Source organism: Nilaparvata lugens, chromosome X (assembly GCF_014356525.2).
Source record: "Nilaparvata lugens isolate BPH chromosome X, ASM1435652v1, whole genome shotgun sequence".
Taxonomy (NCBI): domain Eukaryota; kingdom Metazoa; phylum Arthropoda; class Insecta; order Hemiptera; family Delphacidae; genus Nilaparvata; species Nilaparvata lugens.
This window is the reverse complement of record NC_052518.1, coordinates 86,026,003-86,079,431: the sequence shown is the minus strand read 5'-3', so window position 1 is coordinate 86,079,431 and position 53,429 is coordinate 86,026,003. Positions and strand designations below refer to the sequence as shown.

Here is a 53,429-nt window from a genome sequence, read left to right as displayed (position 1 = left end):
CATACATTCCGATAGAGGAACATCGTTTATGTCATCAGCTTTGAAAAATTTCCTACTATCAAAAGGAATTGCCAGCAGCAGAACATCGCCCTATAATCCAGCCGGTAATGGGCAAGTCGAACGGTACAATGGAGTTATATGGAAAAGTGTGATGCTAGCCCTAAAATCGAGAGGTTTGAACAACAGTCACTGGGAACAAGTTCTCCCCGATGCCCTTAACTCTATTCGTTCCCTATTATGCACAAGCACCAACTGCACACCACATGAGCGGATGTTTTTACATGCAAGAAACTCAAGTAATGGAAAACCATTACCATTGACACCTGGACCAGTATGGTTGAAGAAGATGACAAAAAACTCAAAATGTGTCACTGGTATTTGGAGTACGGATTGCACCTCATAGAAGTTATAGGATACAAACTTTATCGCTCACACAAATAATCAATGTGTCTTTTCCATTAAAATCCTTCAACAATAATAATTATGCCTAGGTATTTGATGTAGGTGTTTTTTTATTTCAGGGCAGTTTCATGCAAATAGATTATTGTTGTTATTTTATAATTATTATTTGACGAAAATCCTAAATAAATGCTGTAAATCACCCCGAAGACTTCTGCTACTGCAGACATTGACAACAGGGCTAACAGCTAGATGGAAATCAAATACCTAGGCATAATTATTATTGTTGAAGGATTTTAATGGAAAAGACACATTGATTATTTGTGTGAGCGATAAAGTTTGTATCCTATAACTTCTATGAGGTGCAATCCGTACTCCAAATACCAGTGATAGAAATGATTTACTTTACAATATTGTCCACTCCTTACTGCAATATGAATTCATGTTTTGGGGGAGCATTCAACTCTCATCTTTGACTCTATTTTAAATGCAGAAAATGATTATAAAAACAATACCCATAATATATCCTTCAATTAAATCAAAGTAATGACAATCCGCCAGTTGTATGTATTAAACTTTTTCAAATACTCACAGAGTAACAAAAATATATTCACAAAATAATAATAATAATAATAATAATAATAATAATCATCACCAACGAACCAGGTACAATATGGATAAATTTAAATGTTATGGTTTAGATCTGACAATAATTCCTAAGCATTTTATTTATATTGCACCAGAAATAAATAATGAATTTCCCACAGATCTCATTGAAGTTCTACATAATAAAATGGTTCAAAAAAACGAAAGGGATTGGTTTTTCTAGAAATTTCATTTCAATTCGAATATTTTGCAATTTTTTGTTCAAAAAAGAATTACTATTTTCCCATATTTTCCATGTAATGTTCTCTATAAATACCGTACTAGCCTGCAAGCACGCTTCGCTCGCCTTATCTGTCTAGCCAGGAGGCTAGGTGGAGCCCACCACTGACCCCGGCTCGATTATCCAGAAATTGGATCAGCAGGCTCGCTTCGCAAACCTGCATTTTCCATTTCAGCTTGCTTCCTTCCTGAGTTTCATTTGAAATATTTATTTTCATTGGAATTAAAAAATATTCAGTTGAATTTTCAGATACTTGTTTAAGATAAAGATATTATGAGGGTTATTGTATTTCAGTTTAATAGTTCTTTGAAATTTGAAACAGGAATGATGTGCAGAACTCAACAAACATCCATTTATCTAAGTTAGCATACAGAGTGGGTGAAAAGTCCGAGAACGGCTTAATATCTCATACACAAAGGTTATTTGACGGTTGTTTGGTGGGTGTGATTGGGGATTCTAGTCAAATTGAAAATACTACACTATTATGACTTCAAAAATCTGGTCCGCCATCTTGGATCCGCCATATCGAATGCAACTTTATTTTTTTAAAAAGGAAGGTAGTCATGCGATACATGATTTCGATACGAAATTTCAAGAGAAAATGAATGGCGAAAACCGCATATCGATTTCTCAAATCGTTCAGAAGATATTCACATTATTAATCAATGCCACTTATGTATTGAATTTCTGATATGCATGATATTGAATATAACGCGAATAACTTTTGAACGGCTCGAGATATCGAAATGCGATTTTCACCATTCATTTTCTCTTGAAATTTCGTATCGAAATCATGTATCGCATGACCACCTTCCTATTAATTTAAAAAAATAAAGTTGCATTCAATATGGCGGATCCAAGATGGCGGACCAGATTTTTGAAGTCATAGTAAAGTAGTATTTTCAATTTGAGTAAGATCCCTGTAATAGAATTGGACTCAACACGAGCTTTATTCGACATTAAATATGTGTCTTAGTAACAGAGATAACAGATTATAAATATTACAGCTGTTTTATCATCACAATCTTCCCCCCTTAATATCAATCGGCACTCGTGGGGTATGGGGCGAGCTGGCGAAGTGAGACTGTCGATTCTCTGCCGTCGTTGTGGCGAACAAACGCATATTCAGGGTTACTCTCGATTAATTCAACTTTTTCAACTTGCGATTCTTGTTTTGAGTTTTTTGTCATCTTCTTCAACCATACTGGTCCAGGTGTCAATGGTAATGGTTTTCCATTACTTGAGTTTCTTGCATGTAAAAACATCCGCTCATGTGGTGTGCAGTTGGTGCTTGTGCATAATAGGGAACGAATAGAGTTAAGGGCATCGGGGAGAACTTGTTCCCAGTGACTGTTGTTCAAACCTCTCGATTTTAGGGCTAGCATCACACTTTTCCATATAACTCCATTGTACCGTTCGACTTGCCCATTACCGGCTGGATTATAGGGCGATGTTCTGCTGCTGGCAATTCCTAAAGTTGCGTCGTTGAAAACTCTGTCTATTCCTCGATTAGAGCTTCAAGCTGCATTGTTGCTTTCGCGATTGTATGTTTCAGTCCTTCCTTCACTGGAAAAAATCAATCTTCAATCTACGTTTCTGTTCAGTGATTCAACTATTGTTTTATCTTGCATATACCTCCTTACAAGTTGCAAACGTTTGTTGCAAATCGTGTTGTGAGAATATTAGAGTTGACTAATATTTCAGATTGGAATCACATTGGTACTGATTTCAACACGTACGATCAAGAGGCCTTTCTCCCCAAAACTTGTGCAATTTGCAAGATTGGTTCAATGCTCCAACGTGGTGTTCTAATTCGTTGTCATGTTGGCCGTTGTCATCTATGACTTACCCTGCTACTGAAACTCTGCCTGATGTGAAACAAAATAAAGGTGTTGTTTTGAATATCACTGAAGAGACTGCTGTTATTCAGATAACACGTTTCTCCTCATACATGAGATTGTTACGTTCCTGTGCTTATGTTTTACGTTTCGTGAATAACTGTAAAGCATCAATTAGTGGTGTCTGTCGTAAATCAGGCGCACTTAGTGGTCAAGAGTTGAAATGTGCACAAATTTATTGTGTTAAAATTGTTCAAAAGTGTCATTTCAATCGTGAACTCGACCTATTGAAAGAGGGTAAACCCTGTGATAAGAGTTTCCAAAAATTGTCTGTATTCTTGGATTGTGATGGTGTGATTCGTGTTGGTGGCAGATTGGTAAATAGTGCTTTAGGATATGAAGCCAAGCATCCTTGTTTGATACATAAAGATAGTCATTCTACTAAACTCCTCATTGAGTATTATCATATTTCTCATCTTCATGCTGGACCAAGAATAGTGCGTGCTCTTATTCAGCATTATTTTTGGATTGTTGGAGCACACAGTGTTATCAGAAATGTGATTTTCAATTGTACTCGTTGCCGTTTATTCAATGCAACTCCTGTTGCTCCCGTCATGGGTGATCTTCCCAGCTCTCGTGTTGTTCCCAGTGCTCCCTTTCTGAAGGCTGCGGTCGATCTAGCTGGTCCTTTCACTGTCAAAGAGAGTATTCGGCCCAAAGCTCGTACGTACAAGGCATACTTTGCACTGTTTGTCTGTCTGGCAACAAAAGCTTGTCACATTGAGGTGCTTACAAGTCTTTCATCCGAAGAGTTTATTAACACTCTCCATCGTTTTGTTTCTAGGCGTGGATTGCCTAAAGAAATATTCTGTGATCAAGGGACGAATTTCAAAGGTGCTGCGCGACAATTGAAGGAAATTGTTGAATTTCTCAGATCATCAGAAAATCAATCCAACGTCTGTGATGCGATGTCATCTAAAAGCATCCAATTTCGTTTTAATATTCCACATGCTCCTTTCATGAATGGAATCTGTGAGTCTAATATTAAAAATGTGAAATTCCATTTATTTCGTGAAGTGGGAAATTCGGTCCTAACTATTGTTGAGCTTTCCACTCTGTTGGTGAAAATTGAGGTGATACTCAATTCGAGACCGTTGTATGCGCTCTCTTCATCTCCTGATGACTACGAGGCGCTGACTCCCGGACATTTCCTTGTTCATCGCCCTCTGTTGGCGGTTCCTGAAATTGAAGTGAGTGATGTCAACGAGCACAGACTGTCTCGTTGGGAAAAGGTTAATTGCTTCACTCAGAGATTGTGGAAGAGGTGGGAGAGTGAATACCTCCACACTCTTCAACAGAAGAATAAGTGGTTTGAGAGTGACACAAACCTTCAGGTAGGGCAGTTAGTATGGATTAAAGAGGACAATTCATCACCCTTATCATACCCGTTAGGTAGAGTCACCCAAATCATAAGTGATGCTAAGGGTGTTGTGTGCTCAGCTCACGTGAAAACTAACTCTGGTGAGTATGTTAGGCCAGTTAGGAAACTTGCCCCCATACTTCCCTATTAGTTTAACCCACACCCTAAGTTTTCCATTTTCCTTTCCTATTCCTTTTCCCTTCGTTTTTCCTTTCCTACCGTTCAGTGCATGTTGTTTTCAAATTTCAAATTTTCAAATTATTTATTTATTCCACACTCATAAATACATATACGTACATGAATCAAACAAAGCTCAACATGACAATACAATACAACCAAAGTGTAATAATAATAAACGGTAAGTGAAAAAACCACTGGCATAAGATGACTCTTGTTCGCCAGTGGGAGTAGGAGATGAAATTATAATACGCTTAACCTGATTTAAATTGATTTAGCACAGAAGCAAATATCTTTACAGAATAGTAAATTCTGAAACGAGGAATCGAAACAGAATTCACAACAAAAAAATTAAAAAATTCTCTCGAGTATCTTAATATTCTATATAACTATGGTACTCTCTTATTCATATAGTGATCCATGAATACAGTGTAAACAGGGTATATAGAACGCATTTCATGGTAAATGGGAAGAGGGAAAATCATAATATTCTTACAAAAACAAAAAAAAAATCACAAAATATTAAATTGAAAATAAAAAATTCTGGCAAATCGTAATTCCCATACGAAAAAAATAACAAATATTCAAATTGGAATAAAAATTCTGTCAAATCGTAATACTTCTACGAAGAAAAAAAAAACACAAAATATATTGGAAAAAAAATCTTGGCAAATCGCAATTCCTATACGAAAAAAATCACAAAATATTCAAATCAAAATAAAAATTCTGGCAAATCCAATCTCTTATGTTATTAGGGACAGTTTTGATACATGGAAATTCAATGAGATCTGAAGGTAATTTATTGATTATTTTTGGTGCTATATAAATAAGCTGCTTACGGATGATTGTCAGATCTGAGTCATAACATTTATATTTATTTATATTGTATCTGGTTCGTTGATGTTCGTTATTTATTTTAAAAAATATATTTTTGTTACTCTGAAAGTATTTAAAGACGTTCAATACATACAGCTGGCGGATTGTCATCACTTTAATTTCATTGAAGGCTTGAATAGAAGGGTATATCATGGGTCTATTTAGTATTGTTTTTATAATCATTTTTTGTATTATAAATAGAGCTAATAGATGAGTGTTGAATGCTCCCCCCCAAACCACTAATCCATATTGCAGTAGGGACTGTACAATTGCAAAGTAAACCATTTTTAACATTGGTATCTGGAGTATGGACCGCAATTTATAGAAATTATAGGATACAAACTTTAATCGCTCACACAAATAATCAATGTGTCTTTTCCATTTAAATCCTTCATCAATAATTATACCTAGGTATTTGATGTGGCTGGTTTTTTCTATTTCAGGGCAGTTACATGCAGCTAAATTATTGTTAAAATTCTCACAATTAATGTGCAGTTTAAGTACACAGTTCGTTTCTTCTCTTCCAGCAATACTCCTTGAAAAAGCAATATACTTTGTTTTTTTAATATTTAAACTAAGGGAGTTGAAATCCAACCATCTTTTTAGTGTAGAGACGCCTTTAGCGGCCGTCTCATAGGTCTCATTCCATGTTTCACCCCCATACAACAACACTGTGTCATCTGCGAATGAATATACTTCCCCTCCATTCAACTCTAATCTAAGTACTTCATTCACATATAACAGGAAGAGGATAGGTGATAAGACAGTGCCTTGAGGGAGACCATAGCATGAAAGAGGTATTTCACTTACTGAGTCATCAAGTGATAAAATCTGTGCTCTATTTGACAAGTAGCTCTTGAACAATTTCAAAGGTAATCCTCTTATGCCAACCCACTCTAATTTGTCCAATAACTTATCGTGAGACACAGTGTCATAAGCTTTTGCTAGGTCCAGGAAGATAGCTAGGTTTTCTTTCCTTGGTTCAAACGATCTGAAACCGCGTTCGAGAATTTGATCAGGGCATCATTTGTACTCTTTTTACTCTGAAAACCAAACTGATTCTCTTCTATTATTTTGTGTTTGTTTAAAAACTTAATAATCTGTTTTTTTATCAATTCTCCATTATTTTAGTCAATGAACTTAATAAACTAATTGGTCTATAATTTTCTGCAAGTTTCCTATCCCCTGATTTGAAAAGTGGTTTAATCTTAGCAATCTTGAATGAAGTTGGAAAAAATCCTCTTTCAAAGCATTTATTTATTATAAAAGTCAACGGCCAAGCTATAAAAGGCGCTATTTTTTTCAAAATCTTACTATTAATGCCATCTATGCCTGGACTAGTATTGTTTTTTAGACTATATATTACATTTTTTACTTCATCTTCTATGACAGGTTTTAAAAAAAACGAGTTTCCTAGACTTGAATTATCTTTTTTATAATAAAATTTATAATCAGTTTGGTTTTCATATTTCGCTATTTTATCTGCATAAGTCTTACCCACATTTACAAAATATTCATTTAATTCTTGTGCATTCAGTTTTATTCTACTACACTCATTTCCTCCCTTATTTAGCAGCTCGTTAATGTAAGTCCATATTTTTTTTGCATCTTTGCCACATTCATCAATTTTATTTCTATAATAATTATCTTTAGTGCTGGTAATAAGATTATTCAATAAGTTTCTATAGGATTTGAATTCATTTTTCAAACTTGTATTGAAAGGTTCTTGTTTTACTTTTTTAGCCATTTTATCCCTCTTATTAATCGAGTTGATTAGCCCCTGAGTGATCCAAGGCTTAAGTGGTTTCTTTTTGTGATTAAGCTTAATCTCTATAGAAGAAAGCTCTATATATTTTTTTATTTTATGAGTAAGGTTTTCAACCAACGTGTCCACCTCCTTGTGATTATCATTGTTACTTTCATTATTGTTATCATTATTATTTCTATTTTGATTATACAGAAACAACCATTTTTCATTTTTTAAGTAAGTTTCCAGTTTAGTTAAATCTATTTTAGTAATTATATTTCTTTGGGCAAGAGATTTTTCTTTCGTTATGTGATTAGAACTTAAATGCAGCGCAGTTGCAAAATGATCACTAACATTTATTTTAAGAATACTAGCAGTTTCTGTTTTAATTGAATTATTTGATGTATTTTTAAAAAATATATGATCAATGCACGAGTGACTATCATCAATACTCCTAGTTGGTCCATTAATAAAAGACTTGAAGCCGTTACTACTCATTACATTTAAGTAACTTAGTGAATGTCTGTCAGTTCTCAAAATATCTATATTAATATCTCCAACGAGAACAACATTTCTATCTTTTGGAAGAGAATTCAGATAGTCGTTCAAGTTACTGATAAAGTTATCTGTGTTACTATTTGGTGACCTATATATCGCAACAATCTGTAAGATTAAATTCCTTCCCAACTCAACCAAAATACTAATCATATTAGCATCCAACAATTCACTATCCAACACCCTAAATTCAAAACATTTTTTTAGATAAATACATAGGCTGTCACACTTGTTCAATTTTGTAGGCTTATTAACCAAACTATAACCATCTATATTAAACTCAATCGGTTTATTACCAGAATACCATGTCTCTGTGAGAACTATAATATCAAACTTTAGTTTAAAGTTGTTTAGTACTACCACAAAATCATTAAAATTTTTATAGATACTTCGAATGTTCATACTAAGAAGATTGAGGCAATCAATTATGTTCGAATTTTCCCTATTCAAATGCAAATCATAGTTCAAGTAATCATCTATTTCTTCCGTTATAAATACATCATTTCCTAAACTGTCACATAGGTCGTTGAAATCGTTCATATCAAAAAGAAAACTCAACCGGGTGTCTGGATTTCACAGTTCATTTCATCGTCGTATCATCTGTACTGGACATTTGTTGCAGTTCCTTTAAATTAGTAACCCTAATTGCTCTGGAGTTTTCTTCCTTTCGTATGTAGATTTTCCCATTTCTTGTCCATGCGAATTTATATCCATTCTTCCCTATGAATTGTTTTGCCTCATATAACAGTTTCTTGTTATGTGGAGATAAATTTTCGTTGATGAATACTGGCCTATCTGCAAGATTCCTATTTATATTGATAGATCGGAGATTAGCTTTAGGATCATCTCTTGCTTTTTTCACTTCATCGCGATACTTTTTATAACCGTTCATCCACTTGTCCCTTGATACTCTACTATGGAAAGAAACAATAATAGGCGACACATCCTGATTTGCTGATGGAAAACGGTGAGCAGCGTTAATGTCTGTCTGTTGGCATTCAATTTTCAATTCCCTAGCAGTTGCACTTATAATCTCCATAATGTCTTCATTTTTAGTAATCGGAAGTCCATGAATTTCTATATTATTTCTTCGACTATACTGTTCCAACTCACTAATTCTTGATTGCATTTCACTCAAGTTCATCTGAAGTATAACATTATTCTTTTTCAACTCTACCTGTTCTTTTTTAATGGATTCGAAAGCACTAGTGTATTTATCAATTATTGTCGAAAACATTTCCACAGACTTACCAAATTCAGTCATATTAGAATTAATCTTGTCCAAGTCATCTCTTAGTGATTTAACTTCTAAAGCTATATTTTTTTTAATTTCTTCACTGATGATGTTTCTCATTTCCCTCAACAATTTATCCTTTTGACTGACCGTGATTTCATCCATCTCGCACGTTGACTGGACACCACCTGCTTTACAGACTGCACACTTCCACTTGGATCGGTTTTCTTTAGATAGTTTTTTAAAATTCACCTCACTAATATTCACGCAGCTGTTGTGATATTGTAATTTACAGATTGAACAACGAATTAACAATTTTTCGTCACTTATACTAATTTTACAGTTTGAACATGCACCTTTTTGCATTCTCACAATACTAAAACTCAACGAAAACAACTTCTAATCATTGCGATAAGCGAGGAATCGGTAAAGCAACCTTTCTGCTCGATAGCCGAGCTCCTACTGGAGTTTTGTTTTTCTTTTACTTTTAAATTTTAGTTTTTTTGAGTTTATGTTCTTGGAAATGGGGCTTTCCAAGGCGGGCGGAGATGGTGGATTCACGGACGATCGGCAGCCTTGATTGTGGGCTGATTAGTTTGCACTTTCCTCCCCTTCCCCCTCTCCCAAAGAGGCAAGATAACCTCTCTCCCTCACCCCTCCTTCATCCTTCCCGTTTATCTTTCCACCCACCACTTCAAGAATAGTGCTCGAGAAGTCAGCATCGTTTTTCGTTTTCGTTCCGTGGCGTTCGAGCTTGAACGCAATTAATTATCTCGTTTCGTTTCGTGATATATGTGCAATATCATATAGGCCTACGCATAAAGACAGGATATCGTCAGCAGTAACTTCTACACACGAGATACAGTCCACTTCCTCGCCAGTTCCAAGGTTAGTGCAAATTAAAGACTTACTTTTGGGGTTGTCGACGTTTTCGTGAATTAAATCTTAACTGTACCCCAATCCATAGGTTTGGGGACAGGACGGGATTACCACAGTTTGTAAATGTTAGAGTACAGGGAAGAAGAACGGTGGGGCGCCCGAGGTATTCATACGAGGATCGCATTGAGGAGATAGGGAGAAGAAGAGGGAAGACGGTTCCGGAGATGAGGAGGATGGCGATGGATAGGGATAAATGGAGGAAGTGGACCGAGGCTACCCCAACGCTGTAAGGCATACTGGGGTGAGACAAAGAAGAAGAAGACATTAGTCAATAGTTTTCCATTCACATATTTGGTTTTTATCTTTCACACATTTTTTTTCTTGGTTCTTATTTTGTACTGAAAGTAAATTTTGTTATCATGGCGATTCTGTTGCTTAAGCCGCCATTTTGTCACACCGGTGAGTGGGAGGAGACTGTCTAGCTGGGCCAATGGCAGGCGTTCATGCCCTTGACCAATAGCAGTACTAGCCCACTAGTATAAATTCTGCTGCTCTTGTATTAAGTTTTAGTTTATCAGAGATTGACAATGGTGTAATAACCAAAACCGATCTTTCTAATTATCAATAAATCAGTGGTTTTTTGACAATTTCTCAGTCTTTTTCATTCAAACAGTGTACTAAAAGTTAAACATGACTGAGGTGGAAAGGGATGGGAGCTAGTTGTCAATTATATCTACCATATTCAGACTTGAGATGAATGGTATTGGAAGCTATAATCGAATTGTAAGCACGAACCACAAACTGGTCATCATCGAGGTTTGACCAAAATTTATGTCAATGGATATGACAAGATGAATCTTCTCCACACAGTACTTGGAGACATGACTGTGTACTAAAGACACTACTTGTATCCCCGAGTGTGTCAATGATCAATCTATTTGACTCATTCGCGTCCTACTTTCAACCTCCAAATTTAGACATTCTACTGGAGAAAACATCATCGAATTGTCCATTCACTGTGACGAATTACCTGCTGTAATTTCAAGGTCAAATTTTAACCAAAACAAATATTAATAATCTACTCTTTCTAAACTATAACCATGATAATTGACTGTTGATCAATTCATAATATCTTACATATTCTTCATGAGCAGAATTGAATCTAGTTTGTTTTACTTCTTTCAAGCTCTGTATGCTAACAGTTAAAATTAAGGTAGAAAACGAGTGCAGTGTTTTTAGTAGCCCGTGTTTTCTAAATGGTGTATGTATTTCTCTATTATTGAGCACTGATTGTTTCTCCTAGAGCCTGTACACACACTGGCATTAAAATAACAACAAGTACGGTATTCAGTAAGTTTATGTACACATTAAATTGTTAAAGAGTTTATACAGAACCAAAGTGTCTATATCGAATGTTTCAGAATAATTTTTATAAATTATATTTCATCATTCTCACATGAGGGGGATAATGAATAAAAATGTGATATGATGGGCTATTTGATGCTGAATAAAATAATATTGGCCAACTAATAAGATTATCTCTCCATGGGTAATGTAAGCTTTACATTACAATGATATGACTCACCTCAATTTTTGAAAATGAAGCAAATCCAATAGCAGCACATAGACAGATCAATTTCAAATCCATTCTGATATTTTGAGTGAAAGCACAAATGGAAGTTCCTGATCAACGAATAATGAAAAAATAAAAAATATATTTTGGGCCTATCTATGTATACAAAAATAAAAGCACATAATTATTATTACAGCTTATCAATTTTTAAAAGTCATCAAAGTATGTCATCACATGCCGAATCAAACCTCGAACCGTGCAGCGAATTTTACCAATAAAATGCAGTCACCTCCTGAATTTTTCCAAATTTTAATAATGTAAAATCTGTTCTGTTAATTTATTTCACTAAATTACCACTTCAAATCATCAGTTATCGTAAGTGATGATGGTATCTGGAAACAACATTCCAAAACTTGTGTTTCAATGAACAATTTTGCTTGTAAACATGATTAGAATACTATTCAATTTGGATTCTTTTGAACTATTTCATGAAGAATCAATAATCAATCATCCACTTTGAATCGATAGTTACTGAATCAATTGAAACCAATTGGAGAGTTCAATCGAGCAGGTTCTATAATTTGAAACAAAATTAAGACTGCTATCACAGAAACGGATAGGGAAGTGCAAATCTGTGACTGTACAGAGATTCGTGGAGAAATCAATAACTGCTTCAGAGGTAAACGAACAGAGAAAGGCTCCCTAAACGCGACCGGAATTATTACCAAAAAGGACCGTAAACGTCGCGGGGACCAATAGAAAGAAATGTAAGACGGCTCACCTATCCTTATACTACAAGGGAATGAGCGAATTCAAGTACCTAATCTTTGCGTTCCCTAATTGCTGTACTTTATTTCTGAGGCTCCTATACTCTTAAACTGTCAAATGTCTTTCTGAATTTTCCATGTACCTACTTAGTCTCTACATTCCATCATTTAAAGTGTGTCTTCAGTCATCCAAGGTTCACATCGTTTTTTATTAATCCTCCTTGTCACATAAGGTGCATGTTTGTTATAGAAAGTCAGAGTGCGATTCTCAAAAGTCTTGACCATGACAGCAAGACAGCTTTATCAAAGTGTTTGAAGTCTCTGTAAGTTATAATTTTCTGCATTGGCTTAGGTGTTTTATGAGATAGTACTTGAATGAGAAAGTACACACAGTAGATCAAATCATGTCCAGAAATAGCTGAGACAGAGATTTGACCTGTTTGATCAGCCTCATTGAAATCGCTAACTATGAGAAGGTCAATGAGTGTGTCAGAATCATTAGTATGATGAGTTAGATTGAGTGGTAAAATAGCCATGTTTAGGCATTGGAGAATTGTAGTCAGTTGAAAGTAGTCAAAGTTACGATTTGTCATATTCAGGTCGGTGTTCATGTCTCCTATAATTAGTGTAGGATATTATTCTATAAATCAATATCCTGTTATAAATCAATAACTTTTATTAATTTTACATATTCACATCTTCTTGATCTATCTATTGAGCTTTTCTCGTAAAATCGAATTTGTTTATTTATTTACTTAACGATGTTGCATTTTGGAATAATCACGATTACTTTCATATGATGATAACATCATACGCCAAAATAGAATACCCTCGCTACAATATCATATTATCCTACACTCGGCCATTCTGACAAATTGGCTTGCCCTCAAGCCTTCACTAAATGAAACAAACATAAACAAAACATGCAAAATTAAACAAACATTAACAAAACACACAAGATGAAACGAACGTGAACAAAACATAACACTCCATTACACGCAATACTGCTTGATAAGACTGACTTTCTTTCGCTGTTGGGGTACTTTGAATTTGCTAAAAATTTCATTGCTTTCAATATTTAATTCATTTTCTTCTCTTTTTCATCCGAGCTGAATGCTTTCGATTTGACTGACTGCTGTTTTTCAGAGATTTTTTATTTATTTATTTATTTACATACAAAGTTCACAGAATAAATCCATGAAGAGCCTTATTGACATCAACTAGTTTAGATACATAATATTTGATGCAAAATAAGAATGAAAAATAAAATAAAATTGTAAACACAATTTTTGAATACTAATAAGATAAGAAGAGGCGAAATGAAAAAATGAAATAAACCAATGATAATAGAAGATGAAGAAGAATGAAATAAAAATAATAATAAAGAATAAAATAGAGAATAGAGGAAAAATAGGGCTTTAGAAGAGAGAAAAAAAGAAATGAGGGAGTCTAGTATAATTATTTATCAATCATGAGTCAGCTATAGAGTGATATGCTAGTTCACAGGATTTCTTAAAGGTCTGGAAACGGTCAGCAAACGGATCAATGCAGTGGCTTATTCTATTGTACAAACGTAAAGTTCTGTATAATGTAAGAATTGCAATGATGAGTCTTTCTGATAAATGGCATGTGAAACATAATATTTGGTCTTGGTCTATTAAACGGGACATGAAGTTGCAGCATACTTATAAATTCTGGCATGAATACTTGATTGTTTAGGATATTATATAATAGCAAGAGGAAACCGACAGATCTCCTTTCTTCCAATCTTTGAACATTAAATGTCAATTTCAGATTGTCTGTTGAAAAAGCTATCGGACAGAATGTGTTGAACTTTTTAAAACAAGGTTGAATTTTTGGGCATTACAATAGACATGGGCCTATCATGAAACGCACATGTGGATTCAGTTTGAAAGAAACTAGGCTCAGGAATCTATGTGGTGAGAAGAGTGAAGTGTATCGCAACACTGGAAGCGGCAAAAGCAGCATACCATGCCCTGGTAGAGTCCCACCTGAGATATGAGCTTATTGTGTGGGGGGATCATCTACGGGCAATCTAAAGAGGGTTCTCACACATCAGAAGAGGGCTATAAGAGTGCTGGAAAGTCTCAAACAAAGAGAGACATGTCGAGATGCCTTCCGTCATCTGGGCATCATGACGGTGACCAACATCTACATCATGGAAGTCATCACCCATGTTAGCCGACTAAATCTCCAGAGAGGCACAGATGATCGATCATAAATACGTCACTCGGCAGGCAGATAAACTATGTATTCCCAAGGCACAGGACTGCAATCTTCGAAGAGAAACCTTCATAGGTGGGCAGAAAACTGTGGAATCAACTACCGGAGAAGATGAAGAGGCTGGATTGTGTGACATTGAAAAAAAGACTTAGTGAGTTTCTCAAAGGAAGGCCCATGTAAGAACTATGTGAATTTCTTGAAACAGGAGACACAGACTGGCAGTGAACAAAATATAATTGTGCCCAGGTAGCACACCTACGTGTTTCCAACGTTGAAATTTGGTTGTTGAGGTTGAATAACCGTTAGCGGTTGAATTTTTCAACGTTTTAAATGCAACGTTGTTTTCAACGGTTGATCTATCGTTGAAAACACGTTGAAAACAAGCTTCCAATTCCACCACTCACAGCGCTACAGTAGTCCTTACACAAAAACGGATCTATCAACGACGATCGACTGATCAACGCCATTTCTTGTTTGAATTCTCATCACGTTGATGAAAGCTGTGAACTCTTTTAGAAGAGTCTACCTATTCCACTTTGACTTGGTAAGTTTATTTAATTTATTATTCTTATTTAAAAGATGAGATTGTTTGGTGATTTATTATCTAAACTTCAAAACAAATATTGTGTGTTGAACATATTAATTATGTTTACATTTGAGGTTAGGGTTAGGTAAGTTATATTATGTTTTAAATTAGAGGGCTCTAATTTAATATAATTATTAAAAATTAATATAATACAATAAGCTTGGTTTTAAGTATTTTACATGTAGCCTACTACTTAACTTCCAAATAAATTACTATTACTTTGATTCCTCCACAAATATTTTCATTATGCTATCTATGTATTGTTTTTGTCACAGGACTGCTTGTGTTGAGAAATTCCATCGAACTTGATATAATAACACTGAACTTAATATAATATAAATCACTTAACATCAAAGTGATTGCTTTTAACAAGTTCAGTAATTAACTCGGTGATCCAAGAAATTGAAAACGGGTGTCCGGAGTTCAGCTCATAAATATTAACATTTTCCAAATATCGTCATTCCATGGTGACGAAATTTAGCTTAAACTTGTTCATTTTAAAATTAAATTTTCAATTAATTTATGCATGTTTACAACCCATATATGTCAAGGATATTTTTGATTAATTTCATTGTGATTTTAAACTTTTGGTCTAGGTTTACAAAATTTAGTAGGCCAATAAAAAATGGTTGAAATATCGGGATACAACTGTTTTTTTCATAAAACTAAGTATGTACCTACAGTAACTATTAAATTTTACTCATAAATCTAAAAAATAAATTTTATATAGAGCCTTATTTGTTTACTTCTATAGGCCTAATGAAAGAGGAGTATTTCACGTTAAAATTCGTCTATGCTACAAAATTTGGAAACCCAATATTCTTACTTTATTCTTAGTTCTTTTGAATGTTTGAACGAACAGCTGGCGTGACTTTCTCGTCTGACTATTGTATAGTAATGGACTATTTTAATCTAAAAAACAGTCATCACCTCGCACATTATTAGATGTGCACTTGAGAAAAATTTCTGTACTTGTTGTTAAAAGCAATTCCCTTTTAACCATGCAACATCTGTATCAAATAACTCCTATGTGGTGGCAAAATTTCATCTGCCTTCATATTATAGAATTTCTTATTAAAATTTATATTACCTTATGTTTCAGATTCTATCAAAAAATCTTGTGGGTCGACTGTGGGCATTGAGACCCAAATTGAAGACGCTACTAAGGATTGGCTAAAATATGCGACAGTCAGAGTATTTTCAGTGGAGAAAAAAACAATCTAATTTCGTCGGTAATTAAAAAGTATTATGAAATGAAAGTGGAAAGTTATTTTGAAAGTCCCTTTCTATTGAAACACTGTAATAAAATATTGTTTCTCTATTGCATAAATCACAAACTATCATCATACCTGAAAACTAAAATGTAGGCGGGTTATACGATGCCAATTGACAAGACAATAATATTGTCTTCTGAAATTTATAGCTGGTGTAAAGTATCAATTGAATCTTTTAATTCTAGAACCATCATCTAGGCATAGCTAAATAAAAACTAATTGACAATTATTATTGTTTTGCCAATTGGCATAGTTTAAACCTGGCATAAATGTCAAGTAAAAATTTAGATGATCTATATTATTTGCTAGAAAGAATTGAGCTATTTTTGCTCACCACAGATAAAATTATCATACTAAAAATTCAAGATTTTTAAACAACTGCTGAATTCTTGAAATAATGGTTTTAATTTATGTTTCTTACAGACATAAAATGTTTTTGAGCTTGGCAGAGTATATTAAATTACCATGGTAATTTGATTGTAACCATCTACTATCATACTATTTTTGTGGATCAAAATTGAAGTAATATGGAAATAGAAAGAAAAATAAAAATCTCAGTATCCTTTTTGAATCATTTAAATAATGATTAATAATAGTGATTAAATAATTCAAAAAGGATACTGAGATTTTTATTTTCCTTTCTATTTCTATAAAAAGTAGCCCTATACAGAAAAGAGATGAATATGGTTTTTATTGTGTGTTTTTAATGTCAACTTACCAATGTACCGCATTGCAGGGTAATATTTCTGTTACATGAAATCATATGTAAATAAATGGAAATATGATTTCATATTTTCATCTCTTTTCAAATGATTTTAGAAATATTGCCATGTAATTGATAAGGTACCGGTTCAAAAGTATGGCTAATTCAACGTCTATTTATAGTTGAAAATAATGGTTGTCACAACGTGCTTTCAACGTCTATTTATGGTTGAAAATAATGGTTGTCACGACGTGCTTTCAACGTCTATTTATAGTTGAAAATAATGGTTGTTACAATGTTTTTTCAACTATTATTCAACGTTGAAAATAATGTGGAAACGGCGGACATTTTCTCGTGTTTTCAACGTTGAATTTAAACGTCTTTTCAACGTTAAGGTATTACGTGTTTCTAACGTTATTTCAACGTTTCTGTGCTACCTGGGTGAATACAAACAATTCAAATATATATAATTATTTATATATTTTTTTATTCTTGACAACAATTGCTATTCTTGAAGAATATGTAATTAAGAATTTTGACTATTGACTAATGACTATTGAAAGAGGCTGTTTTGAAGGAACACCACCCATAATGCCTTATTCTCAATTAGAGACGACTTACAATGACTGATTCGATCTCCTGCTTTGCCCCCAAGTATTTTTTCTGTAGATTTTTTCAAATCTCGTGTCTATATTAACCTTCCGAAGACCCTCAAAGATCATACAGGTAAAAATGGCTAAAATTACGCCAGTAATGCTTGAAAGGGTAATAATATCAAGTATTAGAAAAATAGGTCCTCCAAGTGTTTCAAGATTGGGGGATGTTATCTCCATGATACACTCTTCAAAACAACATGGAACAAAACTTTAAATATGTAGGCTACTTACATTCTGAAAAAAGAATGCAACTTTTCTGAATCTCACAATGCGTTTTGAAAAAAGGAAACTTTGATGCTGCACTCTGTATTGTAGATGTTTGTATAGTGAGGTCCATGTTACAATCATGACAGTATTTGATCAACTTTGGTGTAGCTATTCTTGTCTATCATTCGACTAAGCAGGTAGTACTATCCTTTTCTAGCTCCGCAATGATGCCGAATCTGCTTTTGACAATGTAGAAATATAATTAATTAAGGCAGAGAATCGGCAACGCTTTTCTCCTATCTTCATCCACTGCCATTATAACGTGGACGTCACTATTAATAGCAAACATGTAGATGCGAGCTTGCGTCTTGCGAGGCATAATTTGATTTCGCCACAGAGAAGAACCACTTTGTGATTTCGCCTGCTTTCCAGTAGCCCCAAGTGGCTATTGATGGAACTATCATTCAATACAGAGCGCATGTGTCATATTATGTGCTGTGTTCGAGTGGTGTGAAGTCTCTGTCTTTGGGTATGTTTCGTATAAATAACTATAGGTCACTTTCGCGGCGTAGAATTGATTAGGACGTAATCTACAGGAAAAATAAAAAAAAACAATATTAAGGTGAACTCGAAATCTTTCGTATCTTAGTTACAATGTAACTCTAGTTTCAGAACTTTCATTGTATTCTTACTAAAAAACACTGAAGATATTCAATTTTTATCACTAAAAAATTTCTTGTAAATGTATAATTGGTGGTTGGTACGATTGATCAAATCTTTCCCGCTCAAATAGCCGGCTTTTGCTCGACCGTCCACCATTTATGCCATAAGTGATGCTATTGTATTCATAATTGATTCTCAAATATTTGAAGCTAATCACTATGTTACTGAATCATTCATAGATTAATGTTTTGTTATAAGGCCTGAGATAAAAGTAAATATGAAGTGAATTTTAACAGCTTTCACAGGAATTTTCTAGTTATTATTGTTTAAACTTACACGTAAGTATTATAAAAACCTCAACTAGTAATCACGTAGAATCAATCAATCCTCCATTATTAATTTTGATAATGCAATTTTCAGCTATCGATTTCTAGTGTGCATTTCGAGGGTTTAGTGTGAAAAAGCCGTATCTCCAAAACCCATATTTTTCAAGAGAGCAAAAAGTATCCTGCTACTTCAAGAAATGTCTTCATAGTTCTTAGTTGATTGCAATTCAAATGTTAAATGTAATTTTTTCACTCAGCCACACTCTTTCCAGAGATGTCTACATGGTGTATTCCAATGTAATATAAATATTACTTGAAAAAATACCGTTTTTCCATATCACTGCATGACTTACGGCTTTTTGTTACTAACAGACTGAGTACATACGTTTCAATCAATAATCTCCAAATAGTGTCAGGTCATACCAATAAGACAAAAAAACAAGCATTGATATAATTCAAAATCACTAATTATACTTGAAAAAACATTTACATAATAGAATAACAACAATATTGTAGATAAAAACTAAATTTAAACATTCTAACTGAAAAATATATTGGAAAGATTACCAGCCTAATGCATCCTTCAATCTTATTTCTAATCTTCATCTTCTTCACTCTCTTCTCTCGTTGAACTCCCTTTCAGATTGTGATAGAAGGAATGATATTGTTGTTTAATAGTTCCATCAGTGCACATTCCAATGAGGTCATTTAGTTTATCCTGCTGGATAGATAGTGGCTCGGAGTATGCAGATTCCAATGTCAAGTTTGAAGCTCCGGGAAAGCTTCTTCGTCCTCTTCTTGTCAATTTGAAAGACTTGAAGTCTTCTTTCTGATCATACTTGAAGAATACTTCATCTGTTGACGTTTTGCGGAACTGTAGCCAACAAATGTCCAGCCACTTCACCACATTTCCATCAGTATCAATCTTCCTGTTGGTTATCAATTGCTTGGCCATTTTTTTGAAATCAAATATCTCCTCTTGGTCAATCTCAGTTACTGTGTATTTGTCACCTCTTACTGCACACCTTATGGCAGTATACCAAGCAGAAGGGTCGTAAATTTCAATCTTTGCAGTACTGGACTGAATGTGAGCATGCACACTGTCACATTCCATCTGACTATGGCCAGGCTCGAAAAAAATGTGATTGATAATGGGAATATCATTGAAAATATTGATCGAATACATAAACATGGCAACCACATTTACGTTTCGATTCTGCCCTCCACATGTGTCAGACATGAAGGTCCATTCCACATTGCCCTGCGAGTTAAACTGCTTCAAATATTTAAAAATACATGAAGCAATTTCATTCGAACCACGTCCTCCAATCCCTTCATGCCACATAAAATTCTCGGCTTTGGTGGTGGCTACATTGTACATTGTTAGGTTGTAAACAGCCAACCTTCTTTTATAATAAAATTTTTTTGTATTAAGATTTGCTGGACAATACCTAACTGCTTCCAAATCGAACTGAATGAAGTAGCATTCTCCTCTTTGAGCCTTCTCTTTGAAGCTGTCTCTTAGAGAGCGAGCTTGATTTTTCCTCTCAAGATGATTGCTGTGCTTCTCTCTATTTTCCTCTTGATCCTCTGCACTTAATCTTTCAAAAACGTAGCATTTATCACATTGATCCTTTCTTGGAACATGGAAGCCTATGTTGAATTCTTTAGTTAGAATATTCCTGTAGAAAGACTCTTTCTCTGGAATTATATTGTTTGATTTACAATTCTCTAAATACATCTGATACATTTTAGATATATTTAGATCACTTGTAAGATATTCTTTCTTCGAATCCTTCCTACAATAATGTGATGGTACTCGAGGGAAACTATTAATGTGTTCTATTACAGATTTTCTAATATCGTCTGATTTCTTGATTGCTGGACTCTGCTTCCCTCTCATGTCTGGTTGTACAATATTACAATCACTCCTCTTCTTCAAAATTGTTTTTATTACAGAATCTGAAATTCCAAAAGTAGTCAAGAAAAATTTCTGACAGACTTGAATTTTGTGCCCCTTTTTGTGAAGATAGAATGCTCTAGTTTTGTTTCTTCTTGAAACATTAGACAATGTTCTTTTGACAGTTTTATCCCTCTCACAAATAAGCCCATTGAGATACTGGCGTTGAATATTATAGTCACTTAATGCCCAATATTCAGAATGAATTCTTTGTCTTAAATCATGATCAAATTGTTCATTGCAATTATGATGACACTTACAATCACATGGTTTTACCATTTTTTTTCTCACAATTTTTCCACTTCTTGTGGTATGTTGCTCACCAGACTGCACTTTCTTCTTCAGAACATTCTGCTTCCAATTCTCTGGTTTGGGAAACTTGCTTCGTTTTCTTCCACAAACTGGGGGTAGTTGGACATCAGCCATCATCAGAGGGTTGTTGTTTCCCAAGCCAGGTTCATTCTCAGTCAGTTGCTGGAAAAAAATGTCATCAATTAATAAAACATTCTCAATAAATTCCAAGCTCAATACATCTGACACACTGCTGCCCGGTCTAGGACAAGACTAGAGATTATGTAGGGCTACTTAACTTAATGGACCTATTTAACCTATATTGTAGCTATATATTAAGTAGGTCCATTGAGTTGAGTGTGTGTCATTAACTTAAGTCTAGTCTTAACTAGTTAACTTATTAACTAGTCTGAACAACCGGGCATAATATTGATCTAAGAGTATTTGTTCAACTTGAAACTGTACAGTAAAAAAGTAGGAAATGAAACACTCACAGCCTATAGCCAGTGAAGGAAAATCATGTACTGTAACAAATACTGGAAAGGGAAATCCACTCTTCAAAACATGAAATCAATCTAACAACTAACTGTGGCTTAATATCATAAAATGATGTAATCTGAGATTCACATTAATGTAATGATCATGTTTCAAAATATATAACATTAGAAACTATGCTATGAAGCTTGATTTGATGCTTCACAATAATTGAATGTCTAACCAACCTTCTTGTGATATTGGGAAAACATTGCAACAAAAGGTCATGAGCTTTTAATATAATGTGGCATTTTCTAGTATCTCGTAATTGCTTCATGTAAAGTGAAATGTCCAAATCTTTCATTCATGAGTTTTTGGCCTTTCCCATATCAATGATACAATATTTATCCAACATGAGTCTCAAACATACATGGTTTAATCCATCCATCATAAACCATGTACCTACATTCACAAGTTGTCAATGAAAAATTACTCCTCACCTCCTTTGTGATGGTCATTGATGAATCTGATAGGGAAAGTTCATCATTTTCGATTTGTATGTAATCAGGATCTTTATCCTCATCATCGAATCCAACGACATCCTCTTCATCAGACCCAGCAGAATCAGGATTTCTATGCTCATCATCGAATCCAACGCAATCCCTTTCATCAGACACAGCAGAATTATGAACTGTTGCATCACTTGTCAATGTCTGGAAAATAAAACATTATTATTTAGTTAGCTTCCAAGTAGCCTATAGTATTGATTTATTAACAGTTAAAATTTCTAGAAACCTGATATCTTTAACTGATGAAAGCTAGACTTATTTTTCATATTTTAAACAAAAATCACCAGAAAGTGGTGATAAATGAGTCCAACAAAAGTTACTGGTCCAAGTTGATATTGGATGAAGGATTACAATTTATTGGGATTTTATCAATCTTGCATACAAAAATAATTAGGCTAATATAATAAATTGATATTTACAAAACAATATAATATAAACTAAGAGAGGCATTGCGAAAATAATTAGATCAATAAAATAATTATATTCCTATTCATAATAAATTATAGTGGAGTTGTATGTCTAGATGGCTCATTTATAGGCCTATTATTATTAATTATTATTGAACAACGAACTTGTGTATTAACGCCACCGCAGCTAATTATCATCGGTTATCCATTAAGATTAATTGATGTTGAATTATCAATGTATTGAAACTATAAACAGAATAATTATTGATAATAGCCACTTTCAAACATTATTAATAGCCTACACAAGTACCGAACAAACCAACAGCTGCATGTGAGACATCAATGATTGTGCTGTACAATGTTACCGGTATAAGGAATCGCAGCAAAAATGATATAGATTAATAAAATAATAATTATTAATTGATATAATTGAAAGCAAACACTGATTCAATGAAAAAAATACTCACATGTAATTGTGAACCAAGTTCTTGCTTGGTAGTTTCCATGTTGTGGTTGTTGTTGCCCGAAAGTTGATTTTCATACTCAACAAAAATATGTTCATAGCAAAAATCTGCAGAAGTACTGGGTTCATTATCTGAGTTATTATTTGCAGCTAATTTCACTAAAATAAGGCCACGATTCATAATTATTAAATGGATATAAATTTAATCTCAGTAGGAAAACATCACACAGCTTAGAGCTCACAGACAGAACATAACCTTAATAACGTAAACGTAAGTCATTGTCAAACAACATGGCGGCAACATATGGTTCAGTATGAAAATGCCTTATATAGAGTTACAGCTTTTTCATTCTCAGGTGGTATCTTCAACTCAAGAATGAAAGTAACTCAAGTTTACATACGGGTTTTTCATACTAAACAAAATAAATTGTTTGTAGATACAACAGAGCCTCATCTCCCTAACGGTTAATGTTAGAGATACGACGTTTTTACACTAGAATAATATTCATTCCGTGATTTTCAAGCATGCCTTAACTCAAAACAGCCATTTTTTGAGATACGGCTTTTTCACTCTAAACCCTCGATTTAAACAAATATTGGGCTATATTATTTGAAGAACTACTGTAATAAATTTCTGAGTATGAAATGTAAGAATGATGTATGACTTAATGAATACCTTCACCATTGATAAATATCGAAACTATGTCTGATTTCAACAGTTGAGAAACTAACTACTAAGGAACAATTAATTCTTTTTTGGATAATTTTGTGTAATATCAAAATTACTTACTTGAACTAGGAAAAGATTTTTTCATGTAGACTACGAGCAGTTTTAAAAAAGCGATTGATAGATCTATCTTAGTGAGGTCCACGTCGTTATAGCCTAATGACAGTGGAGAAAGATAGAATTGCCGATTCTCTGCTTTGCCACTTCCTTCTCTATTTGTTTGAACTTACGTTGTACATGTTTATTTTGTTTATTTTAATACTGTTGCATTTTGTTTATTTGTTTTGCATTGTACTGTTATCCAGCACAATGAGTCTATCGAGAATCAATTATCTAGAACTATGAGTCATAATAAAAATCAATCAATGAATCTCTAGAATATAGGCTATATCTGATGGGGGGACACTTAAGTATATGGCCTGCGGAATCCAGAATTGAGACCTTTACGCGATAGAGGAGGTCAAGACGAGCTCAAATATGTACAACATTATTGTCTATAATTAGGATTGGCTAAGTGTAGAACATTGCAGAAATTTGAAATTTCATCTTTTCATTCCATTTTATATTATAATTTTGTGTATCTAATAGGCATTAAAATAGTAAAATCTCAATTAAAATTTCAGGAATCCAGTATAGAACCGTTTTCAAGATCAAAACTTTAATAGCTTAGTTGAGATATTTCAAAGAATGTGGAGAAAAGGGATTACTTATTGCATGGTACCTATATAAAAACTCTAATGAAAACGTTTGAATAGTGCTTTTCATATAATATAAGAATAATTTTGCTGGACCTAACAAACATATAACTAATTTGCACAACCTAACAAACTAACCAGACTCAAACCTAACCCATCCTAACCCGCAAACCTAACCTAACTCAAGCTCACCCATACAGGTACCTAAGCATTACTCAAAATTTTATTTTCCATAATATCTCGATAACTAAAAATGTCCAATTCCTCAGTGACGACTCGAGCCGCGCGGCTAGAGCTGCTTGCTTAGAGCCGCTAGCTATTATTTCATTAGATAAACATTCTTCTTATAACTTCTAGACCAGTGTCCTTGTAGTCGCTCTGGCCATAAAACCACGATTATATAAATCGCAAATGTGCACCCTGCCTAAGGTGTTGTAACCTTCAGACTGCTAGAACAATCTGTTTCGTGGGTTCGAATCCGGCCGATGACATGGACGTTTGATCATCTTATCAATTTACCAACGCACTTTCCATTACCCACGCACAAGCAAAAAGCTCATATATGGGCATTATCTGCAATAAATAAATATTCCGGTACAATAGTTCATTATGCATCTTCATTAATAGCCTACAAACGATACGGCAACTGTGAGGAGCTAGGGAAGGATAGGACTATCTGCTTTGTCTAATGACAGACAAAACGGTGTTAAACCAATGCTTATCATGTGCTGATTATAATGTAAATCTCACTATAGTTACGGTGGAGTCCTCCAAATTGCGGCGGCCTTAGAATTGCAGCGCCTGAGGTTTCTGAAGCATCCTGCACACAGGGACAATAGTCCATTATTGTCGGTAACTAAAATTTGGTCTATTGTCCATGTTAGGCACCGACTCTACAGGCATCTTAGATGTACATGAGAAATATTCATGGGAAACGTCTATTTCGCTCGTATAGAAACTATTGGCACCGATATGTGATCTGTCACTATATTCATGACATCCATGATATTATTTGCTGAATTAAAATCATAAATATGATTTTTCTCAACTTGCCTAAGACTTACATAAAAACTGCAAGAACAGTAGTGTGAGTATGCCACTCAGACTTTTTTCAAATATTTATCTTAGTTTACTATTGTTTTTTCAGAAGCAATATGTTTTCTATGAACAATAATTATTTGATGCACTGCTCGTCTCCAGAACTACAATTCGTAGGATCTCCCGAAGACTCTCATGTTAGCCAAAGAGTTATAGCCGTAAGTAAACTCCAATATCCAATTTATCACAATAATTATTTTAACATGAATGTTATGTGATTTTTACATGGAACAGCCAACTGTTACACGTTATCTATTCATCTTCAACATAATCTATCTGAAACATCCAAGTAAATATTGTTTAATTTTCTTGCATTTTCACTTTCATTTGAATAGGATTACGTATTTCGTTTGCTGGTAGTGTAGCTACTATGCTGTGAAATGTTTAGTTAACTGTGCATCTGTACTGAAATACAACTTTTTTCCCTGTAACTGGGAGGAACGTTTATCGTAGTCCAGGCGCAAATGCACTTTCGTGGGCAGTTTTGGGTAACAACTGTGGAAGATGTCTCAATTTCTTCTTTAGGACTAGTATAATGAGGAACACAACGATGATAAGTCGAAATCATAGGCAAACATCTCGAAAACAAATTTTGGCCGCCAAAATTTTCTGGATTTTCTTCTCAAATCAAAATAATCTTTTAAAGGGACATAATTGTGCTGCACGTCGGCAAAAGAAAACTTGTACGCCGACGTGGACTCTTGACATAACTTAATCTTTCTCACTTATACATTAATACACTTTATACATTAATTAACTTTATACACACATAAGATATAAGAAAATCGTTCTATCGCTTGTATTTTGATATCCATTCAAGATTATTCCACTCAAGTAGAATCAATCCGATATCTCTCATTATAGCTGAATAGCAATCTGTATGAAAAAATTCTGTCAATTATAGCCGCTAACTTGAATTTTTCAATCTTGATGTAAATTTTCGTTGTTTCCATAATAAATATTCATATTATAAATATTATTCGATTTTATTGTATTTTAAAATTGAATTTTATTTTTTTGTCGAATTTGAATTTGAATTTATATTTCTAGCTTGTTACCTCCTGCATATGGAAAAATGCAACAGAAATCATGCAAGGTTTTCTATCGAAGGCGCTGGAGAACACATTTATTGCCTGAAGACACATCGTTTTAAAGCTGAGAAGTCGTTCCAAGTTTCCTAGACTTAAAATTTCCCTGTATCTATTGCATGGTAAAAGTTATAATGGAGAAAAATTGAGAAAGTGGGGAAAACCAATTCTTGCAGGGCTTTGAAAGGTTATAACTAACAAAATATTTGTTTTAGGGGAAGAATTTATGAGATAAAAATTGTAGAGGAAGGTTTATTGAATATTTTCCTGCAATAAACGGTGGAATATCTTGAATGGCTATCAAAATACAAACAATAAAAGAAAACCCAGAAAATTGTGCCGGCCAACTTGTTTTCAAGGTGTTTGCCTGTCATTTCAACTTATCATCATTGTGCTTCTCATTATACTAGTCCTAATGAAGAGATTGTGACATCTTACACGGTTGTTACCCAAATATTACCATGGAGTGCCTTTTTTAGTAAATTTGCGCCCGGACTATCGTTCAATGTCTACCAGTATTGCGGTGTTCCCAGATTTCTCACCATGTTAATAATGAAATAGGATTTTTTAAGTTATGTGGGTAACGATGAGCACTATCGTATTCTGTAGTAAAGTACGACTTTGAATTTGGTGGAGAAAAACTTTATATTATTAAATTCATTCATTCAACTCCATTGTCATAAAGCTCGTCATTGTTATTAGGAATAAAAATCACAAATTTGTTTATTTATTCAACTTCCAACGGTACAGCATCAATTTTACAAGAAAAATAACAGTAGAAAAACGGATTCAAACAAAAGTACAAACAATGAACATTTATCAAGAAATAAGAATACAAAATTCAAGTACCTTTTTTATTTTTTATTCACAACAGGTTTTTAATTAAATAAGAGTAGCCCTAACAAAAAAGATAACAATATATTGCAATATTTAGCATACAAGCAAAAAATACAAAAACAAAATGCCTGGAAAAACACAGTTTACAGGAGATATAGATCAAAAGTGAAGAAAGCAATAGAAGAGGAACAATAGGAGCAAACAACAGAAAAAAGAGCACTAAAATGCCACATGCAGAGCTCTCTTCATAAGTTTCCTGAAAGGAACTAACTCAAGGTCGTTCGGTACACTTTTTTATTATTCAAATTGAATAATCATCTTCAATATAATTGTTAAGATCATTATAGAAGTGAGAAAAAGTGGCAACTGAAATTTTAAAGTGGCCTAATAAGCGAGTTATGGGAGTTATGGGTCGTTAAAGTGCTAACTCCATTTTTTTCAGATCATAAACGGTTTCGACTATATTAACAGAACTTCTCTTGAAAATTCAAAAAATGTATCTTTCCAAACTAAAACATTCTATTCCTCATATCGTTCATAAATAAAAATGAAACATTTTTTATAAATTCGATAACTTGTTTATTTTGGCATAAATCGCGAAAAAAACACAATATATTAGAACAAATCCAATGATATACTGAATGTCTTTAAAAAACCTCCAATGGAAAATCGAAACTGTTTATGATCTGAAAAGAAAACGGATTTCAACACTTCAACAACCCATAACTCGCTTATTAGACCACTTAAACATTTCAGTTGCCACTTTTTCTCACTCTTATAATGATCTTAACAATTGTATTGGAAAAGATTATTCAATTTTAAAAAAAATTGTACCGAAGTGCCTTAAGCTGCAGCAGCCTCACAACCGGAGCGAAGTACGGTACTCAAGTTGGCCCACTATTGTAGGCATAGGCTGTGGTGTTCTTGAGCATGTCCCTCTTGGAACACACATGTCAATGCCTGCCAGTGGTTCTTTACAATGTAATCATATTACTTTCAATATTATCATGCCATCGACCAAATAATATTCACAATAGATTTTTAATGCGAGGTTATTATCTTTGTTGACTTGACTGCATACCATTTCAGGTTTTGACAGATAAATGGGGGAACTTTGATTGGTACCCACTCCAGAACCATGTTCTTCCTCTTCTCTCAGAACGTCACAACATGGTTGTGATTGGTGAAGCCAAATCTGGCAAAACACTAAGCAGCGTAATTGCTGTTGTTAGTTCAATAATCAGACAACTGCAACTCGATCTTTTTGTGAGTATTGTACCTATCAATCATTTTAATGTTCATGAGAGATGGATAGTTTGCTGAACGGTATTTTAATCGAAACCTATACCGTACTTAATAACTTAATGAGTTTGATTGAAAAACTACAAGTTTAACAATCATAAATGATTGGAAATAAAAGTGTAACTTACTCATTCCCTCCAAACAAACTCAATTTTTGTGTATGATTAAGATGCAATATGAATCAGAACAGAATAATTGAAGCACCAATATCACGATTAAGAAATGAAATATGTTGAAGCCATTCTTTATATTAGGCATATAAAATTATATTATACAGAGTGATTTTTCAGTCATGTTACCCTATTCTGAATGTGTGGCTATTTATTTGTAATAAAGGAGAATTTTGTATGTCGCATTATACAACATATGAAACAGCATTTTATACATTGTACATTATACAACAATGTACTGTTGTATTATCAATTGTTGGTAGGTCTTCTTAATCGGTATAGGCCTACACCCGACACCCGACACCCGATAGTGCGAGTTGATTATCATTGAGCGGGATAGGCCTAACATTCTGTGTGCATTCGAGTCACATTGAAGTGTGTACAACTTCAATGGCTAGACATGTTGAGCATTTTCCTTGATAAACTTCAGTAACATAGAGATGTGTAAAAAAATCTTTCTTTGTATAGAACAGCTATAATTAATTAATTGAAAACTGAGTAACAGGACTAGAAAATCACCCTGCATATTTGCATTATATTAAAGCAACTAGTGTTTCACCAAGTATCAAGTATTCCATAATTAGCCTACTAAGTATGCTTTCTTTTAAAATGTTGCAATCGTTTACAGATATTTTTTCCGACTTAATGCTCATCCTGGTTATCTCATTCTTGAACATAATTTCAATATCATGATTGATCAGAACTTCAATTGATTTTCCAAAAGATTTAATGAGCTTTATTATAATATAATATGATTTTTCAAATTCGAATATCCATTTTTCAATGAGATCTAAATGAGTAAACAATAAATTGAAGTTGCTTTCCATGACGAAACACTATTTACTAGTAAATATTTGAAAAAACACTTACTTTTGATTGGAGTCTTGAGGAATGCATTTCACTCCTGAAGAGGAGGCTCAGCCTCCTCTAGTAACACAGTGTCAGAACTCTACCAAAGTTAACAATAAATTTTTCTAATGAATGCAATATTAATAATTCTTCAGATGAAAAATGAAGGAATAATCAAATTCCTAAAAGAGGTGTGTTTTTATCACATTGCTGAAGTTGCTTTGCAAGTGAAATGAATTGCATTTACTTTTGTCAGATGCCGAAGACTTACGGACCAAAAGCAATTCATTTGTGTTGCTACTCATCTGATGTGAGAGATGTCAATGGAATGTACACAAGTCTGTTGGACGGTCCTGATCCAGACAATGTAGTTTCAATGGCCTGTGGTGCCATGAGTCTGGAAGCAGCCAAGGTAAGAAAGTTTTCTATAAATTTCACTTTTCTATAATCTTTACAGACCATTTTTCAAGCCATACTCTATATTGAGTTCCACGTTATAATGGCAGTGGAGAAAGATAGGAGAAAAACGTTCCCGATCCTCTGTTTTGTCAATGCCTTCTATAGATGGTAGCTGATACAGATTTATTGATGTAATATTAACGGTTCATTCTCATTTAAAATAATCAATTATATTTTATTTAGCAAGAAATTATATTTTTCAATAATTTCATAATGGATTTTCATGATTTATTGATAACGGTTCATTCTCATTTAAAATAATCAATTATATTTTATTTGGCAACAAATTATATTTTTCAATAATTTCATAATGGATTTTCATAGTTAATATGAAATATTTTGTTAATTGATTATTAATTTCTCATTGTCAAAAAATGATCTGGCAACAGAGCAAAGCGAGAAAGAGATAGCGCTATCCGTTTTGTTGAATAGTAGACAAGGATAGCAATATCATTGCTAATCAAACACTGCTATCATAACGTGGACCTCACTATAGAGCGAGTGACAGTGAGTGAAGATTTCTGACAGCTTGTCGTGGATGGGTGCAATTGTAGCATAGAACATCTATCCTTTAGAACTATTTATATCAACATTTGAAAAAGGTATAATGGGCTTGGGTTGAGTCTCTTGACCCTCCCACAATGAATGATTTGTGTATTATTTAATGTAAAAACAAATAGATAAACATGATTATTCACTTTTTCTATACATAAAACCACTACCATTATTGAAATAATATCATAAAATAATGCATCAATCAAATATGAAGTATAAATTGTGCTAGATGATAATTTTATATTATTTCAATAAATAAACATAACAATAATTATTGAAGTTCATGTTGCTTTCCTATGACGAAACAATATATTTATAATAACTTTGTTGTAGTTCAGACACTGTGATACTTGTAAATATTTTAAAAACACTTACTTTTCTTGGAGTATTGAGGAATGCATTTCACTCCTGAGGAGGAGCTTCATCAGCCTCTGAGGCTGACACAGTGTCTGAACTACAACAAAGTTAATAATTATTATTGCTGCCAGCTCAGATCTGTCATATCTTTATTTTCAACCTGAAAGCAATCATTCTGCTCAAAAATGACATTTTACTGTAATATTCTATGAGTAACAATTGATTTAATGTAAAAGAACTAAAACACGTTGAAAATTCACAGTAAAGGCGATTTTTTCAACGTGAGTGGACAAACTGGGACGTTACCTGCGAGTTTAACGCTGCAAGTTAATATTTAGGGTATGAATCTTGAAACAGAATGGGATGTTGAACCAAAGTAGCCTATTCCAATGAAATAAAAAATCTCATCCCCAAAAATGATTCTCATTCATCAGAAGGGAGGTATATTACCTTTCCTTATATTATCAAAGCAAAGCATGAGTTGATGATACTATCATCAGAAGGGAGGTATATTACCTTTCCTTATATATTATCAAAGCAAAGCATGAGTTGATGATACTATCATTACGAACAACAATATAACCATATGCCTAATATTACCTACTAAAATAATATCAATACCGGTTACAGTATATTGATTTAGCCTTATGGATGAAAAAAATTCAATGACCAAGATGAACTGAGTAAGAACTTAGGTCTTGAATATTGATACATTTTGACAATGATTATTGCCAGTTTGTTTTTAAATTTATGAAATTTTCAGGCTGTCATTGAAGGATGTGATATCCTGATTACTACTCCCTCTTGTCTGGTGCGCATATTAGAATCAATGCAAAAAACCGAGCTGACACGATTGAGGCACATTGTCTTCGATGATGCTGATGTAATATTCAATGTCTTCCCAAATGAAGTAAGTGTCATTCTCCCAACAATACTTGTTATATGAAGTTCGAAGTTATGTAGGTTCGGAGGTATGTAGGTATTGCATTTTAGAATTAGTCAATGCATCTTCATGTATATAAAACTAATACAATTTTCCTTGTGGAAAAATACATATTATAGAAAATACTGTAGTATATTTTTATCTGAAGCTATCGCGCACATTTTTATAAATAAATATTGAAATTGAAGAAATATAATCTTCAGGTTCGCTCCATATATGAATACAACTTGTCTTGTTGGACAATCTACATGTCATAATAATTATCACGAAACTGAGAATATGTTATAGTGTTCTATTTCGTTCAATTTATTTACAGACTGTCAGGGCACGAATCACCAATCGGCAAGAGAAAGTGTACTTTTTGAAGTATTTATGTGTAATAAAATGAGCAGTATTTTATAACATACCTCTATCATATGTTCCCATGATAATCAAATTCATAAATTATTTATTGTAAGCGAGATTCACACATATACAGGGTGTTTACCAACTCCCTACCAACACTCTACTAGGGCATTGTTCCTGGCTAAAAAACATATCTAAATATCATATTCAAATTGTCCGCAAGTCTTCAGTTACTCATACAGCGGCCATTTTGCTTTTTTCACTTATTATTTTTTTTCTAAATAATGGTTGAACATACGAAATTGAAACTTTTCACAATCATTTATAACAACTAGACAAAGCTACAAAAAAATTAAGATAATTTTTCAAATTCATAAAACAAAATGGCGGCCATTTAAAATGTTGTTTCTTAAATAACGCAGAAACCTTTGGTTTAACAAAAATTTTACAAGAATAAATTTTTCTAGCACATTTTATTTCCTATCGATTTGTACCTGATTTTTTAAGATTGGACCAATATTAACTGAGAAATGACAGCTTTAGTGGTGGGTGACTTACCTTTCGAGGATTATGTAACGTTATTTTATTGTTTGAAATGACCTAAAATCGCTTACCATCAACAAGCAATTCAAATAGAGATTGTTGCATCATTGAGGCGACTCTATCAGCATGCCTTGGTTTGAATTGCAACAAACTTTCAGTAGTCACCTATCACTAACGCTGCCATATCTTAGTTAATATTGGTCCAATCTTACAAAATCAAGTACCAATCGATAGGCAATTAAATGTGCTATAAAGTTATTCTTATAAAATTTTTGTTAAACCACAGGTTTCTGCGTTATTTAAGAAACAACATTTCAAATAGCTGCCATTTTCTTTTATGAATTTGAAAAATTATAATATTTTTTGTAGCTTTGTATAGTTGTTATGAATGATTGTGCAAAGTTTCAATTTCGTATGTTTAACAATTATTCAGAAAAAAAATAATAAGTGAAAAAATCTAAATGGCCGCTGTGTGAGTAACTGAAGACTTGCGGACAATTTAAATATGATAATTAGATATGTTTTTTAGCCAGGAGCAATGAATGCCCTAGTAGAGTAGCCTATATTGGTAGGCAGTTGGTAAACACTGTGTATATATTCAAATAGTTCTGAATAACCTGTACTGCATGAATGTTTTGTTTGAGGGTTAGTTTATTTGGGCAAACCGAGCTGGCTTCCCTTATCAGTCAGCTGATAGTCGACATACCTGCCTCTGCCTGTTAATTACTGGTGATGATTTTTTATGTAATTTTGTACCCTAGCCTACTGAAATTTCTGCTTACTATCATCATCCCCACATTTTTTCGCTCGTTTTTCTATTATAATTTATAACTATAATTCATTAAACTATATGGCACACCTGGACCATATTTTTTGGTGTCACTGTCCTATATTGGGCAATTTTTCTATTTCTGACAGCTGATTGGTCATTGGATGGCTTGTCATGCGATATCCTTCTTCCCAATTTTGCTTCTCAACTTCCAAATAGAAGGAGAGATATGAGAGATGGACTTAGATTCTATGAGGAAGATCGTTTGTGTAACCGCCTTTTCACTATTTTCTGTTTTGATGTTATAAATGTAAAATTTCCATCCACATGCTAATTCGTTCAGTACCTAACGTCAAGTTCCCAGAAGCGACTAGAGAGTTACTAAATTACCTAAATACAGTTTAAATGAATATTTCACTTATTAAATCCATCCTCTGATCGACTGAGAGGAAAACATCAATCTTAGTTTATCCCAGGAGTTTTCAATACTTGTTTGCTGAGTTGACTATCGCACCCACTGGCACTAACATATCCGGAGCAAACTAATACAAGGTGAAGGAAATTTTCTCTGGTTCTAAAGCAGCTATACAATTCATACCCCATAAGACATATTATAACAAAAATACAATAACCTATTCAATATAAACAACATAAAATAATGGAAAAATAGAAATCGTGCTCAGGCAACATTAAATCAATATTTTAATCTCATGCAAATATCAAATATCCATAAACTATGAAATTCAGAAACTATTATTATTCTTCCTCCATTATTTTTATTCATTTATTAATTCCCAATTACAATATTAATATTCTTCCTCCATAATTTTTTTCTGGAATCAAGTGGAAACAGTTTCTGTCTCACTAATATAATTCCATTATTTCAGGTCGAGACGATACAGCAAATAGGCCAAGCAAATACTGAAATTCAGACAATTATTTTAAGTAAAAAATGGAAGGGTAACTTTATGCATACAATGCATAATGATGCATACTCTGTGTATGTGTCAAGTAGGAACCAGCAAGAATCAATTTTTTACTCAAGAGCTATAATCAATTTTGAATTTTTCAAGCCAGGACACAAGAATGAGTGTCTCAGAGGTGAGTTTTAATATTGTATTCAATATTTTGTTTCCATCAATATTATAAAATTAATAAATTCATTTATATCAAGCAGTTAGTTAATCAGTTAATATTGTTAATTAATTTAAGTTAATTAGTTATTCTCAAGCATCAATATTGTGAAAATATAGTTCTGTCATCTCAGAGTGACAATATGGATTGGATGTGAATGTGGAAAAATGCAGTGTCATGAGGATCACCCGTCAGAGGAACATTGATTACATTGAACAACGCTCCGTATCATATTAATGGCATATAATTATTAAAGAAGTAGATCATTTCAAAGACTTGGGAGTTGTTTTTGATCACAAGCTCAATTTCTCTCTGCATGTTGAAAGGGTTGTGAATAAGGCATATCAGCAGCTTGGTTTCATCATCAGAACATGCTCATATTTCAACAGCATACGGACTCTGTGCTATCTCTTCAACACACTTATTCGTAGCGTTCTGGAGTATGGTTGTGTGGTTTGGAACCCATACCAGAATTCACTGATACATCCTTTGGAGTGTGTTCAAAACAGATTCCTTAGATATTTATATTTTAAAAAGTTCAACAATACATGCCCCTTCGACTTCCCCACATCACAACTCAGAATGATGTTCGGTGTGGAATCATTAAAATTGAGACGTGATTTTAGTAAGCATTTGTTCGTTTTTAATTTATTCAACGGCAGAATCAGCTCAATGTTTTTGCTTTCCCAGTTAAATGTGTACATTTCTGCAGTGCCTCGCCGTTCCAGTTTTATATTATTTATACCTTATTGCAACACTTTAAATCATCAGAACTCTCCCATGTATAGATCATCATTCATTTTCAATTGCTTCTCGGATCATCTTGACTTGTCATTCGGTTACAGTCGCTTCCGTAGGGATTGTAGGCAACTTCTGCGAGTGTGACTGTCGAGTGTTTTAATGTGTCTCTTGTCTGTTGAGTTGATGTTGTATGTTTTTTTTGAATCCACTTTTGCACTAGTCCTCGAGGGTATGATTAGTACTGATTCTGTTTTTTTATTTGTTCATTTCTTTTTTTTATTATTTTCCCTCTTCTTTCATTGTAATTCTTCAATTAAGTTTGTAGCGTGAATAGTTTTAAGTCTATTCAATATTCTTTTTTTTCTGTACTCTTACTATGTATAATGGACTATTGTAATTGAGTTGTTATGGAAGCAATTTTTGGGAGAAATCCTGTATGCTTCCATGTTTTTCATAAATAAATAAATATAAAATATATATGTCAAATATGAAATGATATTAGAGACATATGAAATATATATTATAATGATCTCAATCTAAACCCTAAAATAATACTTTATGATTCCTAAACAGTCTCTAAAGCTACACATGTCATCATACATTGTTGTGTCATTACAGTGAAAGGCTTCAAGAAAAATTTTTTTAGGTTTGGTCTTTGTATCTTTGATTTTTGTTGTTTATTTTTTTCGCTGCTCTATTTGAGGTTGAATTATTTTATATCATTGCAATTTGTGATTTTCCTGTGGTTTATTAATTGTTATTGTTTGTTTATTTTATGTTATGGTGACAAAACATGCATGATGAACATGTGTGCATGATAAACATGTTTATTATGCATGTCCTACCATTAGTAGCCATAGCCAGTTCAATGGGGCTATTCCTACTCAGCCCAGACAAGCAAGTTTGATGAATAGTACAATTAGTGCTTATGGAAATGTACTGGACACTGATGATATGTGGCAATCCAGCTTCAGAGACTGTTTTGAAATCGTGAAGAATTATTCTAGTTTTCAGATTGAGATTGTTATAAGAACTTCATATCTCATCGAGAGATGACAGAACTATATTCGCAAAATATAAATGCTTATTACTTTTGTAGTTCAAATTCAACACAGTGGTGCATCTAGCTATAAGAAATTCCTAGTGACAATAAAAATTGTAATGATATTGCACATTAGTAATGTGAACTTCAGTAACCATTTTATAATAGCTACTTACAATGAAAAAATGCCCACTCAAAAGGAAGAAAGGTTTCCACAATAATTATTAGTGATTCTTCAAGATTGTCTTTAATGGAAAAATACGTATTTCAATGTCATTGATTCAGGATAAATGGGTTAGGAGTGATATTTTTTCTATATTTGCGCTTGTTTTAGATTTTTTAATTTCATGCATCTCCTGAATGAGGTGTTGTTTGTAATTATCAAGATAAAGATTGATTCTGATTATGATATTGGGAATTAAAAAGAATTTGGCTCTATAATTTGTGATGTTTCAGCTCTTTTCATGGATACGGACTCTTATCAGAGATCCGTAGTATTCTGTAAGAACTCCGATCAAATAATTTATCTCCAGGAAAAGTTGGAAGACATTCCAACAATAAACCTACTGGTTGTTCATGATGAGATGTCTGTACTTGAAGTGTCAGGTGAGTAAGCTCAACTTATTTTACAGAATGTGTCAGCCAGTTAATGACATTGAATAATATTATTAATAATATGATCTCTTTAATTATTGAATCTCTCAATAGACATTGTAATGTGTGAACTCATTTAACATTCTACATTGTAGACATTTGCAACTGCAGAAAATGAAACAGAGAAAATAGCTTGAAGGAAAATCCACTGTGATTACGATGGCTTATGTACTGTGATGGGAATGCCTGCCATGAATTCATCCAGCATTTCTCGAACATAAGATGTAATGATCTGTAGTTCTACTTTATACATTTTCATTATATGTTATATCTCCATTATACAGAAACCTGTAGAATAGAAATATAGCATGTAATGAACATGAATAGAGTTTTCCAAACATAATTTCATTCATTCATTCATTTATTGTATAAAATACTATAATCATAATACAATTATGACATTGGAGGAAAAACTAGGCTGAGCCTGTACTATTTCTCTCCAAAAATTTTGATAAAATGTTAATGTTGTCCAAAAGATAAGGTTATGTAATCACACACTGCTTCGTCACTTGATTTTCGGTCCAGGAATGATGATTTAAAATTTGGAATTTAAACATGATAATATTCGAAATCTACAAGATTAGAGGATATAAGAAGGAGCCGGATTGATTGAAAAAACAGTGTGTTTTGAGAGTTAAAATTAGATATTTGTGACAGTATAGCCTAATAGTGACAGTTTTACCGTGTGATATGTGTGCGTGCTATTGCTGTTGTTCTGTTTTCACGTTTAAAAGTGTTCCTTCTTAGTACATAAGTGAATAATTATTTAAAAGAAAGTTCAGTTCGTATAATTCAAAGTGTTGCCAGTTCATTTCAAAATTAAAATCCATAACAATATAATGTATTTCTATCCAATAAGTTGTAATTTTCATTTCGGTTGTAAACTTGTAATGAAAAAGTCATATTTTTTAGGAAATCCCTCTTGAATTTCAGTACCAATAAAACACTTTTCTTTTCATCAACTATTTATTTTTCTTACAACTGAGTTCATCTGAAAATTTCTAGAACTGAACTGTTATTATCATATTGTTTATCAATTGAGTTAATTTGAATAATTTTATACTCATGTGTGTATGGAATGAAGGCTAATCATATTCAATCACATTTCAAATAGCTATGCATTGAAAATATTATTATTTTGAAAAATAATCTAAAAATAGCCACGTCACAGGATAATATTAATCTTGATCAAGATGTAGCTTATGTACATGCATTTAAATGCTACTGAAGCTGAAAGTTTTCCATCCCCAATCATTTTATTGCAATAAGAAAATTCAATAGACATTTTTTTCATAAACAAAGATTATTACTATGTTTTTTCTCAATTCTATAGAAGGATTCTTCATTTGAAAATAAATTATGGTAGACAAGGCATACTGATGTGATCTTATTTCTTGTTGAAACATCTGTTGAAATTTCTAATGCAGAATACGTAGATTTTCTGGTCGATGCTTGAATAAATTTATATACACTTTATTGTTATGGTCTACTATGATTTGTTCAACAAATATACATCTATAACTAATATATTGTAATACATAATGTACTGTAATATCGACATTAAATAATTCAAAGTTTTTGGATTTTTCAGATGTAGGAAAGGAATGGAGGAATTCTTCACTTAATCCAGTTCTTCTATGTACGGATGGTTTGGTATTTTCGGAATTGCGACTAACCAGTTGTACCCGGCTGATTCACTACAGCCTCCCCACTCAAGATGACACTTTCAGTCATAGATTTGGGTGTCAGATGAAGTCATACAGAAATATATTCCTGTATGAAGAGGTGAGTACTGAGTAGCCTACCAGTACCGTCTTCACTTTCATTTCATTTTTATTCATTAAATAAAAGACAACCATAATAATAAATTGTTATATTCACAAGTTAGTTAATCACGAAGGAATGGATAGAAGCAATAGAAAGCTGGGCTCAAGCAAATTATACCTGAGAGTCATGCAAAAATCATCTCTACTGAATACAGCTAACATAATATTGTGACACAAATTTGTGAGCTTTATAAGGGTGAAATAATTTTGGAAAAAATGTATCTCCACTCATGGTGGTGGCTCTGTGGCCTTGGCTTTCGAATTGTCGTGGCAACTGAAGCTTATTATAACACAGGAATAGAAGGATATATTATGAATTATAGAATAAAACAGAGAAAACTTTTATTATAAACCTTCAAATATATACGGTATAGCACATATATAAATAATACACCAATATAACACTGGGGTTATTCCTCACAACCCATTTCTTATAATAATTTCTATAAATTTTGATAATTTTCTAGTTTTTACATATTTTTTTTGTTATATTTTGATTATGACAAAAACAGTATCGTATAAGTTTTTACTTGTATTTTCTATGATCAATGCACTTTTATCCGCTAAAATGTATTAGTTTAGAAAATATTTTCTATAATTGGTTTGCCATTATTATCTACCTACATTTTCTGAATGTCAAAAATGAGTACTTCCATTTAGTACTCATGCTAAAGAGATAGGATTATTGGTTTTTCTTATAATACCCAAATAAAAGTACATATTTTTTGATAAAAATTATTGGACCTCTCATACATATTTATATTTATATTTCATACAAAAACCGATGACATTTTTCGAAAGTCTATACTCAAATAATATTACATGACCAGAAATTTCATCACTTTCAAAACTCAATTGATTTATTCATTTCTTACATTTTTCCTTAGAGAAATTAAGAGAAGTCGAATCTGGATTATCCTGTGAATTTTGAGAAATTTTCTCAGTTGGGACACTAAAACAAAGATAAATAACAAAGAATCCTACAAAAACTAACGAAGAGAACTTAAATTTCTAAAGAAAAAAATTCAACAAAAAATATTGAACTCTTGGTAAATAGTACGCTGAACTTGAAAAATCGCATACGTTAATATACCACTGGGGTGTACCACACGCTATAATAATTATCCACCAAAATATTTATATTATTCATCCAAGCATTTTTATTATGTTCAAAAATTGCATAATTGAGAATTTTAATCATTGTCCAACATCTTCTTTGTTACTTTTTCAGGAAAATAAAGAGGCTCCAAGAATTGATATTTTAATTGACAAGACGAACGATGAACCGTCTCCAATGATCGTCAACCTCATGAACCGAGTGAAGGTTCATCCAGTCATGAATGAGGTTGAGCAGGTGAGTCAGATTTTGCACAATGAGTTTTCTCCCATTCTCGTCTTGATCTGTTGAAAAGTATTAAATCAACTTTCAAAATTGATAACATTATAATTATATGATAATCTTTATCATATACTTACTTTACACCTACTTTATTGAAAAATAGGTAGGCTACTGTTTTTGTGGTCTAATCCACATTATTAAACTAACTTGCAGGACTGCAGCTTAGTGTTGAAACCAGCTATAGGCCTACTGAAGATGTCCTGGAGATGTGTTAGTTTCAATACGATACTTCAGAGTGGAGATTACAACAAATAAATAGTTTTTCGATTATTAAGAAGTTCCACAAAATCGAAATGTATTCATCATATTTTAACCTACCTACTTGTGATACTATTTCGCCTCATCATATCGTAATTTTTTATATTGGTATTTATAAAAATTATGATGATTTATTAATTTGAGATATATTTATATTGCTTATACACTTTGTGAGACCATTCATACTGTTTGTCTTTTTCTTGTTGAACAATAAATTTCAATCGTCATGGATCTTAATAATTTAAACCACTTGGAATAATCAAAAATTTTCAGCGCCTTGTGAGAAGGAAAGACATATCGAGAAAACATGCGCCTGTATGTCATCTATTGTGTAAATTTGGAGTTTGCATGGAACAAAAGGATGCTTGTCTCCACAGACACATTTTTATTAAATGTGTAGATGATGTAGATGATTACGAAAAATTATTGAAAACTCCAGAGTAAGTAAATAATCAGTTGATTTTTATCACATCTATAGAATAATCTAAAATCCACTCAACCCAAAGCCTATTTCCTTTTTGAAGCCGTCTAAAGTTGAGTTAGTAGCTTGGAATAAGGAAATGATGATAAATTAGTTGATGAGAATAATAATAAGGAAAACACAGGTTCAAAATCTGTAAATCTTGCTGTTGAATCATACACTGTAGCTGAATATTGGCCTCATGATTTTATAGAACTCTGCCAATTTAATTATCAAGTTAAAGCCCAATACTGTATCTACAACTAGAAATCAGAAATTTAAATCTCTTACATCAGTTACGGTACTTTTGAAAAAATGAATTTTTGGGTAAATCATTGCAGATATGAATCAACTACATACGAAATACAACAGAGGGGTTTCGCGTCACCACAAGGAATTATTTTCACCTTTTTCTGGCCGACTTTAAACTTCATCTAATCACGTTGCAGGAAGATGATCGACTCTAAAATTGGAGATTACAAAAATCTCAGTTCTACAAATTCAATGTAGTCAAGATAACTACAGAAAATTGGATATGCGGACGGTCATCCCTGTTGTATTTCTATTGGGTTTAATTTCAATCAAGTATACTATTGGAATAATTAGCTCTTTGTACATGTGACTCAGGTTTTTTTTGAATGAGTGAGAGAATAGGCAAATAATAAAGATCAATTCTTTTCTGTATGCTCTATGGTAAGAGGGACTGATTGTGATGTCCAACAAACCAGTTATGACATTGAAATTTTAGATCTTGATTGAAATGACATTGAAATGCTAGATGTTAGATGTTAGACAGTAGGCCTACTTGGTTCCTTGGTCCGAAAATTGACAAGAATTATAGAATCATAATTTTTTTCGGGTAGTTAAAATAATCTCATCTGGGCTATATGCTACAAGACAAATGACATACATATATGTAGTCTTCAAACTATGAAATCACTGTATCATTAATATACACTGCCATCTCGCGTACGAACTGTGCATCCGATGCACAACCAGAATCAATCTTAACAGAATCCTTGTGCAGAAAAAAATGATCATGACTATGATCATCAACTCATGGCTATGGTACTAGATTTGGAAGGATCGCAGAGAAACACAGGTTTGAGTTTTAAAAGAAAAAACTCATTTCACATTTTGATCTGTGAATAATAATAAATCTATAAATGAAAAGAATTGATTCTGTCCAATTGATTTTCTCTCAGCTTGGTATTTTCATAATCTAGGGGCAATATATATTTGATGTAATCATGCATGTTAGAACTGCCCTGAACAAGAAGTAAGAAATGAGACTCATGGCTATGGTACTAGATTTGGGAGGATCGCAGAGAAACACAAGTTTGAGTTTTATAAGAAAAAACTCATTACACATTTTAAGAAAATAATTATAAATAGTTACATTATCCATATACTCCCTTCCAGAGTTTACAGAACTTCTGACTGTCCAAAATTTTATCATTGTTCTAAATTATTGTTTTTCATGATCTGTTTCCCTTAATGAATATTGACACTGTTCTTATTTATCTGTATAAAATTGTGAATAAAGATGTTTCCAATATTCAACGAGTTTATTACAATATTCTTAGAAAATTTACAAGAAAACAGTGTCAATGCAAAACAAACAGAAAAAAACTACTTCTTAATCACAAATGAATAACATCATATTATATAATACGAAAACCGTAACATGATGATTTTAGAATTAAATTGAACTACCGTACTTGATATTTGGAGATAAAACTACTACTTAATCACAGATGAATAACATAATACGATATACGCGAAATGATGAATTTAATATTAAATTCAACTTTATATTTAGAATAGTCTAACGTTTTATTTATCAACTTGTCTTTAATCTTTTTTTATTTTTTCCATGATGAAACACTTGATAATAACTCTACTCTACTCATTTGTTTGCCTATTTTAATTCACTTACATTTTTATATATTTTTTAAGTTGCTGGCAGCTCATGCGTGAGGTTGGTGATATTGTCGCTGTGGAACCAAGACCCGACTACCTTCCTGGGCTATACTGTAGAGCCAGAGTCGTTTCAGTTCTGTCTGAAACGAGAGTAAAAGTCAAACTGATCGATGTCGGCGATTTTATGGAATTCTATGTAAGTGTAGTGAACTATACTATTTACACCCAATGTCCTTTATTTTATGTCCACTATCCTCCATTCTTCAAGTTCAATGTCTTTGCTGCCATTTTTATATTATTAGTTATTTTGGCACAGTTCATGAATTTTATTTATAATTATATCTATAACTCTATTCATTTATAGGAAATTTATATAACTTTTTAAAAGGTAGTATTATTGTAATACAATTATCCCAATCCAGAATAAAGTTAGTAACACAAGTACATTGTGAATTACCACAATCATATCTAGGCCTACTGTAACATGAACTTCTGTAAATAAAACTAATGAGAGACTATTGTGTGATCTGTAATATTTTCAAATTGTTCAGCAATGTAGAGTCTCATGTAGACCAAGTTGGAAGAAGAAAATAATACTCATAATTAGATCAAGTTCAATATCTGTTATAAATAATATGACAACAACCTAAAAAATACACAAAAAACGTTACAGGCAGCAGAATTCTAAGTGCATGTTTGTCAAACAGACACTGTAACAGGAAGACACAGTATACTGAGACATCCAAGTCAAATGCAGAATTAGTACATTACAAAATTTTTCTTTGGAGTCATATTGACACAGCGCGAGTAATATGCAGGGTTAATTATTATCCACTTTCAGATGTTGAAGCGTCATTTTTATAATTTCCTACAATTTTCAAATATTTTGTAAATAAACGGGTTTTGTTGTGATGCTCCATCACAACCACAACCTGGTATGATCGAAATAAATTGCAAAATTATTTATTGCGCATCTTTCAGTGTCACTCTAGTCATCAATGCATATCCGCTAGTCTTCGGATTGTCAGGCCCGGTTGCACAAAAACTTCTCAAATTTTAATTTCCGATTGAATTTTATAAGAACCAATCAATTAGAGAAGGGTTTCCTGCAAAGAAGGCTTCTCAGTTTGTTTCTAGTGGCATATAATCGGGATTAAAAGTTAACAGACTTGTGCAAACCGGGTGTCAAGAGTTTTCAGTCCAAAAATTGCATTATTATTATATTATTATTATTGTACTTTTAAAGAATATACAGTAAATAATCTTTCAGCTCTAGTTGCCCGAATTGGGTAGAGGATTATTTTTGTTGTGGAGCTCAACTAAAATTTTAATATTTTGTTTTGTTTTTGGAACTTACCTGGTAATTTATTAATTATGGTAATCTGATAAATTAGAAATATTACTATTGCCGCACATATTTTAGACTTTTAGAATTTTTAAAACTTGAAACAAGAACATAAAAATGAGGCCACCTCTGGAATATCTATTTAAAATTTAGAAATGAAGCATTTTCAGACAAATGCGTTTTGAATCTTTCTGCGTATTAAGTTTCGATAAATACATACTGTATTCAGACTTGATAACTGTATTTATTGCCAATGAATTCCCAATAAAAAATGTATTGCCATGAATTCAATGCAATGAATTGCATTTATTGCCAAATAATGATTGAGCATCATGCTTGAGTTAGCCTTTGAATAAAATGAACCATCGACATCGTTTGATTGGCAGGTGTACGCGTTGTTCGACCTTCCCGACAGTTTGAAGGTATATCCACATCTGACCGTGGACTTGTTTCTAAGCGGTCTCAAGCCTCCCGCCCGTGACTGTGACTGGCTTCCCAATGCTGACCAGTTCTCACGTATCTGGGTGGAGAGAGCTATGACAAACTCTCGCATCAACGAAAAAAATTTCATTCACGGCGAAGTAAGTAACTTACCATACAAGACATTGTCCCAAAAATGCGAATCTTAGTACAGTACTAACACATTCAATGCAAGTTTTGAGTTCTAACAGCAAACTAAAATCTACTTTAAGAAAACCCTTCAGGCTGGCCACTAACAGTTGAACATGCATGACAAACAGTCGTCATACATTGTGTCATCACAGCTGTGATCACAGGGAAACGCTTCGAGCAAATTTTCTGAGGTTCGGTTTTTGTGTCTCCGATCTTCTTTTTGTTTATTTAATCTTCGCTGCTCTATTTGAAGTTAAAATATTTTTCTGTCATTGTAATCTGTGATTTTCCAGTGGCTTATCTAGTGTTATTGGTTTCTTATTCTATGTTAGAAGCCTCTCGATGATGATGAAAATATTAAACATGATGTACATGTCCTACCGTTAGGCCAGCCTAAGTTTTCACAGAAATCTAAATAAAAACGTTGTTAATAAAGTCATTTTCGTGAGTGGAATAAATTTCTCAATTTGAAACGTTATAGTACTTAGTGATAAGCGTTCTAGTATTTGAATATTATTGGTAGAATACCTATGTGTAGCATCTATTTTGGCAAAGAATACAACTGTAGTGAATTTTTTATTGAATGAAAACTTCTTGAAATTGACACAACCAAGCACCTGAACATTTTAAGGAACTAGTATCGGTTGTCAAGCTGCAATTATCAATCCGTAGCAAACTGAAAGCTTTAAAACGAGCACTAGAATACAATATAGTGTGTTTGTTTATACACGTTACATATGACAGGCTACACATATACTATTGGCTTCATTCACACTCAGAAAGCGTAAATTTCCAAACATGTTAGGCTACGCATAATATGCGTATGGTGTACATAATATATAATACATTATATGGTTGGATTCATTCACACTACACGCATCCTGTTGCTTGACTTTCAACCTTCCATCAATTTACTAGTAGGGATTGATAATGGTAGTGTAACAGCCAAAACTAGTTTTTTAAAAATAAGTCGTGACAATTTCAAAAGTTATTTGCTATAAAATGAATATTATGCACCTACATTTTGGACTCGCAATTTCATTATATTTTGTGACTTATGAATTGTTTTTTTTTAAATTATCAGATCCAGATGAAAGTCAATCATTGTTTATGGATGACGAACATCAAATACTCTGGATGGAGAGGAAAGAGCTCAGTCGAATCAAGTCTAGGGTTTGAGCTGCTGTCAAGACAACTGGCTGAACCAAATTCAGATGATAAGACACGGCTTAGAAATTTATTCGAAATCGCTGGGATAACCGAACAGGGTAAAAAACCTTTTATCATTTTTAACAAAAATATCCGAATGACTAAGACAGAGTTGTCTTTATGTAGTTTGGACGAGGCTAATGCAATTGATTCAATTTCACAGAATTGATTTCAGCACAGTACCGAATTGTTTTTTCAATTTTCCAACTATAAAATATAAGTTAGATCATGAAAAGGAGGAGAATCGAATCAATTCAAAATTATTCCAAAAAATATCATTGTAATGTAACTTCATGTTCCAACACAAAGTTTTTTAGAACTTGCTCAGAGTGAATCACACTTTTTGTTGCCATTATTCATCAGTGTGAGAGTTGTAGGAAACTTACAAAATTGAAGCCAAATTATTCAGTTACAGTTAGGTGCTCGCCTAATATCAACTAAATTCCTATTGTAGACCTAATTATTGACTAAATTTTACCTGATGAGTGATGAGAATGTATCATGCCTGAATATACAATGAGAATGAAACAAATGATCATCTTTCTCAATATCTTATGTTATTAAATATTACAAGTATCAAGTACCTCAGTTTTTAGGTTTGAATATCATAACCCAGTCTCCTTCTGGAATAGCCACATTAGCAAACTGAAAAATATATTCAGATACATTTAACTATTGTGAAATTGCAATGTGAAAATTGCTGTTTATATTTTGTTTCTCATTTAATGCTACTACCTATAGGCCTATTATAATTACTATTAAATTCTTTCTACATCTAAATTTGAATGTACCGGGTTAACATACACTATATTGAACTAAATACATATCTAAATGAATAGATTGTCTTGGAGGTAGTATTTGTATGTTTTTTTGAAAATACAATTCTAAGCGGGTCTATTTACAGCACTTGTAAAGTTCAACAAATTTTTAGTTGTGTAACTTTTGTTGAACGTTGAATATCAAGACGATATTCAATTCCACGCTGTATTATTTTCAGATTGATTTTGTTCCTCTGAATCTCTTCAAATTAAACATCCTGCTTTTATATTATTTATTTTTTTCATACAATTCAAGATTTATCAACATTGGCATCGTGGGCTTCTTAGAAGGAGCGTCTAGGTATAGATGATACTCTGTTGAAGATGAACGTTTTTGAGCCATTATAATAAACTATTTGTTGCTTTCTCTTTTGTAATGCTGGTAGCATTGGTCTCTGTCACCCCCACATTGTAGCCGACTGGATTCAATGAAAATCATCACAAAATCGATCATTTGCAGTGAGGTTCAACAAAAAAATAGACGCCATTTTATTTATCGATTTACCTTCGAAAATAAACTTTAATAATATTGCTTTCGGTTCAATAATATAAATCGTGGTAGCCCGGTATAGTCGGTCTTGGTGTCGTTACACCGCATAAAAGCTTTCCTTACATATGTTACCCAACTCTTGTACGGTAACTCCAATAAAGAACCAGTTCTACTCAACTTTTGTTTATCTTCATCTGACTCAATTCTATTCCAAAAAAAACTGATAAACAATTGAAACCTACTTGATATGAAAAGTGGAGCCAATATTCACTGAAATATCCGATAGCCTAAATGACGAAGAAAAATTTAACTGAAAATAAAAGTAAATTGGAACATGAAGGTGATTTCGGATTATAGATTTCAGATTATAGAATTATCCATAAACTGTATTTTTGTTAGAGGTTATGTTTTTTCAGTTGAATATCATATATTATGTTGAATACATTTTTTTTTCAACTATAGGAGCAGGAGCAGCAACGGAAATAGGAGAACAGCAATGGGCTGAGCTCCCTAGAAATGTATACTCTAATGTAGAGGTGCTATCTGCTCAAAACCCCCAATGTATATATCTGCGTCACAAAAGCGTAGCGGACAGGTAGGCCTATTCATATATCAATCTATTTATTGTTCTAATTATCTAACGTAATGTATTGAAATCAGTCTATTCCAATAACACCTTTAACACATTTGGGCTTGCAACATAAACATTCTGTTCATTTCTATATTATGGTATTTTTCTCATAATTGGATTTAACCATTACAGTAAGAGTCTCGCTAGCTTGGTTTTCATTAAGTTGGCAGTTCAGAACATGCGACTGCTCTCTTATAACAATTATAAACCATTTTCTTGTCTCCTCTATTTTTTATTATTTTAAATTTTACTCACTTCCATGAACTTGTCAGTACATTGATTTATTGCCAGTTGATAAAGACATTTTTAGTATAATATAGAACATGATGTTACCAATTAAAATGCTTGACCCATCATTCACACACTTTTTAAATATTCAGAAATGTAACTTAGCCTTCTTCTGGTTATCATTAATAATAAGGACGAGTCATTTAATATGGGACTCTTTTGTACTATCTATTATTCCTATATTGTGGTATGATAAGTAGTATATGTAGTAGGTCTATGTATTTAAGGAAATACAAGCTTTTTATAGTATACGAGATTTTATAGTGAAAAACACAAATTCAATTGATTTAATATTGAGAGCATCAAGAGTTTCTTACCACATTAACTTCATCTTGAATTCTACTTTTTTTAAATTTTCAGGAACAATTCAACCCCATCCTCTTACATAGGTTTTGTATGCATTAAACACAGAATAAAAATGATGACAATCACTCTTCATTCATTAAGAATGAATATAATTTAAGCATCAATAGTGCTACTTTATCGTCCTGAATTAAGTTACTTTGATCACATTTCTTACAAAATATTTTTTTTTAACCTGTACCTAACTAAATTAAAATATGCTACATATATCATAATTTTTATTATTTCATAATTTATTATACAGTTCATAATTTTTGATAATGTAATTTTAATTAACATTCATATTTATAATCTTCTGCTAAAAGAAGATTACTTATCTTTTTTCCATGCTATAAATATTATGAAGCTAGCGAGAACAGCAAATGCTCACGTAGGAGACATATGGACAGAAGCTTGACATTATAAATATGATAGTTATTGTAATAAGTAGGCCAACTGTACTGCCAAATTTATCTTATCACGATTCTATCTATTCCATATGTTAGCTAAATTGACTTACTTATTTAAGAACGTAGGAAGGAAGTATACAGTAAATAAAATACGATTTGAAGGAGGAAGGAATTTCTATTGTAATTGTTGTATTAATTTAATTTCAATCCCAACGTGTATCATTAATAATTATTCGTTATTATGTGAGATTTTATAACCTATAATAATAATAATTTGGAAAACATTAACCTTTTATCCAAATTTGGAAGAGACAATTGGTACAGGTTCAGCCTAGTTTTTGGTCATAATTATAGTTTTTTTGTAGAATAAATAAAATAAAAATAACGTGTGTAAGATAACGAACAACTTTTCATTCACGCTACCTATGTTCATTTGTAGCTTATTTTTTTGAGTGAGTTTGTCATTACCAAATGATTCTCTGTTCATTGTAATTTTATTAAAATTTCCATGCTTCCAGGCTCGATCTGCTAACCGCAGATATCCAGCACTTCGCCGAAACATCATCACATGTGAAAAAAGGAACACTCGACCTAGGCAGTATTTGCCTTGCCCTTTCTAACAATATGTAAGTATACTTACGTATAGGCTACAATGTAGCCAAACATGTCATTTAATATCACAATCTTGTTTAAGATAATCCATTCAAAAAACACACCAGGCATAAGTGTTGGTGTTAAAGCATGTACCGTATGTAATTGTACAATGAATTAGTGATATTCCTGATATCATCCCAGTGTTATCATTAAGGATGGATATCACAGCATCTCACCAAGAACAGTATCTCACATTATTACTTTGGACTTTATTACAAAAATCGGAACCTGCTCTTATAGTTTGAAGCGGTGCTTGCTTTGCTCAAATATTCACCACTGCCTAGGCTACTTATTTGGTACTCTTTAAATAGCACTTAGCTCAAGCGGTTATTTAAAAAAGCCATGACTTCTGAGGAGTAAGGCTGGCCTTAGAACCCTTCGGGAATCAGGTCTTGCCCCGTTTCAAGAAGTACTGGATCCACCATCCGCGGGTTACCAGTTCTCATGGTGAAGGGAAAAGCCGCCAACCATGGGAACTATATCACCTAAGGTGACTCATACGTCCCTGGGAGTAGCTATGCCCTATGGGTGTACGGCCAGGTGAAGGCTCCAAAAGACTATGGAAGGTCATCTGGACTTTCCGTCTCTGAAAGTAGCAGACATGTGAAATAACCCAAACTGTGGGATCCGAGGGTAACGCATTCGTCTCTGGAAGTCGAAAGTTGGCCAAAAATTACGAGCCTCAGTAGCAAGCTGTCATTATATTATTCACAACAGAGTAGTTCTTTTATATATAATGCAGAGATTGTTTCAAATTTGTTTCCAAATACCAAACTGTAATGAATTGAATAATATACATTAGCTAGTGTGAGGTTCGGGATAATGGTATTTCAAATTTGATAAATTGAAATCTCTGTTTATGGTACAACTATTACAGTGATTAAGATTCAGGCTGAAATCTTCACTTCACGATATTGTTGGCTTCATTTTTATAGATGGAGAAGGGCAAAGATTTACAAAATATCCAGTGACCTTGAAATACTAGAAGTATTCTTCGTTGACGAAGGATGCAGCGGATGGGTAAAATGGGATGAAGTGATGGAGATCCCTCAAAGCTTCATGAAACGCTTACCATTCCAGGTAAATACATGCCAATACATTAACACTAAGTAAAGACACGTCAGGGAAGCTCAGGTGACAGTCTGTTATAAGCTTCAAATTACAAATTAGGTACGGGTGACTCGCAACCCATCTAAATCTCGTGATCTATTCATCTCTCTACATCCATTGTCAATTTCTGTAAATGTTACCTTTGGCAAAATCCTTGTAACAATTATCAATAAATATATCTTATCTTAACAACATGCAACACACTCAGAACAAATATATTTCTCTATATAACTTTCAATAAGTATCTCCGTTAAAATTGGTTTATCAGATAAGGTTCAAAAAACGATCGAATACTTCGATTTTGTTGGGTGATGCTAGTGGTGAAAGAACCATGCCAATTAATTTCCGAATATCGTGATGAAGTATATCTGGCCATCCCTATTACTAGCAACCGTAAACAAGAACTGCAGTATTAAATCAATAAAGAGAAAAGATCATTTAAAAAAAGACAAAAGTTCATTCTTTAGCAAGCAGTATTGTGTTCAATGACTGAACATTACACATTTTTGTTGAATTCAATATTTAATTATTGTTATTCTGTAATGTACTTGTCATTAGAAATAAAGATTCATTTATTTAGAGCAACTTGTTACTTTTTGTGTCACGGCTTCCCTGAAAGTTATCACCAAAGGTGAAGCGCAACACATTTTTGGATTACTAGGGGAAATTTTAAGATGTGGTCTTAGAGCCTCAGGTTGCGACAGGTTGACATACCTTAGTTAAATTTCTATTTATTTTTTAGAGAGTGTCTGTTTCTGTAAATAATTGATTCATTTTCATGTGCGAAAACTTTTAAATTGATATTTTGGTGTTTATTTCATCTTTGAAACTGTAACTACCAGTATGCAGTGGATATAATAGTTGTAGTTTGGGATTGAAAATTAATGCTTATAACTTATTTAAACAACATGCTATACTTTTTAATTCTTCCTTTCTCATTTTTATTGTTATTTCCTTTATGCAAATATAGATCATTTTTGTCTGTGGAAATGGTATTACAAATTCATAATTGTAGTTCTGAATAATTAAATGAGAAAAAACAGAAGGCAGCGCTGAGCTACCGCTTGCATTAGTGAGATTCATTTTAAACAATCAGCATTGATTGGATGAGATGCATCTGTGACCAAAAAAGCAGGAATTTTGATGTGATCTCACTATAATATTATGTTCCTTTAGTGTGTCAATCAAGATATTTTGACCTTTTCTGTCCTTTGTAAGCATTAAACGACTCAATAAATAAAATTTTAATAACAAATACATGAGTAAATTGAATTAACAATAATTTTGTAAATGATAATAATTGATTTCAGGCAATAGAATGTGAATTGTCTGGAATGAAAGAGCCAAACGAAGGATGGGTTGAGTCGGCCATATTCGACATAACAAATTTCAAGGCATTCAGAAAACCTATCCAAGCTCACGTAATCGAGGAGAAGGGGGAGAAGGAACCAGTAATGGGGGAGAAAAAGTACTCCATTGTTCTGATAGATGCGAACTCCAGTCGCAACATTATTATCAACAGAGCGCTCCACAATTGGGGATTCGCCAAAAGGCAGCCTCAGGAGGGCTCAATTGATGAATTACTTCATCAATTCGAAGCTTCCTCTCTTCAAGAGGAAGAGGATTAGTCTTAATTAATTTCAATTTTCTTCAATTTTTCTCTGTAATTTTATAACTGTATTTTTTTTGTTCTGTCAGTAACACAGTAATTCAGAAATTTAATTTATCTAATCAATTTATCATTCACACATACATTTTTAATTCATTCATTTATTATTACCACTTTTTTATTGATTTGATTTTTTATTTAACAGAATTTGATGCAGTAGGCTATTTTTGCTTTAACATTATAATGTAAGTGAATGGACTGGAGTTTGTCTCTATCAGAATGATGGATTACTTTCCCATGTTACCGGTATGTGATATCGGATGGGCAGGTTAGTTTGTCGGTCCCGGCTGAGGCCCATTAACTGTCGTGAGGCCCATTGTCGGTTTACATTATATATTCAGGCGAGGTGGAACTTCCGACAGGGACTCGATTTACTGAATTTACTTTTCACTTGTTTTGTACAAGTAGCCTAACTTGGTTCATTTTTATATTTGTTACTAGTTTTTCTACTTGTTATTACTACTTTTGCTACTTAATACCACAAATAATACTATTATGGAGTA

At 32.9% G+C, this 53,429-nt stretch overlaps 4 protein-coding genes across 5 annotated transcripts; 2 read left to right on the top strand and 2 right to left on the bottom strand.

Moving 5' to 3' along the window:
* Window positions 1-19,921: 19,921 nt before the first annotated feature.
* On the bottom strand, window positions 19,922-21,201 carry LOC120354498. Its single transcript, XM_039441797.1, has 2 exons — window positions 20,324-21,201; window positions 19,922-20,244 (listed from the first exon to the last, which is right to left on the bottom strand). The coding sequence occupies exons 1-2, from the start codon at window positions 20,911-20,913 to the stop codon at window positions 20,214-20,216; spliced, it is 621 nt and encodes a 206-aa protein (XP_039297731.1). The 5' UTR covers window positions 20,914-21,201; the 3' UTR covers window positions 19,922-20,213.
* An 844-nt stretch (window positions 21,202-22,045) lies between these two features.
* LOC120354499 lies at window positions 22,046-23,366 on the bottom strand. 2 transcript variants are annotated; one of them, XM_039441799.1, is made up of 3 exons: window positions 23,179-23,366; window positions 22,367-22,448; window positions 22,046-22,306 (listed from the first exon to the last, which is right to left on the bottom strand). In XM_039441799.1, exons 1-3 carry the CDS (start codon window positions 23,353-23,355, stop codon window positions 22,140-22,142), a joined length of 426 nt encoding a protein of 141 aa, XP_039297733.1. In that variant the 5' UTR covers window positions 23,356-23,366; the 3' UTR covers window positions 22,046-22,139. The 2 variants fall into 2 exon arrangements, with proteins under 2 accessions (XP_039297733.1, XP_039297732.1); XM_039441798.1 differs by having other exon boundaries at window positions 22,061-22,448.
* Window positions 23,367-28,789: 5,423 nt separating this feature from the next.
* Window positions 28,790-41,409, top strand: LOC120354683 (probable ATP-dependent RNA helicase DDX4). The gene is made up of 8 exons (XM_039442089.1): window positions 28,790-28,885; window positions 30,197-30,352; window positions 32,075-32,221; window positions 34,799-35,012; window positions 37,285-37,434; window positions 39,074-39,267; window positions 40,540-40,662; window positions 41,239-41,409. The coding sequence occupies exons 1-8, from the start codon at window positions 28,790-28,792 to the stop codon at window positions 41,407-41,409; spliced, it is 1,251 nt and encodes a 416-aa protein (XP_039298023.1).
* A 1,961-nt stretch (window positions 41,410-43,370) lies between these two features.
* Window positions 43,371-52,885, top strand: LOC120354682 (putative ATP-dependent RNA helicase TDRD12). Its single transcript, XM_039442088.1, has 7 exons — window positions 43,371-43,544; window positions 45,080-45,274; window positions 46,390-46,573; window positions 48,285-48,417; window positions 50,012-50,119; window positions 51,083-51,227; window positions 52,568-52,885. Exons 1-7 carry the CDS (start codon window positions 43,398-43,400, stop codon window positions 52,883-52,885), a joined length of 1,230 nt encoding a protein of 409 aa, XP_039298022.1. The 5' UTR covers window positions 43,371-43,397.
* Window positions 52,886-53,429: the final 544 nt, after the last annotated feature.

Coding starts and splice junctions, on each gene's coding strand:
- LOC120354498 (XM_039441797.1), bottom strand. CDS start 20,913: ATGAGAGGGAAGCAGAGTCCAGCAATCAAGAAATCAGACGATATTAGA. Junction 20,245..20,323: donor GGGATTGGAGGACGTGGTTC/GAATGAAATTGC, acceptor ACCTTCATGTCT/GACACATGTGGAGGGCAGAA.
- LOC120354682 (XM_039442088.1), top strand. CDS start 43,398: ATGCGTGAGGTTGGTGATATTGTCGCTGTGGAACCAAGACCCGACTAC. Junction 45,275..46,389: donor AAAATTTCATTCACGGCGAA/GTAAGTAACTTA, acceptor TTAAATTATCAG/ATCCAGATGAAAGTCAATCA. Junction 50,120..51,082: donor CTTGCCCTTTCTAACAATAT/GTAAGTATACTT, acceptor TCATTTTTATAG/ATGGAGAAGGGCAAAGATTT.
- LOC120354499 (XM_039441798.1), bottom strand. CDS start 23,355: ATGAATCGTGGCCTTATTTTAGTGAAATTAGCTGCAAATAATAACTCA. Junction 22,449..23,178: donor AACTTGGTTCACAATTACAT/GTGAGTATTTTT, acceptor TTTATTTTCCAG/ACATTGACAAGTGATGCAAC.
- LOC120354683 (XM_039442089.1), top strand. CDS start 28,790: ATGGTTGTGATTGGTGAAGCCAAATCTGGCAAAACACTAAGCAGCGTA. Junction 35,013..37,284: donor CAAGAATGAGTGTCTCAGAG/GTGAGTTTTAAT, acceptor GTGATGTTTCAG/CTCTTTTCATGGATACGGAC. Junction 37,435..39,073: donor GTCTGTACTTGAAGTGTCAG/GTGAGTAAGCTC, acceptor TGGATTTTTCAG/ATGTAGGAAAGGAATGGAGG.